Genomic DNA, 72089 nt, shown 5'->3' with positions numbered 1-72089 from the left:
CACTTTTTCAAAATAAATAATATAATTAATTTATATTATTTATTTTCAGATTTGTTGACCATTAGTATGCGGTAACCAGTACCAGCTGAGAATGTTTGGTGTATTGATTTCATTAAACATATACGAATAATACACTGTGCACTTGTCTCTTCAAGTGGGGTCTCCCATGTGAGAGTTTGTAGTTATTTGATAAATATTTTATATTCGTTTGAGTTTACGAATTCGAATTTAAGAATAGATTATGTGAGTGAAAAAATATTTTTACAATCGTAACTTGTTGATAATTCAAAATCTAACCTTATGATATCCATGATATTCGTATTGTAGACAAAATAGAGCAATGAATACACATATGTCAAAAACGTTAAATGTTTAAATAAAACCGAAAGAGTTTGGAGCTCATTGTCGTATTTTACTGCTTCTAAATTTGTTCATCACTGTTGCTTAACATAGCTCCATGGGTAACAAGTAGCTCAATAATGTCAGTGCAATTGTTTTGAATAGCGTAGTATAAAGGAGTATGCTGATTTCGATCTGTGACATTGATGGTTGCATTATTTTTCAATAACAATTCAGTTATACCCCTATCACCAGATGCCGCCGAAACATGAAGTGGTGTCCATCCATCTTCAGATTCATTCTGCCTCGTCTTATTAAACTCTACTGCACGTTTCACTAATAATTCGACTACATCAGTGTGTCTGTTTTGACAAGCTTTATCATAATGATTTATGGCAGCACCGTGTTTTAATAATAATTGTACTACATCTTTGTTACCTTCTTGACATGCAAGATACAATGGCGTTGAACCATATACATTGGAAATGTTAACCAATGCATCACTGTGATGACATAAATATGCTACTACTTCCTTATGATTGAAATAAGTAGCAACATGTAATGGACTCCATCCAATTTCATCAGATTTGTTTATGTCAGCTTTATAACTTAACAATTTATATACTGCTTCGGAATGGTTTTCCCTACAAGCCATATAAATCGGTGTCATGCCATTTTTCATTTGAAAGTTAATGTCTGCAGCATGTTCCATCAACATTTCAATGATATCAATATTTCCGTTTGCAGCGGCACTGTTTAGTGCAGTTCTACCATATTCGTCAGCACTGTTTACTGCTGCGTCGTTTTCGAGCAATAACTTAGCTACTTCTTTATGGTTGGCATAAACAGCAATATATAATGGACTCCATCCATTTTCCTCACATTTGTTTATGTCAGCTTTATATCTTAACAGCATGTTGACTGCTTCTAAATGGTCATGCTCAGAAGCTATATAAATAGGTGTCATTCCATTATTCAGTTGTACGTTTACATCTGCATCATGTTCCATCAAAATTAAAATAAGCTCCGTGTTTCCATCTTTAGCAGCAAAGTATAGTGCAGTCCGACCATGTTTATCAAGACTATGCACGTCTGCACCTTTTTCGAGTAATAACTTAGCTATTGCATTATGACCATGGTAACACGCTAAAAGTAATGACGACTTTCTAGTCTCGTTAACACCATTAACTGCTGCGCCCTCTTTGATTAATATTTCTACTATAGCTTTATTTCCATATGAACAAGCTAAATGAAACAGGGTGTATCCCTTTACATTGCAATAATCAATAGAAGCACCCTTTTTTATTAGTAGTTTTACTATATCCTCATTCATATTTTTACAAGCAATACGTAATGGCGATTCGCCTGTTTTATTACAACGGTTTACCTCTGCATTACCGTGATGACAAAGATATCGCACTATTTCCTTGTGGTTGCCATAAGTAGCCACGTGTAATGGACCCCATCCAGTTTCATCACATTTGGTTATGTCAGCTTGATAAGTACACAAAAGTGTTACTGCTTCTAAATGGTTTTCCCTACAAGCTATATAAATTGGCGTCATTCCATTATTCATTGGAAAATCTAAGTTTGCACCATGGTTCATCAGAATATTAATCAGATCGTTATTTCCATCTTCAGCGGCAGTGTGGAGTGAAGTCCGACCATTTTCATCACTTGCGTTTACTTCAGCACCATTTTCGAGTAATGCTAAAGCTATTTCATTATGCATGTTGTTACAAGCTAAAAGTAATGGCGTGTTTCCAGTTTCGTTCACTTTTTTAACTATTGCGCCTGCTTTAATTACCAATTCTACAATATTTTTAATACCATTAGAACAAGCTAAATGAAATGGGGTTAATCCATTTTCATTGCAATGATTAATGAATGCACCATGTTTTAATAACAATGTTACTATGTCTTCATTGCCTTTTTGACAAGCAAGGTGCAATGGCGATTCGCCTACTTTATTTGACAGGTTTACTTCTACAGCACTGTGATCACATAAATATGCCACTAATTCTTTATGGTTGTCATGAGAAGCAATATGTAATGGGCTCCATCCAGTTTTCTCACATTTGTTTATGTCCCCTTTATTACGTAACAGCAGTTTCACAGATTCTAAATGATTATTCTCACTAGCTATGTACATTGGTGTCATTCCATTTTTCATTTGACAGTTTACGTCTGCATCATATTCCATCAAAAGTTTAATGAGATCTGTATTTCCGTTTTCGGCGGCAGTGTGTAATGAAGTTCGACCATGTTCATTTGCACGATTAACTTCTGCACCATTTTCGAGTAATAACTTAGCTCTTTCATTATCCATATCGGTACAAGCTAAAAGTAGTGGTGAATATCCAGGATCGTCAATAATATTAACATTGTTTTGATATGCCTGATCACAAAATAATTGTAGGGGAGTGAATATACTTTTAATGCAATGATTTGGTGAATCATCCTCGATGTCGAATAATACTTCAACTATGTCTACATTACCCTCCTGAGAATCCAAATGTAATGACATTATTTCATTCGCATCTCCTCTATAAATCGCTGAGCCATGCTTGAGTAATAATTTTACTATATTCATATGATTTCGCCTATAAGCGTTATACAGTGGTATTTTTCCAGCATTGTTATTTTTATTCACATTTGCACCATGAGAAATTAATTCTTCAGCTATATCAATAAACCCTTCCAGGCAAGCTTTATTTAAGGGAGACCATCCTTCATTTTCACATTTGTTAACATCGGCGTTCCTCTCGAGTAATAATTTCACTGCCATTAAATGACCAACGTGACAGGCGAAGTACAATGGTGTCATTCCGTTTTGCATTTGCTTGTTTACATCTGCCTTGTGATGAATTAAAAGTTTGATTATGTCGGTATCACCATCATTCGCTGCCATATGTAGTGGATACCAACCGTCTTTGCCACATATGTTTACATTTGCATGTTTTTTTAACAGAACTTGAGTGGTTTTCAGATATCCCTTGTAACAACTTGCAAGTAAAGGGGTGTATCCAAAAATGTCAATTTGATCAATTTCAGCACCACTGTTAAGAAACAAGTCTGCAATTTCATGGTGTCTATTTAAATATGCCTTGTGTAAAGGAGACCTATTGTTACGATCGAGGAAATGTATATGTTCTCTGTTTTTGTCGAGTAGATATTTTGAAATATTATAATAACCTTTAGCCGCAGTGACGTGTAATGGAGTTGCGAAATCATTTATTGACGAAGAAAATTTTGGATTCATCTTCACCAAGTATCGTATTAACAAACTTCTATAGCTTTTAAATTTCATTTGAATGCTAGCAAACACCTCCCAGTTATGGCCATTTTCAATGTCTCCGAACAATGCCGAATATACGTTCGAAATACATTGTTTCTAATTCGTCTGATATCATTATGGTACAGTCGCCATGCTGTTCATTCAGGGAAATTAATTGGCACCTACTACTAATAAACGCCGTGTCTCCGTGTCTTAAAATGCATCGGATAATAAATTGTGCTACAGTATCAGAAATAATGTCAAAAATTTTATCGTGTTTGGTACAAAATACAGAATTTTTTTCTGATAGATACATATATTTTAGATTTTGAATATTGGATAAAATTGACGTTTTAGATGGATATTTCCTTGTATCAAGTTCATCGAATAAATCTTGTAACATGTTATCGTATTTTACATGGCCAATCTGAAGACCTTCTTTCTCGATTGAGTTATTTGATAAAACTAAAAGTGCAAAAACTATGAACGATACGTCTTTTTTACTTTTAAAGTTTTCAATTTCGTCCTTTAGAAACTCATTAGGATTTTGAAAAAAATCAACATTCCCCATATTCTGTTCATTAAACATAAAACATAGCAAAGGGAAAAAGTTGTACATCATTATGATTTCATCATTTAGTTGACTCACAACATTCTTAGTAAGATATAACTTGCTGATTTCTCTTCTTTCCACTAAAGATAAATGTATTTCATCCGATTGCAAGTTGAATTGCTCAAATGGTTGAGAAGATAAGCTATCTCTAACATTATCATAAAGATATGATCTGCATGTTACCATTACTTTAATGATTTTATTTTTTAATAACATCTTAATACGTCCTGTTTCAGACTCCCAGCAGTTAAGGTTGCATTCATTTAAAGAATATTTGCCGAATACATCATCCAAAACAAAGAGTTGTTTAGCATTATAATTCGTCAATTTCAATAATTCTGATGGTAACCAAATAGGTAGAACTGTGTAGCCTTCGGTTTCTTGCATGTGTATGGCTATATGATAAGCAAGTGCAGATTTGCCAGATCCAGGTATACCAGTAATAATAGTGCATTGATTGTCTTTGACCACTTTAATTAATCTAGTAGCAGCTTCAGTCACATGAAACTTCTCTAATTTCTTTTTCCATTCAGCGATTTCCTCATTTTGAATACCTGCAATAATAATGTAAGAAATGCAAAATGTAATTATATAAATAATTTAACAATTCAGTTTGTTGTACAATCCTTAAATATGTTCAATAAGATATGCATGTCAAGGAAACGAAAGGTGAAACATAAGTCAAATTTGCTATTGAGGTCACACAGGTAAATTATCGAATAAAATAAAAGAGTAAGTACTCTCTTAAGGAACCCTCAAACCCAAAGCGACCTAAAGTCAACGATGTATTAATACTGGAATGGTGGTAAGCGTTATGGAGAAAGGGACACTCAAAGTATGACTAAATCCATATAAATTTAACTTTCCTTGGATTTGGGGGTCTTAGTCTTGTAACGATTTATTAACCCAGAGTTTCAGAAAAAGAATATGTTAGAATTAATGAAATTAACTATATATTCCATACATAACGAGAAAATTATGTTTCGATTAAAATAAGAAAAGACATGTAATTGATGCGCATGTCTCGTATTACTACCTCAGCAATATCAAAAACTGTAATAAATTTCAAATGAATATCGCTTATTTACGTATAATGTTTATTATTCTGTGTATATAACGATAACTCTGGATAAAACGAACATTTTGATAGTAACACATACCTCATAGTGCCTTTAATTCATTTGAATAATCATCTTTAAAAACTTACATTGTATATTTTGTCTTTCCAAATTCAACGTTTCAACTTGAGTAGTAAGTTCTTCAATTTGCTTTTTTTTTTAACAAATTCTACATACATTTCATGGAATGAATAATCTAGGTCAGCGTGTTGCAATTTTTTGCATTCAGATTTCATGGTCGGACAGATAATTTCTATAGCCTGAAAGAAATAAACAGTTTTATAGGAGAATTATAGCTAAAGTGTATGAATGCTCCGAAAGGGCAAACAGGCTCCATATGTAGCGCCTGTCGTGTTGTCATTGTAAGTACATTTTCGGTGATAAGTCTCATTTTAGTTATGTAATAGTTTGCGGGAAAAAAACGACATTATGATTACGACAATTGGATCATATCTGTCGTCATTTGTGAAGCAGATAGCTCTTAATGGTCAATCAAATAGTGATGTCGTCCATTGAGTTTTAAAAAAGATGAAATCAATTTAAAAACTTGAAACTATTAGTTTTACAGCTCTCCTATAAACAGCAACCCTCAATCAAGGAAACCATTATATGAAACGCAAGATCTGATATACAGTATCAACTGGATGATTTATGTAATCCAGTTGCAGGCGCTGGAAATTACAAAGTTGAGAAATATATTTTATTTTGTTTGAAATTTTTTTTTCCCGTTTGGTATTTGTAGTAATCATATATAGATGGGAACTAGTGTAACTAATTCTGGAACTAGTTCTGCAAGAGTATGTACTATTTATAAAGTTTGATGTTACGTGCACATACACGAGCAAAGTTATGGCGGTTTCTACGGGTGGGGTTTTATGGTACTATATAAAGTTTGGCATTTAAATGTATTAGTATCGAAGATGCTCGCAATTACGTCGAATCGCACGAAGTTAGTCACATTAATGGCTGCTATGTTTATTACATGTACTTATATCATGTTGTTTTTATCGAAGAAACCTGTATTATAAAGTTAAAAACAATTTGTATCGCAAGAGAAGATAATATTGTTACTGCGAGCAACTAACCCTATTTCTGTGTTTGTTTGTTTAAAGCCTATTGAATTTAGAGTAGAAATGTTTTACATTCGAACGAGCAGAGCGAGGGAGAATTTAAACTGTAATTATCTCTTAAAGTAAAGAACCGACCCTAATTGTCAATTTCATGTTGTAAATCAAACTTTGAAGCCAACATATATGCTAATGATATCCTTTATTTTATATCTCAACATAGTAAACAAACAACAAATTATTTACTGAAAGGACAGAATCTAAAAACCTAACAGGAATTAGTTAGGGATAATACTAGGTTCTTTTCATTTTTCAATAAACTCTCCAATATGACGTCTTCCTCATCTGAATAAAATTCTGTAAACAAAGTATGGATACACATGTTATAAATAATGAAAATAGTTATATAATATTTGTTTTATATTTTCTACTGGATAATTTTCTCTCCTGGTGGATCTGTCAGTTTCTAAGGGTAACATCGGTACTCTGTCGATGTTGCCGTTTTACTGTAAATGTTTTGATTATAAAATACGTCTCTATCAAAACTTAGTTCAGTGGCCACTAAAACAGATTACTTTTTGGTTTATAGTTTTACTCTTTCGGTTTTGATACTAATGTATGTGTCTCTCCAAACTATACGTATGTGAAAGACAGTCGTATTTTTTCTCGTATGCTTTGTCACGGGTATTTTGTACATTGAAAAAGCATTCGAAATACACAAAATATATTAATCATTGTTAACATGTGATATTTTAAACATAGTCTCAAGTATAACCATGAAGGTTCGCCTTACTAGGAAAATGCTTTAAAAAAACTTTAAAAAAGTAAAATAATAAAAACACTGAACTCCAAGGAAAATTCAAAACGGAAAGTACCTTATCAAATGGCAAAATCAAAATCTCAAAAACATCAACCAAACGGAAAAACAACTGCCATATCCCTGAATTGGTACAGGCATTTACTTGGTGGATTAAACCTGGTTTAATAGCTAGTTAAACGTGTTTCTTGTATGACATTCGCCATAAATTCCAGTTTAATAATAAAGTTGAGATTATGTATGGTAAGTTATGTTGATCGTTCTGATGATTCATGATTAAATAACATTAAAATCGTATTCGATGAAAGAGGGACGAAAGATACCAACGGGACAGTCAAACTCATAAATCTAAAACAAACTGACAACGCCATGAAAGTAGCAAGGACGTTACGGATAACTGGATTGATTTTAAGATGATCTATATATTGTTCAAGTTATTATAATATATTATATGAAGATTTTTAATCACGATACTCGAGAATCCTTTGTTTTTCTTTCATTCAATTTTCTTTTCTTTTGTGGTATGGTAACTCACCTCGGAAACATCAGCAAATGTTGTAATGAATTCTGTGTCCAGCATGATACCTGAGTCGGAATGAGCAATTTGATTCCTGAAGAACTTAATTCTAGATACCGCCGCTCCTTCACTAGTGTCGAATGGTTGCGGTAGCTGGTCCTGGATAATTAAGTTCGTCAGGTTTCGGAGAAGACAGACCATTAATGTCAAGTCGAAGTCATTCGAATTAGGATCGGAACCTGAAAATGAACTTTAATAAATATTATTGGTAGCTTACATATATTGTGAGTTTTGTTTTCACTTACCTCAGATATTTTAGGTTAATATTTCATTTATAAAAACTTATTCATTACGGCATTTGCATCCTATTTATATTTGGCGAACAATTGTTTAAATAACCATGAGGGATTCGATGGAGCTAATTGAGGACTCGATGGACATGATGGGCTAATAGAGGATGCTTACCTTTCCGATTCAACTGAGTTTGAATACTTGCATATTTTGTTGTTGATTTTTGGGCTGAAGTTTGTCATTAGGTTGTAGTTATACGACTCAGTGTTTTATTTCCTTTTTTATATTGACTCCCCGATTGATTTATTGTTCTCTCTTCCACTGTTCGAAAAATTTCAAACAAAATTTATGACTGTATTTTTTTTTTTAAAGTGTTCAATTAAATACATCAATAAAATCAATTTAATTTCGAATGCTAGAATTACAAAAAAACGTCTTATAACAGAAAAATTTTCAACTGCCTATTTTTTCTTTTAAGAAACGGTTATATCAAGAATAACCAAGATATGACAAAGTTCACGTATTAGTTGATGTGAAATGATATATGTTATAGAAACTATTTTAAGAAGTCGAATTTTTTTCAAACTCTTATTGTTTTTAGTTCATTGGTTTGAGGAAGGACCACCTTCGTCCCAAATTTATACATACTTAAGTTGGGAGTCTTAACTATTAGATACCAAACAATAACTTTTTCAAACTGAATTTCGTTCTTAAAGAGTGTATGGACCATAATGTACCTAGTGATACATGTAGGATTATTCAAACTTGTGTAAAGGAGTAGGTCCAGTCAGACCCCTTTTTGGCCCCAAAATAAAGCAGTTTTACAAAATTGTAAAATGTAAACTTTTAGCTGTTTATTGGAAAGAAAAATACTTCTTTTACATAGATTTGTGTTGTGTTGACAATACTTCGCAGGGTTCAAGGATCATTAAGTCTAAATTATTGAAATCTTCACAATTTTAGCATTTGAGTAAGAATTAGACGGTTTCCGTTTTAAATGGAAATGGCCGCATTTGTGTACATTTTTACTATTTAAATGTAAGTTTGAATTTAATGATACTACTTTTAAACATATATAAAGGTAGAGGATGAAAACGGATGCGGCCACTTTCATTGACAAACACCATGATATAATTGCATATTTGATAGATTTTTTTAAAGCTTGAACTAGCGTGTCTTTAATGACTAAATCAAACCAAATCTTTCACATAAACTAATTAAATCTTCTACAGTAGACATTTAAGTGTTTAAAAACTGTCCAAAATCTTTCACCAGATGAACCTGAAGTTTTAGGCCAAAATCGACCCTCACAGGACCTACTCCTTTTCTGTGCATGGTGTCCTAAAAGGACAGCTGCGTCTACAATGAATTTTACTGATCATTTTAATATAATTTGTAATACTCTTTTTGACTGTCACATTTGACCGATGGGTTAATTTTACAAAAGCACAATTCTGCATTGATTTCGTTAAAAAAAATCTATCAACGGGAAGATTCTAATTTCTTATAACTTAATTAATTAATACGTATGAATTGTCTTAACCAACATGACTGATCGATCGATAAGTTCTGTTTTAGGTTGTATTTATTCTCAATTCTTAAGGTTTCTAAATCGAATCGAGGACTATGTTTTTATTTTCATCCTATTGCCTTCATTCAATCTTTAATTCGGTATAAGAATAAGAAGATGGGAGAGGATTGTCAATGAGACAACTATCCACCAAAGTTAGAATGAAATGAATGAAAGCAATTATAGGCAACCGTGCAGCCGTTGTCAATGTTGAAAAACAAATACTGTATAATCGGCTACAAGTATATACATGAGGCCCCAACATGAAAAAAATGAAACAATTTGAATAAAATGAAAATCAGCTGAAAAGGGCTAAACTCATTCGATCGAAACAAAGCAGAAAAACATCCAACAAAAATACGTGATATGGTATTTTAAATCCCACACAACAAGACAGATTCAAAGAACAAAAGAGCAGTATGCTGACAGCTATTTCAAAGACATTCACAACTATTTAAAATATCAAATATCTAAGACTGTAATATCAATCAGTAAATAAACAACATCCTCCGGATTTTGTGTAAAGACGTCATTATAAGTCAGAGAAAAACATCACAATGTATAATTTCAAATATAGAGTGGGGTGCTCATTTTCGCCGGGGGCACAATTTCGCCGTTTAAGGATTTTGAGGTGTAAAAACTTTAAAGGATGGCTGAAATGGAAGAAATGTACCCGTAAATTATATGTTTATAACAAATATAATATTTTTTTAAACTGAGACAAAATTGCGGCTCCTACCGAAAATGACCGAAAAATGGACAACGATTTTCGGACAATTTCCTGAATAAAAAACACGATTTCAAAGTAGTATTTCTAAGTAAATATTTGACTGAATGCCCTAATTTTGAATTCTTTATACCTTTGAAATGTCTGCTATTCATCTATAATGCAATTGATTTGATAAAAATTGTTAAAAGCTGCGGTTATGTGGTTTTAAATAGATGTGTAAAAACGGCGAATATGTGTCCCCCATTGACAAAACATCCGGAAATTTCAAACACCCTTTAATCTAACTTTTCAGATGATTTTCTTAAAACAAACCGGTTTTCAAGCTTAAGTATATTTTGTATTTGAAGTTATCTTCATATAGAAATATCAGTATACTTCAAAAACATTTAGACCTGAACATAAACTGTAGAAAACATGGAAAGATGTCGCGAAAATGAGCACCCCACTCTAGGTATCGACAGATTGTATGTAACTGTGAAGGTGTATGTGTGTATAACAATAATATTCAGTATGGTTTAAATTTTTCTAATGAAAAAGGGATTAATTAGTCTACCCGGATCGTATCTAAATTTCCGGGCTTAGTAAAACAACAACCTACTAAAAATAAGGATGGGCTACATTGTATTCGGTTTTAAATAAATTTGCAACAGGTACAATGTAAGTCAGATTTCAACCCAAATCGTTGTATCTAGTAAGGATGTAGGTAAGTAACTTGTGGTGACAAAATCCCTGACTTAAAAACATTTTAGTAAGACATAAATTTCGCTTATTGAAATAAAAAAAAACACGTCACAACAGACATGGGCTGAGTGAATGAGTCCGGATTTATAAACAACGGATGACGGTTCAGAAGGAACGCCACAGACCAAATTAGAAAAACATAACTATAAGGAAAGAAAAATCGTCTTTTTTGTCGTAAATTCTGTGGTAGAGTATCTCGTGCATAACAGAAATATCTAAATATAGGGAAAAACAGTTAGTGTTATTAATATTTGATTTTTTATAGTAAGTACATAATGGTATATGTATGCAATTTATTCAGAGTTCTTGATTATTTATCCTCGGCTGTCAAATATTCGGTTTTGAGCGTTCATGATGAAGATTAATCCAGAAAAGCTCTTTGGACGCACCAACTTTATAACGTGTTGTTTTTAATTTTTAACGAAAAGAATATTATAAACATAACGTAAAGTGTTGTAAAATGTATCAATTAAAAAGGATTAAGACGGATTTCCACTGAGCTTAACCATAACCTATGATTCATAAAAATACAGTAACAAGACTGTTATTCGAAGCGCATTTGGTGCCCATAAGAATACATAAAGTTTGTCGATTAACTTTATTGCCGAAATGTGCATACATATTGTGAAGGTAAAGCTTTGAATGTAAATCTTTGATTGTTTCTATTGTATTTCATCGTTGTAAATATAACGGAATTTGATGAGACTGTTGTAAAAGTGAGAGGTTTAGCGCTATAAAACCAGGTTCAATCCACCATTTTCTACATTTGAAAATACCTGTACCAAGTCAGGAATATGACAGTTGATGTCCATTCGTTTGATGTGTTTTGTCATTAGATTTTGCCATGTGATTAGGGACTTTCCGATTGAATTTTCCTCGGAGTTCAGTATTTTTGTGATTTTACTTTTCACAATTTGTCAAATTACATGTATATCCTCCTATTGAACATGCTGAAACATGTGAAATAAGAAAAAAACAACTCAATAATTAAAAAAAAACTTGTGGGTACACCAATATGAAAGCAATTGTTTCTTCCGAATATTTGGTTAATACCAAATGTGTAATGTTAATATAACGGATAAACAATGAAAGTAACCATAGTCACCTGGAGGAAACAATACTCCCCATTGCCGCTGTGTTATGACATATTTATTTTTCAGCCTATCCAATTTCGTCCAGTTTTTTGAGAAAACTGATTTCAATAAACCAGGATTAAACTCTCTATTGAAAAGATTTCTAACAGCCTTAGGTGAAAGTCTGATAACTAAGTTGGCGACTCTAAGAAAATTTGTTTCCTCTCTTGATAATGCTGGTACCACTGATGCCATTCTAAAAAATAATGATTACTATTGGCTTCCAAGAATTTAACAAAAACGTACACAAATTGTTGTTTTTAAATTGTTTTGCTTTTACGTGTCAACTTTTTATAAGAAAACAAACCACAAATATAAAATGTCCTCTGCAATATTTTTAGTTTTTGAGTTTCATATATAGAAAAAAACGATTCTGTCTAGTTTCGAATAGGAGAACAGTACATTCTGAAAGTTTTGAAACTTTAATTCTTTGCACGTGAATGTTTCAAAAGTAAGTAACCAGAATGTACCTTTAATTATGCTTCGTCAAATTGCCAAATTATCTGATTCTGACAGTTCCACCTCGAGTATATTCTAGGGTAGCAACGAAATTTAGATATAATAGTATTCATTCTTTGTTGGTTCCGGTGCAATTTGTCCGTTCTAAAATTATGTATTTGTTTGGTCAAAAATAAGACATAACAGGATACACATACTCACTTTATATCAATTCACCATGAGACAAATCCATGTTTATAGTTATAATAAAACTTAAGTATACAAACATATACTTATTTGTTTAACAATATGAAAATCGTGAAAGCAATTGACCAAGTTTATATGTTTACACTGTGAAAGAGATAGAAGTATATCCTATTCCCGTGATACTTCAGTCACCTCTAGTTTTGAAAGGGTTAAGTAAAGTATGAAAACAATTAATGTCACGAGTCCATATGTTTTTACAGATCAATGCCTCGTTGTTATATTAAAACTACTTTTTGAGATAATTTTAAGGCTGCCATGATAACTTACTCGTCTAAAATTGCTTTGCATAATTTATTAAGGGTCCAGTTTGTTGAACTATGTTCTCTAGCTAAGTTTTGGCGTATTTCTGCGGGCAACTTGTTCAGAATAACTGGTACGAGTAATCAACTATAAGTGTCATCAGTCTGTTTGAGTGACACTATGTTACGTACGTTTCACTTGTTGTCATAATAATTGTGGAGGCTTAACAAAGAATAAATCAGCGGCTAAATATCAAGTAGGGCTTGCAGGTATGTTTGTATTATAGTATGTATCTGTCCATACCTCTTTTTTAAAAACGAAATAGCTTTGCCGTAGTAAGTGTTTGTAATAGAAATACCTAATATGGTGTGCAATACTTCTTCCTGTAGAAGGGACTTTAAGTAAATGAACTTGTATACGTCGCTGAATGTGGGATTTGTGTGAATATATGTCTCATATCAATTCCAAAAGGATTTCCAATTCATAATACTCTCGCCAAAAGTAGGTTAGTTCAACTATGAAAATTTATGGTACTGATTATTTGCGCTAGAAGTTGCAAAATTGAATGTAAACTTGGAATGTACTTAACCGGGTTCGGAGTACGACAATCTCTGATATAGCGGGGTTGATAGTATAAAACGATGTTGTATTTGATTGTACATCAGATGTCGTCGTGAAACAATTGGGTGTAATTGAGAGGAGTCGCTTGGGAGTACACTATTGCCTGTATGTGAATTCATGGTATGTATTGGTATATCAGTGGGAGAACATTACTAGCTTGAAAACGGTAGTATTGACGGGTAAATTAAGACTTGTTGACTGTGAGGATTGCATGAGTTTTCTAATTTGACGGAGTTTTCAATCTATATCGAACATGTACTCATCTGTTTGCTGAATTCATCCACCGCGTCTTCATCCGAGCTCACTTCCACAATTTTATCATTTAAATCTTATAGAATGTCTTCTTTCTGTACCATGGAATCAAAAATTGCTGTGACTTCTTAAACTTCTAATGTATCAATTTTCCTGTTTGTTCATGGCACAATAATATTAACAAATGAATAATAAAAATAAAAGACGTCTTGACTATTTGATAGATGTATTAGAAAGCCATATTAACAGGTGACGTTACGTTACATAAAGCGCGGCACATAGTAAACGTCATATGTGCGGTATTTCCGACAGCCTCATATAGAGGAAAACTATTGATAGGATTCCTCGTAATCCTATGATTTCAAATGATGTGTTCAGTATAAGAGTGCAATAAAAAAAAAAAACATTTATTCGATCAAATCGTGAACAAAAATCAACATGGGTTCTTCAGATGTTATCTATTGATCAAAACAAACTATCTATGTTTCAGAGCTTTCACTGATTGTTTATGCAAGTCATTAAGGTCTACACAAGATTATTGCCAGCATTTATGTAAAAGTTTGGAGACAGAGACAGATGAAAAATAGTATTTTCAAAATTTTGCTTAAGATGTTTTCAGGGAATTCTATGAAGGTTTAGCAAGTTATACGTGTCTATGGTCTATAACTAGAGTCTTTGTCCGAAAGTTAACTGCAATACAACTTACATTCTTTAATCTGTAAACTCAGAAAACAATGAAAATAGTAGGGGAATTAAGGCCTGTTTTGGCCCAAGAAAATGAAATGTTTGATAACTATTTAAAATTGGTACATAATGTTTAGAAATGCATAAGGTCAAGAAATATAAATAAAAAGCATAAAGTTTGACGTCACAATGGCGTCGTAATATGTATTGTTTTCACAAAAACGATGACAAATACAGAATTTGTGCAGTTTTCTATCTTAATTTCCGTTGTTGAAACATCGTGCGCAGCCAGGAAACAACAAAATAATTTAACAGAAGCTTTATTATAACAATTGACGTAATGTCACCAAATATAAAGTTGATTCTTTGTTCCGAACATACTTTTTCAATATAAAATATACTTAAGATTTTATAAAAAAAAAACCAAGGAAAACACGAAATTTTACTAAATATGCAAATTAAGTCATGATTTGTTGCCATGGTAACTTGTTCAATGTCAAATTTGTTTTGTTTTTCTGAATACCTTCTGCATTAGTCAACTGTTCGGTAATTCAAGAATTTGTATGATAAATTTTAAATTTGACGTATTTTTGGGGCCAAATAAGGGCCTTATTGCCCCTACTATACAGTACATGCCTTTGATCATTAACAAGCCTCTGTCCAAGATTCACCTGGAATGTTTGACAAGTGTTTGATTTCTATAACACTGTTACATCAAACTGAACCTAAGTATAGCCGAATGAAGATTTACTATGTCTGGCTTCCGTTATCGTCTTTTTAGACCCGACCTAAATGGCGAAAAAGCTCGATTAGCTTTGTTGCAATAACTGCATATGTACGGTAAATATTTGAAAGGTCGTAACAACTGAAATGGCATTATTTTTTAAGGTGCATTAGAGGAAATATAATAAACATAATACCAGTGACTAACAACTTCTTTGAATATCCATATATTATCCAAAGAAATAGCATGCAGCTCCATAATTGTTTCATGTATTGTGTTCTTTTTTTGATTTGTTCTCATTTATAGTTTAGTTTCAATTGCTCCCAAAGACAGCTCGAATGATTAACCAAAGCAGCTTTCGGAATGAAAATATATAAACAATGAAATTGAAAATTTAACACAAAGTCACGGAAAGACAAATGAAATTTTAAATTTGGTAAATGATGCCTTTTTCTTTGCTAGAACGATCATAATGGACAAAAAACCAACTAAATTATATCTTTTAAAGGTATTCTATATATCTTAATATTTTAAAAAAACAACAACAAAAAAACAATCAAGGTGAAATATTTAGGTTGAATATGTTTTTGATTTTTGTTGATGTTTGCGTCAGGTTGACTATCGGCTGCTGTTACGACTTCCCAAACGATAATTTCATGATTTGTACTTTTATAAGTTGTTTTTATTAATTTGGTATTGATCATGAATTCAGTAGATTTTTTTCAGTCAGTTCTTTTGTTTCAAAAACGTACCGGAAGGAAAGAGTTGGCACCTGTAGAAAAAATTAATTACTAAGATTTACGTTTTTATAACTGCATAATATAACAGGGAAAGTCCCAGCTTTAATCAATGACCAGACATTGCGTTATTTCTGATAATTATACATTAAAACTGATTCTGACAGTACTATCCTAGAATAGATTCCAACATTTATTCCTCTTTTTTCGGTCGCATGATGTTTAAGGTGACTGGGTATTTATACATCCATCTATCAGGTTTTTGACATTTTTACTTTAGGCATTCCTCGTGCAGGCGTGTAATGAGGTGCGATTTGGACCCAAAAGATTTTACATAATTGTTTCTTTTTTATTTACCCATTTATTTATGTTTACTCAATGTTTTATTATCGAGAATATACGGTATGTTCTATCATAGAGAAAAACTCTTTTCATTACAGTCCAAAACTAGCAACAATTTGTAACTTGAAAAAGAAAAAAGGTAGATAGAACAAAGGAAGAGAGGTCGATGGTTGCCTTCTGCTTTTTGTTATTTTGTCATCCGAGTGTCTGCACATGCTACAACGAGTGCCACATGTAGAACAGGATCTGTTTACCCTTCCAGATCACCTGAGATCACTCCGATTACACTCAGTTTTTGATGGGGTTCGTGTTGCTAGGTTTTGAGTTTTGTATGTTGTGTTTTGTGTACTATTGTTTGTCTTATTTTTTGTTAGCCATAGTGTTATCAGTTTGTTTTCGATTAATGAGTTTGAATTTCCGTCTGGTATCTTTCGCCTCCCTTTTATGTAATACGATATGATTTCGGTTCCAGGGAGACAGCTATAGAGTACCTTTGTTATCACCATACCTCATACTCTGATCATACTGGGTGGGGAATGATTGCAGGGAGATTTTTGTCTAGCTGTTTTTTACGTTCTATGGATATCTTTGAATTTGACTGCAACAGGATTATTAAAAATTTACCTTCGTCATCTTACAATTGTTACTATGTTGCATGTTCCTATTTTAAAATTTGATAGTTTGCTGTTTCACTGATTAACTTTCAACGTATAGCTCTTTTGAAATATATCTTATTTTTTTATTTTTTTTTATTTTTGCACTTATTTTAACTGATGACTTTTTTCTCTAGAGACAAATAAGCACAAACCGTAATTGCTTCTTGTCGATATTATATTTAACCTTGCAATCAAGAAGTTCACTAAATATGGTAAACATTGTTTCGCTTTTATTATCGTTTCGCTTTTATTATCGTTTCGCTAGACATTACAAAAATAGACTGTTACTTAATGCTTATAAAGAAATAAAAGAAAAGAAATTAACAAATTAATTAATGGGTTCCGTGTGCTAATGTTTCAGTAAACAAAAAAGTGTCGTACACCAAAATGTTATGTGATACGAATATCTGTCATGTCTATGTGTTGAATTGTCGTTTGTTTTTTTGTTACATTTTGGTGTTTCTGTTGTTTCCCTGTTATAGTTGATGTGATTCCCTTCGTTTTACTTTTGAACCCAGATATGTTTTCTCTCAATCGATTGATGACCTTTGCTTCAAAATCAAAATATATACAAAATGCTCGTTTCCCTTTGTGAATGCTTTCAAATTGACGTATAGGATTTGATGACATTAGTGAATTATAAGCGATTTTTGTTATGTATATCCATAGTTTTAGCAACGTTGCTATATCAACGAGTTACATTTGAATACCTTAGTGTCTGCCACTTCTGGTGCATCGATATCATCCTCTTGTTAATAATCTTAATACTTATACGTATGATAAACAGTATGACGTTTCCTTTCCAACCGCGAATCTAACCAATCGGTCCCAGTACTTTTTTTTTGTTCAATCCTTTAAGGGTAAATTTAACATACATAGATAAAATACAAAAATAAGAACGCAATGAATGAGATTGTTAAATTTGATATACATTTTGTTTTCAAGGTATACTGCAGGCACTGGTGGTATCAGTAATAACTTCTATACTCATCGTAAATTGAAACACCGAACACATTTTTCCAAGACACCATACAGATTGTAATAATAACATAAGCAACACGACGGGTGTCACATGTGGAGCTGGATATGCTTACACTTCCGGAGCACCTGAGATCACCAAAGTGTTTGGTGGGGTTCGTGTTGCTTAGTCTTAAGTTTTCTATGTTGTGTCTTCTATACTATTATTTGTCTGTTTGTCTTTTTTATTTTTAGCCATGGCGTTGTCAATTAATTTTCAATCTATGAGTTTGACTGTCCCTCTTTTGTCTTTCGTCGCTCTTTCAGATTCCATCAATTTACTTTGATCAAGAAAAAAATCATCTTCTACATCTGAAGTAATTACAATTGTAATCATTATGTAATTTGATTACAGTAATCGATCATTTACTACCTCGTATAAGAATAATAAATGGATATCCATATCTTACATACTTCATAGAGAAGAACTTAAAACAGTCAAATATTTCTAAGGTATTTTCGTGTGCTTTTACTTAAAAACAATATACCTTATCGGTCATATTAAAGTCGAAATTTACAGATTTGTATTATATTTGACGATAACGGTCTAACGGTCGCTGTAAAATTTTAACAAATATATTAAACAATGGTATACGACTATTGCCTTTATGTATGATATGTAACCTATGTTACAATCATATAGCATAAAATGGAGAGATTATTTCTGCATTAGAACATGCCTGTACCAAATAAAGAATATGAGAGGTGTTATCCGTTCTTTTGAAGTATTTGAGCTAATGATTTTGCCATTTGACTCAGTAAAGGCATTTTATTATGTAGAAATTGGTGGATAACTAGATTTATAGCCGGCTTATCCTCAGACTTTTATTATATTCGACTTACATTTCAATATATATTAACAACGATGTGTAAACAAAACTAACAGGCATAACAGGTAAAAATGACAAATGTTTAAATAATATAACTGCACCTGGATGTTATATATCGATTATTTCAATCTAATTGAAAACCGATCTCTCATCGCTCCCGTTTTCTGATATGTCGCGTGGGTGATCTAACGAATCCCGATTTGCGGTCACATGTGGGTGACCTCGTAGGTGTGTCTTTTTCGACCAATGAAAATGAGTCTTCGACGATCTTGAAAATTTATCGTGAGGTAAAGGGATGTAACTCATTTCATTAACGAAGAAATCGTCAGTCCAAATAATTCATAAACTTTTTTGATTGGCTTATTAATAGGTCGTCAACTCATTTGCATATCATTATAAATTCATAACTTCCAGTTCACTCAAATGTGACCTCGAAGCGGGTTTCGTTAGAGCTCCCACTCGACATATAACATGTATTAGAAAACGGGAGTGATGAGAGATCGGTTTTTAATTAGAATGCGATTATTGATAATCATCTTACATTTGGACTCAAATGTCACTAATGAGACATGTTTAGACGAAATGCGTAACCAGCATACCAAAATATAAGCTTGGTTTAAATGCTGAGTGTTTCCAAGAAGAATACAACTATTGATTCACATTTATAAATTAATGGAGAAGGATACCAAAGAGAAAGTTAAAAACAAACTTACAATGCCATGGCAAAGATCATAAAATGACGAAAATTAAAATAACAGTACACACAACATATATAAAACTAAATGCTGAACAACACTAACCCTGCAATCATGAATAATTAATATACATGTCCCAAGTCAGTACAGATATTTCAGTGGTTGTATTTTATTAGTGTCTGTAAGAACCATTTGCGTAAATTGATTTGTTTTGAATTAGGATTTGGGTCTTCTTAATTTAATGTGGAACCCGTGTTTCTCATGAAAGTACAAACCAAGTAATAAATATCATTCGGTAGTTCACATTTGAATAAAACATAACCAAATTGTCTCGACATTAGGAACATATCCATCGTCATATTCAAGTTGATAAGTTTACAGTACAAAACTAACAAAGAGTCAGCTTTAATTATACAATACATTGTGAATAGAGTGAAAATTGTTATTTCATGATATCCGTAATGTGGACAAAATAAAGCGATTAATTTACATACATCAAAAACTTTACATGTATAAATAAACCCGAATGAGTTTGCACTTTGTACCTTGTCCTAGCTTATTGTCGTATTTCGAATGTTGTGGTCAAAGAAGAAATTTGTCCATCACTGTTACTTAACATAGCTCCATAGGTAACAAGAAGCTCAATAATGTTATCGTAATTGTTTTGAATAGCGTAGTATAAAGGAGTATGTCCATTCCGATCTTTGACATTGACCGTTGCATTATTTTTCAACAACAATTCAGTAATACCCCTATCATCAGATGCCACCGAAACATGAAGTGGTGTCCATCCATCTTCAGATTCATACTGTCTCGGCTTATTTATCTCTACTCCATATTCAACTAGTAATTCGACTAAATCTGTGTGTCTGTTTTGACAGGCTATATATAATGGCGTTCTGTCAGTCCTATCAGGGAAATTTACTGCGGCATTTTCTTTGATTAACAGTTTTACTATATTGCTATTACCTGCGGAACAAGCTTTATGGAACGCAGTGAATCCATTTTTATCACAGTAATTGATAGAAGCATCATGTTTTAATAATACGTTTACTATGTCTTCATTGCCTTCTTGACAAGCAAGATACAACGGTGTTGTGCCACATTTATTGGAAAGGTTTACTACTGCAGCACTGTGATCGCATAGATAACCGACCACTTTCTTATGGTTGAAATAAGAAGCCACATGTAATGGACTCCATCCAATTTTATCACATTTGTTTGTATCAGCTTTATAACTTAACAACATTTTAACTGCTTCTAAATGGTTTTCCTTACAAGCTATATACATAGGTGTACATCCGTTATTCGTTTGAAAGTTAACATCTGCATCATGCTCAATCAACATCTTAATGACATCTGTATTTCCGTCTTTGGCGGCGCTGTATAGTGAAGTTTGACCATGTTCATCAGGACATATTACGTCTGCACCATTTTCGAGTAATAACTTAGCTATTTCAGTATGCTTATGATGACAAGCTAAATGTAATGGCGATTTTGCAATCTTGTTCACCCAATTAACTGCTGCCACTTCTTTGATGAATATTTCTGCTATATTCTTATTAGCAAAGGCATTGCAGTTATTAATGGAAGCACCATGTTTTAATAACAGTGTAACTATGACTTCATTACCTTCTTGACAAGCAAGATGTAATGGCGATTCGCCTTCTTTATTTGAGAGGTTTACTTCTGCAGTACTGTGATCACATAGATATTCCACTATTTCCGTATGGTTTCCATGAGCAGCTACATGTAATGGACTCCATCCATTTTCATCACATTTGTTTATGTCAGCTTTATAACGTAACAGCATTTTTACTGCTTCTAAATGGTCATGCTCAGAAGCTATATAGATAGGTGTCATTCCATTATTAAGTTGGACGTTAACATCTGCCTCGTGTTCAATCAGAATCAACATAAGCTTCGTGTTACCATCCATAGCAGCATAGTATAGTGCAGTCCGACCATGTTCATCCTGATTGTTTACCTCAGCACCATTGACAAGTAATACTAAAACGATTTCAATATACTTGAACACGTTAAAATTAAATCTTTCATTATTACATTTTCTTACATCGGCTTTACTCTCAGTTAATAATTGTGATGATAATAAATGACCACCATAACAAGCGAGGTACAATGGTGTCATTCCATTATTCATTGGCTTGTTCACTGTTGCCTCATGCTGGACTAGAAGTTTTGTAAGGGCGATATTTCCGTCAGACGCTGCCATGAGTAGTGGAGACCAACCATATTTATCACAGCTATTTACATTTGCTTTCCTTTTTAACAATATTTCAACAACTTTTACATGTCCGTTATTACAACTGTGGACCAGAGGAGTATATTCGTCATTGTCACTCTGATTAATTTTAGCACCGTTACAAAGCAATAGTTGTGCAATTTCATGATGACCATTCATTGAGGCATTGTGTAAAGGAGACCTATTTTTATCATCCAAAGAATTGATTTGTTCTCTGTTTTTTTCGAGTAAATAATTCGAAATGTCATAATAACCTTTGGCCGCAGTGACATGTAATGGAGTTGTTAAATCATTTCTTGACGAAGTGAACTTTGGACTCATTTTCTCTAAGTATTGCATTAACAAATGTCTGTAGTTTACAAATTTCATTTGAATGCTTGCAAACACTTCCCAATTATGCCCATCATAAATGTCGTTCATTATACGCTCGATATATATTGTTTCAAAGTCATCTGTAATCGTAATGGTACAGTCACCATGTTGTTCATTTAGAGAGGCTAACTGACACCTACTGCTGATGAAAGACGATTCTCCGTATCTTAAAATACAACGAATTATTGAATATCCTACTGCATGAGAAATAATGTCAAAAATTTTATCATGTTTTAAACAGAAAGTAGATTCTGTTTCTGTAAGATACATGTTTTTCAAATTTTTCAGATTCGACAAAATTGAAGTTTAAGATAGAGACTTCCTGGTATCCATTCATCAAATAAATCTTGTAACATGCTATCGTATTTATCTTTTCCAATTTGAAGACCTTCTTTTTCAATCGAAATATTAGATAAAACCAAAAGTACAAGAGCTATAAACGATACGTCCTTTCTACTTTTAAATTGTTCAATTTCGTATTTTATAAACTGATTTGGGTTTTAAAAAAATCGACTTTCTCCATCAAATTCTCTTTAAACATAACACACAGTAAAGGGAATGACGTCATCAGTTATCTGGCCAATAACATCATCAGTGAGTTACAACTTACTGATTTCTTTTCTTTCAGCTAAAGATAAATTTAGTTCATTCGATTTCGAGTTAAAATGTGGAAAATGAAAGAGAAAATAAACAATCTCTGGCCAAATTATATAAATAGGATCTACATGTCACCACCACTTTATGATCTTGATTTTTCAATAACTTCTTAATACGCTTTGTTTCTGTTTCCCAGCAATTCAGGTTGAAATAATTTAAAAAACATTTATCGAAAAACATCATCAAAAACAAAAAGTTTATTCAATCTTAACCTTGTTTCAAATACTATTAGTATTGTTTGAAGAAAAATCAGCGTTAGTGTTGAAGACTGGACGAACAGACGGACAGACTTGGTAAATTTGTCTATTTATAGTGTTTTCCTTCTTTAATGAATGAACCTCTGTGATATTTTGTATAATGCAATGATGTTACAGAGAAAGTTATCATTAAAATGTATTAAATCTTTGAAATATTATCAAAAATGCTTTATTGTATTATCAAAAATGCTTTATTGTATTATCAAAGGTGCTTTATTCATTGTACAACATTCAGAGTGCTTTATTAGATCGTATAAAGGTAACTCCAAGCAATTTATATCCAACTCTGACAATTTTCAGAACAAATCTGACTCACTTTGGGTCGTACTTTATTGACTTTATTTATAATACATTTTTTTATTAATCAATTGCAGGAGGAAATATATAGCTATAAATTATGTTATTTTGAGTGTGTAAAGTCACATTACGAAATGAAGAACAGATGCAATTATAGAATTTATTTTATTTATAAATAAATAACAAGAGCCACACACTAGTATTTTAAACAATCTAATTTTTTTTTTAGTTTTATACTTCAGTCAAGTTATAGTACATTATTGTATAATTGTTGAACAAAGCACAGTAATAGAGTAGTAATAAATTAACATATTTTCACCAAGTAAAATGTATATTTCTGAGTTCCTTGCAGTTTCTATTTTGTTCAAGTGCTCATTGAATTACACAATATTTTTGTTCTTTTTGTTCCTGTGCTTATTGGGGGAAATTGAACGTCATTCTCGCTTAAAATAGCTCCATAACTACTAAGGAGCTCAATAACGTCATCAGAATTAGCGTAATATAAAGGCGTATGTCCGTTTCGATCTTTTACATTTACGCTTGCCTTATTTTGCAATAACAATTTAGTAACACCCGTATTATCTGATGCCGCTGAAACATGCAAAGGTGTCCAGCCTTCCTCAGATTGAGCTTCTGCTGTCTTATTCACGTCTCCTCCATGCTTTAGTAACAATTCGACTACATCGTTACATCTGCATTGACATGCTATATATAAAGGCGTTCTTCCATTCCTGTCAGCGCGATTTACAGCTGCATTCTCGTTGATTAACAGTTCTACTATACTGCTACTACCTTTTGAACACGCTTTGTGAAACGGAGTAAATCCCTCTTTGTCACTATGATTAAAGGAAGCACCGTGTTTTAATAATACTTTAACTATGTCTTCATTACCTTTTAAAAAAGCAAGATCCAGTGGCTTTGAACCATACGTATTGGATAGATTTACTACTGCATCACTGTGATCACATAGATATGACACGACTTCCTTATGGTTCAAAAAGGATGCAATATGTAATGGACTCCATCCAGTTTTCTCACATTTGTTTATGTCAGCTTTATAAATTAACAAAAACTGTAATGCTTCAAATTGGTTTTTCATACAAGCTAAATAAATTGGTGTCATTCCATTATTCATTTGAAAGTTTACATCTGCATCATGATTCATCAATATTTTAATAAGATCTGTATTTCCATCTTCAGCAGCAATGTGTAGTGAAGTCATGCCAGTGTCGTTGTAGTTGTTAACTGCTGCACCATATTTAAGTAATAATTCAGCTATTTCATTGTACATTTTGTCACAGACCCCAAGTAAAGGTGACCATCCTCTTTTTGCATTTTTGTTCACTTTGGCCTTATAATCAAGTAAAACTGTAACTGCCATTACATTACCTTCAATAGAAGCTACGTATAATGGTGTCATCCCATTTGACATCCGTTTGTTTACTTTTGCCTTATTTTTAACTAGAATGTTGATAAGATCAGTATGTCCTATATCCGCAGCTATGTGCAATGGATACCAACTATCAATACTACACTTGTGTACATTTGCATGTTTTTTCAACAATATTTCAGCAACCTTTGAATATCCACCGTTGACACCATAAAGAAGAGGGGAATAACCATAATAGTCATTCTGGTTAACTTTAGCGCCATTTTGAAGTAAAAAGAGTGCAATTTCATAATGCCCGTTCATAGAGGCATTGTGTAGAGGTGACCGATTCCTTTCATCCAGTGAGCCAATCAGTTTTATGTTTTTTTCGAGTAAATATTTTGAAATGTCATAATAACCTTTCGTTGATGTGACATGTAAGGGAGTTGAGCGAGCGCTTCTTGGCCTAGGTAATTGTGTATGGTACTTCTCCATGTATTGAATTAACAAATATCTGTATTTTTCAAATTTCATTTGAATGCTAGCAAAAACCTCCCAGTAATATCCATTTTCAATGTCTTTCAATATGCGTTCGAAATACATTGTTTCAAACTCATCTTCAATCATAATAGTACAGTCACCATGTCGTTCATTTAGTGATTCCAACTGACACCTGCTACTAATGAACCCTGATTCACCATGTCTAAAAATACAGCGCACTATAAATTTTCCTACGCTACGCGAAATAATGTCAAAAATTTTATCATGTTTAGTACAGAATGTCGATTCTGTTTCTTGAAGATACATTTGTTTTAGATGTTGAAGATTTAACAACATTGAAGTTTTAGACGGAAAATTTCTGATATCCAATTCAACAAATAAATCTTGTAATATTTTATCGTATTTATCTTTTCCAATCTGAAGACAGTCTTTCTCGATTGAGTTATTAGATAAAACTAGTAGTGCTAGACACATAAAAGATAAGTCCCTTGTACTTTTAAAGTTGTCAATTTCGTTTTCTATAAACTGATTAGGGTTTTGAAAGAAATCAGCATTGTTCATATTCTTTTCTTTAAACATGACACAAAGTAAAGGAAAAAAGTTGTACATCATAACTGTTTCATCTGTCAGCTGACTCACAACGTCGTCAGATAAATACAACTTACTGATTTCTTTTCTTTCAGATAAGGACAAATCCATTTCATCTGACTGCAAGTTAAATTGTTCAAATGATTGAGAAGATAAACTGTCCCTTACATTGTCAAATAAATAGGATCTGCATGTCACCATTACTTTAAGGATTTTATTTTTCAATAACATTTTTATACGTCTTGTCTCAGATTCCCAGCAGTTAAGGTTGAATTCATTCAAAGAATATTTACCGAAAACATCATCAAAAACAAAAAGTTGTTTAGCATTTAAATTTGCCAATTTTATCAGTTCTGATGGTAACCATATAGGTACCACTGTGTAGCCTTCTGTTTCTTGCATGTGTATGGCAACATGATAAGCAATTGCAGATTTGCCAGATCCGGGTACACCTGTTATTATCGTGCATTGATTGTCTTTAACCACTTTAATTAATCTGGTAGCAGCTTTAGTGACATAGAACTGCTCTAATTTCTTTTTCCAATCTGAGATTTCTTCGGTTTGAATAGCTGAAATGTTCATGTAAATATTGACAAATAAATCATGTGCTAGTGACAAATAATGCAACTACTGACCCCATGAAAAAAAATGTTTATATTTCTAAAAATGTTAAAAGAGGTGTGATTACAATTAAAATGTCCTATATTTAAACCTTTAAAAGTTGACTTATGATTTGACACCTTTTTTCAGAATTCCAATGATTATTTAGATAGTGAAACGGCGATTTTTAACACCCTATTTGGTATTTGCAAAGAAAACTTTGTAAAAGTGGTATTAAATTTTATGTGTACACCGTTTAAGTTTTTAGGTTTATAATGGGATCTTTGAAATTATTTGGATTTTGGCTATTGTTTTTAGATTTCTGTTGAAAACTATACAGCTCTTCATTTTTTCGGTTCTTAGACATGCTAGATTTGACAAATTTCGCTACTAGGGTCCCCAATGAAAAGCGCTAAGTTCGCTTAATATCAATAAAGTGTTATTGTAATCTTGTAAACGTGTTGGAGGCGTTGAAAGCTTACCAAAGGGAAGACTTTTGATCATTTTATTAAAGCTAATAATTGCTCAAATTGACACCATTTTTGTCTTTTGGACAAAGCTGTCACACTGTCAATCACACTACATGATCTTGTTAATATACCCGCTATAATTTTTATAGATATTCTGAAAAGGTTTTCTTCAGATGCCTCGTCACAGCAAGGCAATGTTGTTTTTTTTTTGTTTGTAACAGTTAAAGGACAAAATAAGATTTAAAAAATCTCTTATTCTTTGTTGCTTCATACAAATCAACGTATAAATAACAGCTAAAATACAGCAGAGGTCCGAAAATTATACACACACGCACGTACCCCCCCCCCTTCCCCACACACGCATGAAGAAACGTAAACATAATATTGTGATTATAGACTAGATTGGAATTTATTTCCTCGATTTTTATAGTTCTCAGTTTTTCTCCACTATATGAGTAGAGCAAATCAAGAATGTATGAATATATTTAACAGTACCTGCAGGTATCTAGAGAAAATATCTGTATAAAACATTGCTATTCGTTAACAATACACTAATAAAATTTATTTATTTCAAGTTATTATTCCTATGTATGTGAAGTTAGCAGCCGGTTCGTTATTCGTTATTCGATATTCAATATCCAACCGGCTGCTAGCAGCCAGTTTGATATTCAAAATTTAGTGAAAAATCATAAGAAATTAAATACTTGAAATTATAAAAAGCACGATTTTCATAGTCAAAAGGACTGAGAAGATACGTAGGAATCATTAAGGTTCATGTGGACCCTATGGCTAAAATGGCCGTATTTTAACCTCAAAGAGTACAGACAAACCTGCGCATCTGTAAAACATTTCAGGCATAGCATGCCCTAGATAAATGAATTTTTAGTATGTTTTATGTTTTAGAAAAATAAAAACTTACCAGGATTTTGCCGTGCACTTTTTTTCATTCCTCCAGAAGGGGCCAAAATAAACTAAGTTGGGAAACAGGTTTGAGAACTTCCCCACAGGTAAAAATTAAAGTGAGCATTTTTAATTGACATGGACATTAGATGGACACAGATACCTGACAATAATTGGTTATTTAAACTGTGTACCTGAGTGGACCATATCAAGGTAAACTCAACTGTTTGTTAATTTTATCATCTTCTGCAGAGACGAAAATAAGTGTACGGCAAAATCCAGTTAAGTTATAAATTTTCTAAATCATACAATGCATTTGAATTCTATTTATCTAGGGCATGCCATGCCTTAAAACTTTTTCAGATGCACAGGTTTGCCTATACTCAGAGAAAATTTTAAGGTGAAAATACGGCCATTTTAGCCATAGGGTCCACATGAACCTTAAATGACCTTTTCAAGCTGTCGCAATTTCTCGTTGTCCTCGAATATAAACCCTTTTCCGTGCGACTTATTTGTCTGTATGTAATATAGAGTTTTGTCATAAAAACGACTTCAAAGATGTACTTTTGTGTATAATGTTTCTAACGACAAAAAAAAAACCAATAACTCTAGAAATATTTTTAACTATAAATAGAAATATATATGGAAAGCCAAAAAAAAAAAATTCAGTCAAAAAATGTCCAAATTTTAGTGCAAAGGGCACAGGGTGATGGTGAGAGCCCCCTGATCTCTCAATCTTTCTAATATTTAACAGACATTTAGTCAATAGGTAGATACAAACGTGACTAAAAGGACTTTGGGTACACTTCCTGTCTTCTATGTTTACGGAGCGCCCAAAGTGCCAGTTGGATATTCAAAATATATAGCGAAAACCTACCCGAGACCGCTTAAATGAGGTTGAGACCCCCCTGGTCTTTCAATGTCCCTAAAATTCAACCAAATCATTGACTCTGTATATATAAAGATTGTATTAGATGGAGTTTCCAGCAAAACGTCATCTTCAATATCTACGGAGGGCTAAGATTGTCACTTTTCAGTCAAAAAATGTCCAAATTTTAGGACAAAGGGCACAGGGTGATGGTGAGAGCCCCCTGATCTCTCAATCTTTCTAATATTTAACAGACATTTAGTCAATAGGTAGATACAAAAGTGACTAAAAGGACTTAGGGTACACTTCCTGTCTTCTATGTTTACGGAGCGCCCAAAGTGCCAGTTGGATATTCAAAATATATAGCGAAAACCTACCCGAGACCGCTTAAATGAGGTTGAGACCCCCCTGGTCTTTCAATGTCCCTAAAATTCAACCAAATCATTGACTCTGTATATATAAAGATTGTATTAGATGGAGTTTCCAGAAAAAACGTCATCTTCAATATCTACGGAGGGCTACGATTGTCACTTTTCAGTCAAAAAATGTCCAAATTTTAGGACAAAGGGCACAGGGTGATGGTGAGAGCCCCCTGATCTCTCAATCTTTCTAATATTTAACAAACATTTAGTCAATAGGTAGATACAAACGTGACTAAAAGGACTTTGGGTACACTTCCTGTCTTCTATGTTTACGGAGCGCCCAAAGTGCCAGTTGGATATTCAAAATATATAGCGAAAACCTACCCGAGACCGCTTAAATGAGGTTGAGACCCCCCTGGTCTTTCAATGTCCCTAAACTTCAACCAAATCATTGACTCTGTATATATGAAGGTTGTATTAGAAGGATTTCCCAGAATATTGTCATATTCGATATATATATGGAGGGCTTATATTGTCACTTTTCTGCTAATCATTATCAGAATTTTAGGACAAAGGGCACAGGGCAATGGTGATAGCCATCTAATCTCTCAATCTTTGTATTACTAAGCAGACATTTAGTTAATAGGTAGGCGGAAATTATAACCTTATGTTGGAAAGGGCCAACCATATCCCCACTTGGGGTTGTGAGAGATTAAACAAGCAGCTGACCACCGTCTTGACAAAGAGAGAGACCGATTGAGCTTGGCAAATTGTGAGCTATGGGATGAAAAAAAAACAGGCGCACTGGGTATGATTACCACGAATTTTATATTTTTTGATATGGACGATAGGATCGAAAGATTAAAAGCTGGGTCTAAAAACCGTTTAATCGTGGATATTGGTTTTGGATGAAACAAATTGATTTTATTTTGGATTGTTATAAAGATTTATAAGACATCGATCCAATAACTATTAATAGCTGGAATTAGTTGTTGAAAACGTCAAAGCCCTGAGTGGTATTGCCAAAATGAACCACCGCCGATGGTACTCCCGGATGAGGAAGGATCAGTTGGATCAGTTGATCGGAACGAAGACCAACATTTTTTTAGCGTTGTTCCAACCCTATACTAGGAAGGATATTATCACCCAAGCCAAACAGCATGAGTTGATAGAGGTTAGCAGGATGTCGAAAGATCGACTACTGGATAAGTTATAGGAACAGATCAGAGAAGATAGGAAATCCTTTAAAGCCTTTAAAGATGTATTTACTACCTGAAAGATGACCACTATTATTGACATGGAGGTGCAGACCTTCCTTGAGGTCTCTCAGATGTCAAGAGTTGAACTTATAGACGATTGGGCATTGAAAGGATAACAAGTCAATGTGATGCTGCACTGTGAAGATTAACCCAACAGGTAAGATGGATGATGAGAACGTGGGATACTTTCACTCGGGAAACCAGATTTTCCCTTCAACCACGGACTTGCTTGAAACCCTTGAGAAGGGTAGATTAACCCTTGATTTAGAATAGATGATAGTGAAGTATACCCGCTGCACATTTCAAACATTGGTGAACAGCGGGAGAGAGAACTCAACTTACTGCTGATCCAAGGCTACATGTGCTTAAACCACGTTTATAGCAAGGAAGTTCTGGAAATCAACAAAGAGTGTTGCGTCAACCACAAGGCAGCCAAGATCAGAGCTGCCCAAAGAAGGGACATACCAGCTGACTTTTGTCAACAACACCCACCCGATGAGAGTCCCTTTCGTAGTGTACGCGGACTTTGAGTGCTTTGATTTACCGATAAGGTTGAAATCAAAAACGATAAGGTTCTGTAATTTTTTAAATATGAAAGTTTTTGTACAATGAAATACATTTTTAGATAATTGAAGAATAATATAGTCTCCTTAGTGGGGTTATATGAACATTTAGATTGTTTTTAGCATGTTTTATATGGTATGTATCTGTTTGACAGTCCGTATTTTTCTATCCGTACCACCCATAGGTCCATAAATTATTGTAGTGTTTATCAACAAATATTTATAGCTCGACCTTTTCAATTCAAATTATGGAAAAACGAGCAAAAATGCATGTGTGTTTTTTTAACCTTTCGATAGATATATGCCTATAGTTTCAGGAAAGGTACAACTGTTCAAACCAACGCTTTGGGGCGTTCAAACAAACGCTTACAGGTATTCAAACCTTCACTTAGGAAGGTTCACGTCAACTTTAAATAAATGAACGTTTTTAAAGATTACAGACCCGAAACAGTGTGAGGCGCTCGCCAAGGAGTTGCAAGAGATCAAGCGGAAGATTCAAGCCAGTAACATGCAGCATCGCCTGGCGAAGATTGTACTCAACCCTGACCTTTCCAAGGTGTTAAGCCTGTGGTTGAGGCTCAGCGAGAGGCAGCTTCACCGATCACCTAAACGATCGTTTAACTTCCTGCAGCAGTGACAGCCCTCCAGCCTCCACCGCCCAAGTTTGACTACCCACTATCCATTGCACCACCTATAGACACCATCCTCGGACTTCGAGCACAGCAGTATTTGCAGATCAGTAACGATCCTTCGCCGACCACACCTTTGGATCTCGATCTCTTCATCGGAAGCTAACCAGTTACTTCTGACGACGATGATATTTTCGTGGATGGTGTGAGGTACAAAGGAACCCTTAACCTCTGGGAACTCATGGTGAAAAAGAAATCAGAATCTTTCGAGTCCGAAGTTTTTAAGACCTTGTCGACTATGCAGAGATCCTGCACAGTTCCGGTGCATGTATCAAGGCAATTAACCCTCTCGAGAACCCTAAGGCGATAAAGATCTAAGTGGACGAAGATTGTGTCTCACATCTAAAGCAAGATTAGCATTGTAGCGGACTTCAAACCGTGTTTCTACCCTCCGACTTTGACCAGCTCCTTTTTTGCTTGGATCTGTGCAACACTGCATACCGTGCTGGAAACAATGGTGTGCGCAACGCGATTATGGCGATCATCGATGCCATAAAGAAAGGTGAACACATCAGCATCAAGGAATATAAGCAACTCCATCGTAATATCCTCAATTAAGAAAGGTTTTGTTTGAAAGTATGCATACGGTGGTAGAAGTTTTTTTGACACTATCACCAGTATCGCTGGTCGCATGTTCACCTCCTCTGCTGCCAAGACATTGAAAAGTAGGCCTATGAGCACTGCCACTAATGCAGCCATGATAGGAGTGGTAGGTGGTAGTCGTCAACCATGTCGTTGACAAAGTGACCCGCACTCGAAAACCCATTGACCAACGCAGCAAGCCCAATCAACAGCTCAGTGTTAAACGCAGAAAGCCCAACAACCAAACCCAGTTAAACAATTTCATCTCTGGTCGTGGCATCGATACCATCCCGACTTCCTCCAATGCTATAAATAAATACATTATGTCTGACATCCTTACAATCACAGAAGGGTTGACCTTCGATGAAAGTCTTCAAAAATATTAATACTAGGTTCACGAATTCGAACCTTAAGCCGGCGCCCAACTTACCAACTCTGGAGCGTCACTCCTGCAGACGAAAACAAGATGCAACTGTACAAAACCATCCAGAAAAAATCCACGATCCTCTGTGGATTTCGCATGAGACAGTGTGATTTCATAGTCGTTCTCCAAGCCTCACAGTTTAACTGCCGCCTAGCTACCAATAGTGGTCGCGAAAAGCCAAGATATATTATCGTTGCCTTTCAAACCGACAGAGATAATGACAAAACCAATAATGCTTCCGTGTTCAATCGCTGTCGATTGCAAAATATCCATGTCACCCTCAAAGCTGAACGCTACTCAGCCGTCGACTTTAATGCCGGTTTTTTTTCTTCAGAAAACAAGGTTGCCATAGTGTTCAAGGAGGATGTAGACTTCAGAAAGAAATTCTACAACATTGACACCCTCCTTAGTAACGGTGATGTCAACCCCTCTGATTTCATTGACATATAGCCGCTGTTGGTCATCGATGTAAGTCATCAGTCCGAGCGGACATCCAAATTCGAGCGGCATTCGAGCGTTATGTTCCCGCCAACACCGAAGCATTTGCACTTCCAATCTCCGTAGGAGTCCTAGGCATCCAGTTCGAATCGTTCGGTCAGTAGTTGAACGTCGTGTTTTAATAAATAAATGGACACCACACTGTTGCACCAAATTGTCCACAACACAGACCTAAAACAAGGGTTTTCCATCCTTGTCTCTAGAAACGACAGTCGCATTTTTACTCTGTTCAACCCCCTCCCCCAACTACAATTTAAGGAATTGAACACCACATTGGGATTTAAGCGACAGCTCTACACATTTGATCGGGCAACAAATGTTACAAAGAGGGTGAAGACATTGTTAGCATCAGAAGCATCAACAGCATCCTGGTGAACAGTGGCATCATCAATAGCAGCTACATACACGGCTCCCAACAGTCCACTATCTGAAGCTCCCCCCCCCTGCAATCGATTCCGGGGTAAAGATCATTCAAACCCCCCAAAAATATGGTGTTCTTACCCGTGATCTTGAGAACCATCAATCGCATGCAGACATACATCACCAATCCAGACGGCGATCCTCCACAATCTCCGCAGAGAACATCTCAACATCCGCTTCCATCTTCGCGAGGCATGAATAAATAGTCCATTGAAATACGGTTTGAACTTTATAAAAGGTCAATCTAAATATTACAGAGAGCAGACAAAAAAGGTTTCCCGGTCACCATTCGTTTATCCCACACAAACCTGCATAGTGAACACAAGATGTTGTTTACCCCGCGACAGATTAAAAAGATCACAAAGCTTCTACAAAATGGTTCTAGTGGAAAAAAGCACTAACCAATTGAAGAAAAACAGTCAAAAAGAAAGTGGATTCCTATCCATGTTAGCGGAAAGGGCAATGCGAGCCTTTCCTATGTTGGCGAACACAATTCATGTCAGCATGAGGTGTTGGAGCCCTAAGTTGTCTGTGTGAAATAGCGATCAACAATGCATTTGGACCTGGATTTTACATCAAAAGGGGTGGTTGTGTGAGCTGTGTGAAGGTGTGTGATAAAGGTCTGTATATTTTCCCTTCAACCTATAGTGACGGTTTGTATTTAAAACTAGGTCATCGATTCTACTAGGCCTAGGGTTCTGGTCTGATCTGATCTGCAGCAAACAGTCCGTTCAAGAACATTCCACTTTTGATACAATCTTTATATATATAAAATCTATGATTTGGTTGAATTTAATGGAAATTGAAAGACCAGGGGGGTCTCATCCTCATTTAAGCGGTCTCAGGTAGCTTTTCACTAAATATTTTGAATATCCAGTTGGCACTTTAGGCGCTCCGTAAACATAAAAGACAGGAAGTCTACTCAAGTTCCTTTTATTAATGTGTGCATCTACCTATTGACTAAATGTCTGCATAATATTAGAAAGATTGAGCCATAAGGGGGCTCTCACCATTGCCCTGTGCCCTTTGTCCTATAATTTTGATAATTTTTAGCTGAAAAGTGACAATACAAGCCCTCCATAGATATCGAATATGACATTATTCTGGGCAATCCTTCTGATACAACCTTTATATATACAGAGTCTATGATTTACTAAAATTTTGTGGACATTGAAAAACCAGGGGGGTCTCACCCTCATTTAAGCGGTCTCAGGTAGCTTTTCACTATCTTTTTTGAATATCCAACTGGCACTTTGAGCGCTCCGTAAACATTAAAGACAGGAAGTCTAACCCAAATTCCTTTTAGTCAAGTGTGTATCTACCTATTGACTAAATGTCTGCATAATATTAGAAAGATTGAGCAATTAGGGGGCTCTCACCATTGCCCTGTGCCCTTTGTCCTAAAATTTTGATAATTTTTAGCTGAAAAGTGACAATACAAGCCCTCCATAGATATCGAATATGACATTATTCTGGGCAATCCTTCTGATACAACCTTTATATAATCAGAGTCTATGATTTATTTAAAGTTTGTGGACATTGAAAGACCAGGGGGTCTCACCCTCATTTAAGCGGTCTCAGGTAGCTTTTCACGATCTATATGAATATCCAACTGGCACTTTGGGCGCTCCGTTAACATAGAGACAGGAAGTCTACCCAAATTCCTTTTAGTCACGTGTGTATCTACCTATTGACTAAATGTCTGCATAATATTAGAAAGGTTGAACAATTAGGGGGCTCTCACCATTGCCCTGTGCCCTTTGTCCTAAAATTTTGACAATTTTTAGCTGAAAAGTGACAATACAAGCCCTCCATAGATATCGAATATGACATTATTCTGGATAATCCTTCTGATTCAACCTTTATATATACAGAGTCTATGATTTACTTAAATTTTGTGGACATTGATAGACCAGGGGGGGGGGGGGTCTCAACCTCATTTAAGCGGTCTCAGGTAGCTTTTCACTATTTATTTTGAACATCCAACTGGCACTTTGGGCGCTCCGTAAACATTAAAGACAGGAAGTCTATCCAAATTCCTTTTGGTCACGTGTGTATCTACCTATTGACTAAATGTCTGCATAATATTAGAAAGATTGAGCAATTAGGGGGCTCTCACTATTGCCCTGTGCCTTTTGTCCTAAAATTTTGATAATTTTTAGCTGAAAAGTGACAATACAAGCCCTCCATAGATATCGAATATGACATTATTCTGGGCAATCCTTCTGATACAACCATTATATATACAGAGTCTATGATTTACTTAAATTTTGTGAACATTGAAAGACTAGGGGGTCTCACCCTCATTTAAGCGGTCTCAGGTAGCTTTTCACTATATATTTCTTTTATGGGCTTTCCATAAATATTTCTATTTATAATCCTAATTGTTTTCTAGAGTAATCGGTTTTTGTTTCTGTTTTAAAGAAAAATCCTGTATTAAAGTACTGTACCTCTTTGATTTTTTTTTTATTGACATTAATCTATATTACATTTAGACAAATATGCAAATTAGAAAAGGGTTTATATTCGAGAACAACGAGAATTTGCGACAGCTTGAAGAGGTCATGAAACTATCTCCTACGTATCTTATCAGTTCTTTTAACTATAAAAATCATGCTTTTAATGTTATTAAGCATTATTCTTTTTTTATTTTCAACTTAATTTTGAATATCCAACCGACTGCTAGCAGCCGGTTGGATATTGAATATCGAATATCGAATAACGAACCGGCTGCTAACTTCACACACATTTTAATGGACTGAAATTATTCCAGTTGTTTTTTTATAATTATGTTGCTGTGACTTGTCAGAAATAATGAAAAACGATTCATACGTAAAAGCTTTGGCCACAAAGATATAGTGAAATTGAATTTGTCAAATTATTTGATTTATTTCAATACCATTAATGTAAAGAACCATTTATGAAAAAAGTCCTACTTCATTAAAATTATATAAAATGATATTTCACCCGCAGCTTCGAACGGTAGTTTCATCTATAATGTCAAATCTAGTGAAGGAACTATTATTGTTATCCAAATATCAGGTTATTTTTTGTCCAATAAATATTAATTTATAGTTTAAAACCAAGACTCATATGTTTTGCTTTATCTCAAAATGTATTCAATAAATAAATTTTTTCTCATTGGTTAAAAGCCAAGGATAACACACACAATATTCATTTTGTTGTCTATCAAAACAAACGTTTCGAGACTTCTTCTTCCGTTAACACCCATATATCACAACCACTGATAATAATCATACTAATAAATAACAAAAAAGAGTAAAGTGCAATACCACACGACAGAGCCGAGGGCTGGTTTAATAACAACCAATTAAATAATATTTATTGTATACAAATTTCGAATCAGAACGAAAAGTCATCAATATATACTAGTATTTCAATACACACAATTATTTGTAAATCAATCAATCTCTTAAATGCTTAATGCATGATACAAAATATCAAATAGCATGGATGTACAAATTAACGTGACCTATCGAGTAGACCCTGTCTTGCCGAATGATTTAACTGCCAAATCACACAAAACACTTAACCTAAACGCCATCTATGGGCAGACAATTCAGAAGAAAATAATTTCATTCTAATTCATAAATTCAACCGACTGAAATTATATTGTGTGTTTAAGCCTTGTATGTATTATGTACCCCAAACAAAGTTTAAAAAGTTTTATATTCCTTTTTCTTTTTCAAATTGATAAATAACCGCAAACATATAAAGGAAATAGTTTAAACTTTATAAATGTTTTGAAATTGGTTTTATATTGGAAATTATTGGAAATTATTTTGATATAAGACTTCAAATGCAGTTAGGAACAGGTATATATTTGGAAACAGTTTTCCCGTCAGTGAGCATGCATACTAACTCAGCTACCAATCAATCATAACATTTATGTACCCTCACTTTATCGGGTATACTCTTAAGTTAAGTAAAAACTGGAGTTCATATCTGTACATGCCTAATTCCTTTAGAAGACGTTAAAACAAAAAAAGTATTAATTTGTTTCGGCATTTTTGTTTTAAGGGATTTGATTCTTCTACTGCTTAATTTCGTGTAGTTTTGCAATAATTTAATAAGCATCTTCGAGTGATGTAGATCAAACAATACACCGTATTATAACGATAAGGACACTTCAATTTTGGGTATATTGCCTTAACACTTTTGTGGTGGTGACTACCGAACCATGACGTTAAATGTCTTCTGTTTTGGGAGTCTTAGATTTGTTGTTTCAGTAAAGTAGCCTTATCATTTTCTTATATTCTTTCATAATTTAGAAACAGTGTGTGATAAAATTCATTACATTCTATTCGAACGACAAAAAGGAAGAGTGTCCACCCAAAGTTTATGGTTGAGGTTCGTGCTGCTTAGTCTTTAGTTTTCTATGTTATTTTTTTTGTACTTTTGTTTGTTTATTGGTCTTTTCAGACATGTCGTTGTCTGTTTAATTTTGACAAACGAGTTTGAATATCTTTAAGGTCTCTTTGTCCCCTCTTTTTCTACATATCTCCTTTTTAAATTCCTTGAAACTTACATTCTATATTCTGCCTTTCAAAGTTCAAAATTTCAACTTGAGCAACAAGTTCTTCCTGTTGCTGTTTCATTTCTTCCATTTGCTTTTCATTCTTAACAAACTCTACGTAGATATCATGGATTGAATGATCGATGTGGGCTAGTTTTGATGTCTCGCAATCTGTTTTCATAGAAGGACAGATTATTTCTATTGCCTGAAAAAATAAGATTGTTTGATTCTTCTTGCATTTGTACATATTAGGGAAACAATAGTGTTATACATGTTATAAGTAAATGTAGCAATTGTATTTATTAAAGAAGTAGTATTTTCTGTTGTGCTACCATCATTCTTTCTAAATGAACTTGTATAGATTTTGTCTACATTGTTAAAAAGTCAAATAACAAAATACCGAACCCCAAGTAAAAACTTAAAACAAACAGTCTTTTATCAAATGACAAAATCAAAACTTAAACCCATAAACCGAATAGAAATAAACTGCCATATTCCTGACTTGGTATTTCCTTATGTTGAAAATAGTTGAAAAACCATGATATAATGCTGGTAAAAACTTAAACATGTTGAATGACAGCGGCATCTTTCCATTATATTGAGAACAATGTGTGGCAAAACAAACAGACATTAATCATTTTAATGACACGTCACCAAAGTGGATACTAGGATTTTATTTAACTGTTTGTTAAGTAATATAACACGTGTATGAAACGTTTAGCTTTTGTTTGAAAAACTGTTCCATTTTATGTTGATATATATCGTACGCCTGCTGCACTTGAAAAATGAAATCCTTTTTAATGCTCAACTATTATGTGTATCAATGCAATCACTCAAGGTAAATATGCATGTATTGGTCATACTTTATTGTTGGAAATCAAAGATTAAAGTTGATAATTCCAAGATTAAAGTCGACAATTTGAAAAAAAGGATGGCTCGCATACGCTTCCGTAACTAAACTAGAGTCGCCACACATTTTTATTCAACTACCTCTTGCTTTAAATAAAATGTAATTTTTGTTAAGATTTGTTTTTTAATTCTATGGCTATAGGCAGCTATAAATGAATAAATATTTAGGTTCAATCTTGCCAGAATCTTGATTAGCTCCCACAGATTGATGAAAGCGCTAAAGAAAGTACATTCCTTTTAAATTAAATTTTGTATTGAATAAAAAAGAATGTGAATTTCTTTGAATTTACATAAATGTTAAACACAATTACTTCTTGTTGTGAGCAAGGATTGTTTTAATAGATACACTTAAAGGAGCATTAGCTGTCATTTATTTTCTTCGATTTGAATCAAATTGTAATATTTGATTATTAACATTCTAAATCGTATACTAAATAATTAGTATTCAAGTTATATAAAAAGTCTAAAATAAACAATTTACAATGCAAGGGTCTATAAATAAGTTTAAACCTTTCGTGTGTTTTTGAGTCAATATGCCACCTAATTAACCATCGAGGTAGCATCCGAAGATTACGAACGTTCATATAACACGATATAAACATAAATAAAGATGTAGATAGATAGCGAACTCGCGCAATTTGATTTTTCTATGTATTTTTTATTTCATCTTATAGGTAAGAAATATATGTAAGTTAATGCGTAAATCATTTATCGAACTAGGGGTTAAATTGAAGCTCACACAAATAGGGATTGAATGAGATCGAATTATGAACTTGCAAGTAAAGAATTCACCAGCGATGTTTCTTTGTTTATTCTGACAAAACTGAACCAAACTGCCTGCAAAAAGCGATTTATAATTTCAATATTTGCTTTCGTTCTGATTGAACAAACAAAATCGTGTCGTTATTATTTTATCATACCCCGTAGCTATTGCTCCTTTAAATGCATACTGAATTTGTTACTATAAAAAGTAGTTTCACAAAATATTCATACTTGCATTCGAAATCGTACTGATATATTACTAGATTTATTTCACTTGACTCGGCGGGGTTAAAGAAGTTCGCTTATTTAAGATCAGTCCATTTATAGACAGGGGTTTTGGAATTAACTCATCAATGAAGTGTCCAGTTATTCGTCCAATATCATACACTCAATTCTTTTATATAAGCATTTGGTGACAATGATAGGTGATTAAAACGTAATAAAAATTATAACGGCAATCATCCTTATTACATACATCTTCAAATAGACTGTCCTTATGCAAATTAAAATATAAGGTCCGCCCGATCAGTTGAAATAACATTGGTACTAAATTATAACATTTATCACCGCACCTAATAAATTAAAGTATAAACAAGATAACATTCTAGAAAGTGTATTATCATATTATGTAAATATTCACTGGGGTAAAGCTGATGACCGTAACTTCATTCACGGTCATCCCAAGATGTCGGTTGAAAAATTAGGTCAGTTTCTGGATTGTCTGTTAAAGTGTTTCTATATCATTTTCTAAACAAATCATATATTGAAACGATGAAAATTTATAAAAGATTCACACGGAAATCAGTAACTACTACAGAGAAATGTGCATTATTTATGTATAATTGTCATTTTGTTTATTTTCTTTGGTTACATCTTCTGACATCAGACTCGGACTTCTCTTGAACTGAATTTTAATGTGCGTATTGTTATGCGTTTACTTTTCTACATTGGCTAGAGGTATAGGGGGAGGGTTGAGATCTCACAAACATGTTTAACCCCGCCGCATTTTTGCGCCTGTCCCAAGTCAGGAGCCTCTGGCCTTTGTTAGTCTTGTATTATTTTAATTTTAGTTTCTTGTGTACAATTTGGAAATTAGTATGGCGTTCATTATCACTGAACTAGTATATATTTGTTTAGGGGCCAGTTGAAGGACGCCTCCGGGTTTGGGAATTTCTCGCTTCATTGAAGACCTGTTGGTGACCTTCTGCTGTTGTTTTTTTCTATGGTCGGGTTGTTGTCTCTTTGGCACATTCCCCATTTCCATTCTCAATTTTATGAAACAGGAATTTCGATTTGAAAAAATCGTGAAGATGACCGTAAATCACAATCGAGATGACCGTAACAGAAACAGCGATTCATAACAAGGGTGACCGTAATTGGTTTTAAGATGACCGTAATTTGTAAATGATGACCGTAACTTTTAAAGGATGACCCTCAAATATCCGTATTTATATAACTACCTTTTTGTATCAAATGATAAATCGTGTTGGTATAAACATATTAATATGAGAGTATTATCCTATAGGTAGAAGAAAATAAGACGTGCTTCACATGCAAAGTTTACCATATGTATCTTTTTTACGGTAGAGGGTTTAATTTTTAAAATGAATTTGCAAAAAGACATGCAAATAAACAGGTAGGGAAAACATTTTTAAGACTATTTTAAGGATCTACTTTGCTGGAGCTCACCTTCACTAGTTTAGTCGTAGATATTTTCAAAATATTTTCTGTGATTTTATTTGCACGACAAAATGGAAGATGTCAGGTGGAATTTTCGAAAATTCTTAAGCATTTAAAAAAAAAATTCTAATTAAATATTTCGTGGAAGGGCAGACTAAATATTTTCAGTGGTTGAAGATTATAAACCCTAGTTATCACACACATGCTACAAAAGCGCGATAAAATGACACCTTACAAGTATAATGAAAAAAATGCGGTGCACAGCCTCCAACTGCACGACAAAAGATTTTTTTTATTTCTGGGATTCCTTTTAATGCATTATAATAAATACACATTTTTAAAAATGACAATGCATGTACACCCATTGATATTAAATCGTCTTCCATTTTGTCGTGCAAATAAAATCACAGAAAATATTTTGAAAATATCTACGACTAAACTAGTGAAGGTGAGCTCCAGCAAAGTAGATCCTTAAAATAGTCTTGTACGAATAGCGTATCACAAGGCGGAACGTTGTCAATTTGTATATATACAGAAATGTTATTCATACAGTTAGGATTATACTTCGTCAAAATTATCTCCCAATTACGTCAGTTCATGCTCACAATCGTAGAAATGGAAGCCATTGTAGGGATGACGCTCTGCCAATTTTGCTCTTGAAAACTGACAAATTTATCCACATAGCACCATTATGATCCTTATATGTCAGTTATATTTTAAAAGACAAATGTATCTACTAGCTAATGAGCATCACTTAATGATCTTGTCTGCATTGATTTAACTTAAAAATATTGTCTGATCGGATGTCAGGTGGAATTTTCGAAAATTCTTAAGCATTTAAAAAAAAAATTCTAATTAAATATTTCGTGGAAGGGCAGACTAAATATTTTCAGTGGTTGAAGATTATAAACCCTAGTTATCACACACAAGAAAATCATATTTTTTCGAAGATATTCATTTTCATCATCCAAATTAAAAGACTGTCGTCATGAACTTTTAGAAAAAATAGCTATTCGAACACACCTACTGTTTTTGTGATTCATTAGATAGGTATTTCACTTGACCTATATATTCAATTTTCATCTTTTCATACTGTCATTTTTTTACGTTATAAAGTCAACCTGTAGCTTTGATATATAAAAATGATAGAATCTGAAGCGAGATGATATATCAAATACTCTTGCTTTGTACGTTTTAAAGCCAAAATATACACCTCAAACATGCCCTAACATAAAAAGGTGCACTCGATTTTCTCTTTTCGATACAATCGTTACCTATTTTGGGGAATTTTTTCTTGATTTTATTCACATAATGGAAGTGCAGACAAGAAAATTTCTGAACTAAAAGATTGATATGTTCTCCGTCCCACGTTCAAACAAATAAATAAATCGGAGGTTAAGCTTTTTCTACATCCAAATTATAGATACCCATGTCGTCGACTTGATATCTTATTGTTTTTCATTACTTTGTAATAGATAAATTGAAGTAAATCATAATTTGCATTTTTATCAAGGAAAATAATGACCTCACACAGGTCATTATTTTATGCCTTTGAGCATATTTCATTGAAACATGGTATCGTCCGGGGTGATTCTGAAAAAAGAATGACCTGTCGTTCTGAAAGAAAATAACTCCATATAGGTATATAATGATATAGAAACACTTTAACAGACAATACAGAAACTGACCTAATTTTTCATCCGACATCTTGGGATGACCGTGAATGCAGTTACGGTTATCAGCTTTACCCAGTGAATATTAAACACAATTGCATAAAATAAATTAAAAGAAATGTGTACACTATCAACATTCAATCGATTATTTCATTATAACAATACACTGAGGTATGTTGATTGACTATAACAGAGGAAATTAAGATACAAACGGAAAATCGTAGTCTTATCATAAGGTTGTGGTGTTTATAAAACTAAAAGATTAGAATACCGACTATTCGTGGATTTAATTTAAATTTATTTTTAAGAAGTAGCCATTTTAATGCATAAGATGAGAAATAACGGCGTAAAAATTTAATGTCACAATGAAGTTTCAATTTCAACTAAATTAATGCATATACAAAAATACTAGTTTTCACTTTTCAGTTGTTTTTTTTACAACGGTGGCCTTTTCAAGCTGATAAAGGGGAACGATAATGCCTGTTTTGAAGGTAACCGTTTTGCGAACTAAAGTTGTCTTAAATAAAATTGAGAATGGAAATTGGGGAATATGTAATAAATACAACAACCCAGAGGTTACCTTGTAAGATAAGGACGAAGTCATAAATCGAAAATAAACTGATGGCAAAAAAATTGAAAAAGACCAAAAACAAATAATAGTACACAAAACACAACATAAAATACTCAACACTTTGCAACACGAGATTGTAAATGTACGTTAACTTTTGATTTCCTCTTACCATAGAAACTTCGTCAAAGGTTTTACTAAATTCTGAGTCAGACATGGCGCCAGAGTCAGAATGAGCAATTTGATTCCTGTAAAACTTTATTCTAGATACAGCCGCTCCTTCACTCAAGTCAGATGGTTGTGGTAGCTTGTCCTGAATGGTTATTTTTGTCAGGTTTCGAAGAAGACAAACCATCAATGTTAGGTCAAAATTACTGGAGTCTGGAACAGAACCTGATAAAAACGAAAACAAACTTTAATAGACATAAAATTGCGATCAATAGTCTATGTGTTGGGCTTTTCACATTTGATTGATAATCTCGATGGCCTCGTTGTAGCGAAGTCGTCTCGAGTTCAGCAGGTCGTGTTTGTAGTGATGTTATAGAGGTATTTAATGTTATATACAATTGAGAATGGGAATGTGGAATATGTCAAGAAGACAACAACCCGACCAAAGAGCAAACAACAACTCGGCCAAAGAGCAGAAAAGAACCCGATCAAAGAGCAGACAACTGCTGAAGGCAACCAATAGGTCTTGAATGCAGCGAAAACCTCCCGCATCCGGAGGCCTGCTTCAGCTGTCCCCTAAACAAAAATGTATACTAGTTCAGTGATAATAGAGGTCATCCTTCAGCTCTAAAATATACACAATAAACTAAATTTATAAATCATGAAAGATTAACAAAGGTCAGACACTCCTGACTTGGGCCAGGCGCAAAAATGCGGCGGTGTTAAACATGTTTTTGAGATCTCAACCCGCTCCCTATACATCTAGTCAAATTGAATATACATATAACAATACGCACAGTAAAACTCAGTTAAAAAGAAGTTCGAGTCTGATGTGAAAAAAAGGTAACAAAAGAAACTAATTTGAATTACATTACAATGATTCATAAATTAACAAAGGACTACTAGCAGTTACTGACATGCCAGATCCGGACCTCAATTAAACTGAATGAAAGATTATGTCTTCATCATATGAATATCAAGCACAATCCCTCCCGTTAGGGGTTTAGTATAATACCTTCATCAATATATGAGAATAACATAACCCTATCATGCCAACAACTTGTTTTAGAATAAATGTATCTATTTCCGATGCAAAGAGCCTATATATTAATCAATAGAAAAGCCAAAATATGCAATATTTAATGACCTGAGAACAGTATCGTAACTATATCTCTTCTTAATAAGTCTGTTTGAAGATTTTGTTAGCGTTTGAGGTGAATGTCGACATTGTTGTGCTTTGTAAAGAATATTACCATAAAAAATATGGATGTGAAATACCTGAACGTATAAGATGTCTGCATGTTGAATTATATTTACGAATGATGTCCTTATAATTAGTCACTTGACATAAACAAGCTTCAATCGATTTATATATACTAGTCAACAAAGGAAACGATTTGATTGGACTCCAGTGGCAAATAGTTCATGAATGGTTCCGGAAGAACACAAGAAACAATACAAAGCAATGTATACCATTAAATTGGATACACTGTAATAAGGAAAATAATAGGCCAATTGGTCCTATATTTACAAAGTGTTATGTTCTTATTAAAACTATTGAAGACAAATACGCGATTTCTGTTGTTGCAATAATTGATATTTCAAAAATCTTATTTTCACCAAAAACATTCATGAATCGATTTTGAATAGGAAACTTCCAACTTAATCAAAGTACTGAAGTACTGAACATCGGATGACTCAAGTTCTTGTGGATGGTCAAAAGCAGATGTCACAGAAAAAGATCACACCTCTGTTCATTTGCTATACCTGAAACTGAGTTTAATGTACAGAGTATATTTTTTTTCTGAGACAAGTTCTTGCGCGGATGATGAATAAATGACAGGAAATTCAACCGCACCGTAATAACTATGATATTGTTGAGATACAAATCAGCATACCTGGGACTATTATACTAATATAATAAACGTCACAGAGTATGCACTGGTTTGTTGTTATTTTATTATTAATCTAACAGTTACATGTACAGTCCTTGGATGGTGTAAACTTCCCACTAACACCATACACCATTACACCATACACCATACAGCATTACACCATACACCTTGTACCATTACACCATACACGTTACACCTTTGCACCATACACCTTACACATTACACCATGCACCATTCCCCATTCTATCTACACGATCCGAAATTACCCATAATGCAATTAAATTTCAAATATTAAGATTATTATTATTGTTTATGTTTACAATTCGAAAAAATTAAAAAAAAAAAGAAATTCGTTTCAACCAATGAGAAGTCTTACACCATCATTCACACCATTCCCGATCGCAAGTTACACAATCACAATATTCCTCAAACACCATTACACCATTCCCCTTACACCATACACCACAACACCATACACCTTACACCATTACACCAGTACACTATACATTTTTTTTTGGAAAGTTTACACCATCCAAGGGCTGTATATATAATTTTCACATTATTTATGTATATTCCTGTCCCAAGTCAGGAGCCTGTAATTCAGTGGTTGTCGTTTGTTCAAGTGTTACAAATTTGTTTTTCGTTCATTTTTTTAACATAAATAAGGCCGTTAGTTTTCTCGTTTGAATTGTTTTACATTGTTTTATCGGGGCCTTTTATAGCTGACTACGCGGTATGGGCTTTCCTCATTGTTGAAGGCCTTACGGTGACCTATAGTTGTTAATGTTTGTGTCATTTTCGTCTTTTGTGGATAGTTGTCTCATTGACAATCATACCATGCACATCTTCTTTTTTTATATTTCATCCATTTGTATATCAATATATTCTACTATGCCTTTAATAGTGCAGTGTAAGTGCATGGTGGACACTCTTTTGTAAGAAATCGATTTTTCTGAAAGATTAGATATGAGAAGCCATTCATATTTTCCCGCAAAAAAATACAAAGTTACCGGTCCTTACCGGGAGTGTCGTAAAACGTTTTTGAGATATTCTTCCGCAAGCTTTATGTGTCAGACCACCAATTACTCCCTCCAATTTAGAACGTAAAAGTAGTCCTACTCTGACACAAAATAGTGCTTTTGATGTCATTGTTTACCTAAACTAACCAACACATTTACAGAAATGAAACTTTTGGTGAAAGGGAAATATATTTAGACCATTGTGAGCCAAAATTCACTTGTCTATGAGTTTGCATTAAAAATTCAGGATCAATGCGCTACATAGTACACTAATTTAAGATTTCCAGAAAACCGGGAGTTATTTTGGTAGTACCTGTCTTTTCAAGATCAGAAATTTGTTACAAGACTTTAAACATTGGTTGAAAATTGGCACGTAGAAAGGTGATACATGTACAATTCAGGATATACCTGGTTTCCTTGAAGTTAAACTTAAGGTAAAATATTTAGAAAGCTGTGAGAATTGCAAAATTTGGTTGAACAGATAGGGATTTTTAATTGGTGGTCTGACACCTTTAACACAATTTACAACTTCAAACGTTTAATGTTTTGCATGTTATTTTCTGCAATAAAGCACTAGCATGAATTTATTAAATGGCGTGCATATATGTTTCCAATTTCCTTACTATTTCCTATACCTTTCCTAAGATTATAAATATAAGGCGATGTTGTATGATTGCCAATGAGACAACTTTCCACCAAAGTTCATATTAAGTAGATGTTAGCAATAAGAGGTAACGGTACGACCTTCAACAATGACAAAAGCCGATACCTTAAAGTCGATTATGAAAGGCCACGACATAAATAAAAAGTGAAACAATTGAATTGAGAAAAATAACGGCATAATTCACAAATCAATGGGAAAAACAAAAATTAATGACATGAACCATTACAACCACTAAATTGCAGGTTCTATACAAAAGACAGGCGCATACATAATGTGGCGGGTTTAAACATGTTTGTGAGCGCTCAACCTTCTAACATATGAACAAACTATAGAAGCCAGTTGAAAATGGCTTATCTCATCAGATCGATACAAACAGAAAAAAAACTAACTAAAACATAGACTGGACGTGACAGAGTATTTATACATCGCATCGGTGACTATATAATGGAATTTGATGCGACTGTCATACAAGTGAGAGGTTTAGCTAGCTATAAAACCAGGTTCAATCCACCATTTTCTACATTTGAAAATGCCTGTACCAAGTCAGGAATATGACAGTTCTTGACCATTCGTTTTTGATGCGTTTTGTTATTTGATTTTGCCATGTGATTATGGACTTTCCGAATTGATTTTCCTCTGAGTTCAGTATTTTTGTGATTTTACTTTTTTCTCTTACAACAAAATATAAAAAGTAGAGATCTAAGACTATATATATTGATGTTTCAACTCATGATGGGGCTTAACTTGATTTCTTAGACTTAGCCTTTTGAATATATGTTTAGGCTACAACAGTGAACTAATGGAAGAAACAAATGTCTAAAAAAAAACGAATGATATAAACATACAACAAAAGTGCCTAACTATATAAGTTTAACATAGAAAAGTATACGACGTATAATTGATTTTAAGACCGAGAAATATTTTCCAGTTAACAAACATATATACATAAGTACGTGTACGTACAATTGAAATTAAAATGAGTTTTATAGAATAAATTATCGAAGAATCCAAAAAGAAAAATATTTAACGAGTGACCGAACAACACATGAATTTGCTAATGCGCGCAGCCTATTTGAATTCTTTGATTAGTTATTCTTTTTATTACATTGGCAAATGGCTTTTTTTAAGTAGAAAGGGTAAGAAACTAACATGTATATCTAAATGAGATTTAAATTTCACACACATTATTTGATAAGAAGATACCAAGTCAATAGCTGATAAAGAAATTAAGAAAACAAATGGCACACATATGATGATGATTGACCAAAAGGAAAAATGTAAATCCTATAATGCACTGGACATTAGTCATTTCTTTGCATGTCTTCTGTCATAATCATAACAGACTAAATGCACTGATCCAGTGTTTGGTGTTTGAAGGCTCTACCAATGTTAGGAGTTAAAGAACCATATATTTTACCAAAGAATATAGATGTAGTCTAATCTATGAAATATAATCATTTCTTAAAAAAAAGGGGTGGGGTAAAATTGAAGAAAGAAAAAATAATAAGCAACTGCGCATCCATTTTAGGATTTCAAGCATGTCAGTCATTGTGATTACAATTTCTAAAACATATCATTTATTCATTTTTTTTTCTAATATATTTTTCGGTGTTAAAGAAGTTATCTAGTCCTCCCCTGAGTGCTCCGTATAAAAACATTTTTGGGGAAAACACAGATACATTGGATTTGACAGTTTGACACCACCATTTAATTGTTTTTGTGCTGCTACTCGTTACTCGACACGTTACTAGGATAACTTTGGGCTGATATGTATAAAACTACTTATCCGAAAGGACAGATTTTTTTCTAGATGTCCTACGATAAATAAATAATACGATAAGATCTGTCCTACTAAAAAGCACTTGGGAACGCCCGAGAGCGCCCGAGAAAAGAAAAAGCGCCCGAGGAAGAAAAAAAGGCCCGGGAGAATAAGTGATTTCCTGAATGAAAAAAAAACATTGCGTGTTTCACCCGTATAAATGGGGATATTTACGATGATAAATCTGAAGTGTGTAGATAGTGTTGTTGCACTTTTACATTTTAGATTTAAAAATTGTATATAAGTTGGTAAATATAAGTATATAGAAGAATCATGAACGATATTGTCCTCGATCATAACGTATATTTGGTCAGTTTAAAAAAAATCAGTGTCCGAGGTCTAATATTCGCAACTGCATGGTGAACACTTGTTCAATTTCTTTTGCCGTTCTTAAATAATGTGCAATTCTTTTAATTTTATAACATTAATATTTATCTGGGAAATTTGAGAAGCGTATCTGTCGGTGTTTAACGATTTATAAATCTTCAGCATAAGCTGCGATCCATTATTATCTTTTCGAAATAGTATTCATATATTACTGTTAAAATTGAAACATTCATCTCTATATATTTTCCCCGGACGCTAATTTTTTTCCCGGGCGCTTTTTATTCATCCGGGCGCTCCCGACGCTTTTTTGTAGGACCCGATTAGATATCTTAACTTAAGTAGTTTTAAATTATTGAAAAACAATTGAATAGTTTTAAGGAGTATGATTGAATTTAAGTAGAGTAGAACTCGTTTTTATAGTTTTACTTATAATTTTGCAAGTTAGATTAATCTAATCGTTATTTTGCAGTACAATATGCATTATGTTGAAACAAAGTTACAATTTCGTTTAAAAATAACAGTATTTTTTAAATAGTTTATTACAGTGTAGAAAGTTGAACGTTAATCTTAACGGGATTCCTAAATGTTATGACACCTTCAGTAGGTCAGTCTAGTCATTAAGAGTTCAAATAATAGTCGTCTGCAAATGCAGCTGGTGGATTCATCTCTGGGAATCAGGTTAACTTAGTGTGAAGTTTTCTGTCTAATGTTGCAGACGTAAACAGTTCGCTTTTATTACAGCGAAAACTATGTTGTGAAATTATAATAAATGTTGTAAATATTGGATAAAAAAATTAGTTATAAGTAAACATTCGATGTCACTGCTTTAGAGGAGATGATACTTTTGCAAATTTAAATGTGAAATTACAAAAAATCCTAATGCAATTGTTATAAAATATATCATATAACAAATACTATGAGAAAAATATAAAAATATTCATAACTGTCATACAAGCGCGGAATATAGTTTCAATTGGGAGATATATTCTCCGTAACACATGCGAATATCAACCAGAATACAGGTGCGCCTATAAATGCGATTTCTTTATAATAAATAACTAGAGGCTCTAAAGTACTAAGCCCTGTTGGTCTCACACAGATTATAAAGTGTCTTTTAAAGTCCTGCGCTGAAGATGTGTAAAGTCTAGCGCTGGAGATATAAAGTCTAGCGTTAGAGATGTAAAGTCCAGCGCTGAAGATGTAATGTCTAACGCTGGAGATCTAAAGTCTAGCGCTGAATATGTAAAGTCAAGCGCGGAAGATGTAAAGTCTAGCGCTGGGGATGTAAAGTCTAGCACTGGAGATGTGTAAAATCTAGCGCTGGAGATATGCAAAGTCTAGCGCTGGAGATGTAAAGTCAAGCGCTGCAGATGTAAAATCAAGCGCAGGAGATGTAAAGTCTAGCGCTGAAGATGTACTATCAAGCGCTGGAGATTAATTTAAGCGCTGGAGATCTAGATGTAAAGTCAAGCGCTGGAGATATAAAGTATAGCGCTGGAGATGTAAAGTCAAGCGCTGGAAATGTTACTCCAGCGCTGGAGATGTAAAGTCAAGCGCTGGAGATCTAAAGTCTAGCGCTAGATATGTAAAGTCAAGCGCTGTAGATGTAAAGTCTAGCGCTGGGGATGTAAAGTCTAGCGCTGAAGATGTGTAATATCTAGCGCTAGAGATATGCAAAGTCTAGCGCTCAAGATGTAAAGTCAAGCGCTGGAGATGTAAAATCAAGCACTGGGGATGTAAAGTCTAGCGCTGAAGATGTAAAATCAAGCGCTGGAGATGTAAAGTTAAGCGCTGGAGATCTAGATGTAAAGTCAAGCGCTGGAGATATAAAGTCTAGCGCTGGAGATGTAAAGTCAAGCGCTGGATATGTAAAGTCCAGCGCTGAAGATGTAAAGTCTAGCGCTGAAGATATAATAAAATTAACGGTATCAATTTTCTTGCACCAGATGCGCATTTCGACAATACATGTCTCTTCAGTGATGCTCGTGGCCAAAATATTTGAAATCCAAAGCTTATAAAAAAGATGAAGAGCTATAATCCAAAAGGTTTAAAAAGTATAGCCAAATCCGTGAAAGGAATCAGAGCTTTGCATGAGGGAGATACATTCCTTAATTTATAACAATTTCTATCATTTTGTAATAGCAAATTTTAATAACACATAAAAAATCCGTTTTTTCATGCCAGTACCGAAGTACTGGTTATTAAGCTTGTGATACCCTCGGGGACTAATAGTCCATCAGCAGAGGCATCGACCCAGTGGTAGTAATAAAATTAACGGTATCAATTTTCTTGCACCAGATGCGCAATTCGACAATACATGTCTCTTCAGTGATGCTCGTGGCCAAAATATTTGAAATCCAATGCTTATAAAAAAGACGAAGAGCTATAATACAAAAGGTCCAAAAAGTATAGCCAAATCCGTATAAAGTGTAGCACTGAAGATGTAAATTCAAGCGCTGTAGATGTAAAGTCTATCGCTAGAAATGTAAAATCGTGTTTTATAGTGTGTTGCAAATAAGGATACTAGAAAAGCCTCGGTCACATCTTACCGGATAGCTCGAACGGACGCCTAACGGAAAGCCATTTTTCAATCCGTTCATGTCCGTTAGACGTCCGTTCTTATTCGTAAGACGACCGTCCATATCCGTTGCATGTCCGTTAAGCGTACGTTTTATCCGTCGACGTCCGTTCTGTCCGGTGGAAACATTTGAGCATATTCAAAACGTTGAACGGACGTCCAACGGATACAATGTCCGTTGAACGTCCGTTAGGCGTCCGTTTTGTATACGTTACGTGTCCGTTATACATCCGTTGGTGGTCTGGATGATAAACTCACCAACGGACTTCAACCGGACGTATAACGGATAAAACGGATGTTGCACGAATGAGAAACGGACTTCTACCGGACGTATAACGGATAAAACGGATGATCAACGGATCTGAAACGGATATATGCCAATTGAAATTTTTGCGTCAGAAATGCCAATTATTGGTATGTCAGATTTCTTAAGGTTCATGAATTCTTATTATTCATAATCAACCTTAGAGTAAGGGGGATTCTTCACAATCAAGCAGCTTTTATTTCAGACACTGACCTTATGCGGTAATTTGAAAAATAAACCAAAAACAGTTACACCTAAACATTTTGAATATTTATGCGATGTACATGTATTATTATTGTTGCCTTTTATTTTTCCGTATATATTGTTCATCCGTTTTATCCGGTACGCTTCCGTTAGGTGTGCGTTTTATGCCGTACTCTTCCGTTGGATGTACGTTCGACATCCGTTCTGTCCGGTACGTTTCCGTTTCTCGTACTTTGCATATCCGGTATGTGTCCGTAAGGCATCCGTTACACGTCCGTTGTATTCGGTCAGTACATCAACGGACTCCCAACGGATAACAATTCTGTCAACGAACAACTTTTATTTTCATTCGTTAGGCGTCCGTTCGAGATTCGGTCACACCTTACCGGATAGCACGAACGGACGCCTAACGGATGAAAAAAAAGATGTCCGGACAGAACGGATGTCTAATGTATATACGGATGGTATGCTGCTTTCACGAAAAAATACTTTGGGTAGCACTTTACAAAAGAGAATAAGCCTTCTTCAAATCTCTTCGATCATAAGCTTAAGTTTTTCAAAAATGTCCATGAACCAGAGTTTGAATGGTGTCGAAACTTTTATATTGTCTGCTTTATTTGAATGAACGAATCAGTACATTGCTCAGCTTTGAAATTAATGCACTTATATAATAGAATCGAAGAGTACATCGATAGAGTATGGTTATTAAATTGGGTATGTTGTAAATATTAGATGAAATTGTCTACGTTTTTTTATTCTTCTGTAATGTTTACTGTTTTCAGAGTGGTTTTTTGTTTTCTTTTTTAGCCATGGCTTAGTCAGTTTATTTTCGACTTGTAGGTTTTTATGTCCTCTGGGTATCCTTTGCCTGTTTTTAAGTTATGATTTTTTTTTTAAAGTAAAAGAAATGGCGGATAAATGGTTTATTTTTAAATAAATTGTTACCTATATCAAATTCAAAACATTGCCAGTGTTTATCTTATGAGAGCACCAAATGATAGACATGTCTACCGAAACAGAAACATATTCCAATAAAATCGTTATCACGATATGATCGATTTTTTAATATCTTGATGCATTATAAGCATTTCCAAAATTATTTGATTTCATAATATTTATCCACACATTATGCTATCTTATAAGATTATCGATTTTTATAATATATCTTAAATTATGGTGTACCATAATATTCGTTATGGTGTAATGTAACTAGTAGCACTTTACCAAAGAAAAAAAGCCTTCTTCAAAACTCTTCAATCATTAGCTTTAGTTTTTCAAAGATGACCATTAACGAGAGTTTGAATGGTGTCGATAGAGTATGGTTATTAAATGTGGTATTTTGTAGATGATAAATGATAGTTATGGATTAACCGTTTTACAGATGATATCGGATATGTTCCTTATTTCATAACTAAAATCCCCTTTCCTTTGCACGTATATGACATACCGAATTAAAGTATTTACCGGGTTTGTAATAACATGAGCAACACGACGGGTGCCACATGTGGATCAGGATCAGCATACCCTTCCGGAGCACCTGATATCATCCACAGTTTTCGTTGTGGTTCGTGTTGCTCAGTTTTACCTTTCTGTGTTGTGTATTGGGTTCTATTATTTGAATGTTTGTCTTTTCTTTTTTAGCCATAGCCTTGTCAGTTTATTTTCGATCTATAAGTTTGACTGTCCCTCTGGAATCTGTAGCCCATCTTTCACAGAGAGTGGTTATATTGTTTTAGTATTTTGTAAGCGCGACATTTTTGTAAACTTAATAGGTAGTAACATTCATATATGTAATTTATTATTGTATTAGTTTAAAGCAATTCAATGGGACGTCATATATCTTATATGAATTCACTCGTTTAAACTTAAATTGGAGAAAAACAGTTTCCTTACGACAAAACAAGATAATACCATATCAACCCGGCTTTTTTACTAGTCTGAAATGTTGACCAGAATTCAAGTCTTGCTAGTTCACAAAGTGTCAGTCTGTTGTCTGCTCTCTGGCTGGAGTGTTGTCTCTTTTACATATATTCCCTATTTCGATCTCAATTTTATGTAATTAGACATGACGTCCTATTCGGACATATTATTGTGAATCCGGAGCAATAAGTCAATACTCTCAATAAAAAATACTACTTAATTCGGAAATTAAGGAATACAGGTGTTATAGTTTTAGAATATTAGCCGAGATAAAAGAACAATTTTTAAACCTTTATACAACATTTCTCGTAGCTTTTATATTATATTTTATTGTTTGAATCAACTGATTTACCATTCAATGAATTGCGATTAACACGTAGTGATTGATATTTGTTTGGAGTGTTCAAATCTCTATATTATAAATATTTAATATATTTATTTATATTATTCTATATTATATTTTGACTAACAAACTTCGTGTTTTGACTAGTATAATGTGCAAAGAAGTCAACGAATAAATTTGGATAAATAGAAATAGAATATTTTTTTCGATTTTATTAATATATATTAACAAACAAAAATAAAAGTCTATTATAAGTGTCGTCATGCATAAGTCATCATCCACATTTCATACAGTACTATATCTTTATTCCCAAAAGATTATTTTGACAGGTTGCACTCCCATTAGTACGTTGTGATATAATTTCAACTAGGCATTAATATAACGAGTTCATTCTGCAATGTGTATAAATTTTCATATCAAACGTAAATTATGTCATCTGTTTCTTACCAATCAATCATACTGCTGAACTAAATAATATTGTATTACATGACCTTGCTTCGCATTGAAATAGTTTAATATTTACAATTTATTTCTTCTGCTGTTTTTATACTTGTATATACATTAATTTTGTGGTTCTCAAGAACCAATATGTTATCTTAATTTTTTAAGAATTTTTTTCTGCAGATAAATAGAAGTCAAATGGACAATAACTGAATTTTGATATGCAACGTGTTATGTAAGAAAACAACAATCATACATGTCATAGTGCTGTTTTAAATACTCAGGTGTATCTATCATCAAATATTGACCGACGTCAAAATAAATATTTATTGGTAATACATCAAAATGAATATCTAATTTCTACCTGCCTATGTTTATAGATTATGATTTTTTTTTAAAATTCTGTCTTGATGTCTCGATTTTTATTCTAAGATGCATTTTTGTTTTACATGTAAGACAACACAAGAGACTTTTCTTTTACAGACACAATTTTAATTTTAAAGGAATTGAAAAAAAAACATTTCAAATTTGATGGTGACAGAAAAAATACGTTGTATGCATGTGTATTCGAAATAATGTACCCACCTTAACCAATATACACAAATACACATAAGCAACATTAAAACGGTCTGCAACATAAACTGAATTTGAAACAATAACAATTGCATGTAATGAGTTTTTGTGGATCTGACCATTAATTAAATTTCGTCAAATCAAGACACATAAACACGTGAAAGTAATGTGTTTCTATACCTATTGTGTACATAGTCATTTATAATTCATAAAGACGTCTGAAGAATGTGTACTATTTTTTTTTTATAACATTTCCCCTTGATAAAACTAATGTATTGATAACGAGGTCAACTGACACACTTATTTTCTACATTTATTTTCTAAAACACGATTTATTCATTGTTTAAGGAACGATAATACATTTAAGAAAAAGATGGCTTATAAGACGACACGATTTGTCTCCCTTCTACAAAATACTGTTCTAGATAAAAGACATTGAAGACGGAAGCATTTTAAATATGACGCGAGAAAGGCGACGATTGTCGAATGAATATAATCAATAGATGATCATAAAAATAGCATTTTAAGATTAATAAATTACAGAACTTGTTAGCAGTACCCAAAACATTGTTTTTCGGACACATCAAATTTGATTTTTTCATGCATAATTATAAAATTCAATAATATTCAAAATTATGGACACACATAATATTACTGGAAATATTATTTAATCTCATAATATTATAGCTTTTCATAAAGCAGTCAAATTTAGCCAATTCCATAATATTATGGAGTTCGCTAAGTGCCCCGACTGTTATATCGATTATAAAATTTAGTGTTTTGACTAGTTTGTGGTATCAAAAACCCTGGTGTTACATTTTTTTAGTAATACACAAATTTCTCTTGTTGAAATCTAATACTTGTTACATACACGAGCTATTCTTACATGTTGAGATATATAAACACTATAAGATGGTGACAAGGGAGCGTTACAATCTAAAAATTAATAATTTACGATGGTAAACGAAAAATCATCTCTTTGTGTTGACATGAATATCAATAATGTGGTCATTTTTATAAAATTCCTGTTTACAAAACTTTGAATTTTTCGAAAAACTAAGGATTTTCTGATCCTAGGCATAGATTATTTTATCTGTATTTGGCACAACTTCTTGGAATTTTGGATCCACAATGCTCTTCAACTTTGTACTATTTTGGCTTTATAAATATTTTGATATGAGCATCACAGATGAGTCTTATGTAGACGAAACGCGCGTCTGACGTACTAAATTATAATCCTGGTACCTTTGATAACTATTTATACCACTGGGTCGATGCCACTGCTGATGGACGTTTCGTCCCTGAGGGTATCACCGGCCTAGTAGTCAACATTTCGGTGTTGACATGAATATCAATAATGTGGTCATTTTTATAAATTTCCTGTTTACAAAACTTTGTTTTTTTCGAAAAACTAAGGCTTTTCTTATCCCAGGCATAGATTACCTTAGCCGTATTTGGCACAACTTTTTGGAATTTTGGATCCACAATGCTCTTCAACGTCAAAGATTAGTCTTATGTAGACGAAACGCGCGTCTGGCGTACTAAATTATAATCCTGGTACCTTTGATAACTACTATCATAAATGATATAGATATCAAGATCGAGGAAAGGGAAGTGTTCATTATTAGTATTAACTTTATTTAAAGTTAGTATAACAGGATAAATTTCTTTAGTATCATACTGAAGTCGTCATTATTGAGAGCCTATATATATTATCCAAATATCTAAAAGTATTGTTTAATTTTTGTATCGGATGTTATTTCGATGGGTCTTTAGTCATAAATTGTAACTCATAACAATACAGAAACGGAACGGGTCCGCAATAAGTGGTACACAGTAAGTCCCCATTTGAATTCCGATGACTTGAAGATATATATAATCTCCAAAGCGAACAAAAATGTTATCTTATGAAAATTAGTTATAGTATCAAAGCATGTCCAATTGATTAGTACCTTTTTTGTTGTTATTCAAAAATTACCTAAAAGAGTTTGAACATTCTGACTTTTTAAATGGCAATTTAATTAAGTTTGTTATGTTTTTCTTGATAAAAATATAAATATGTAGCATTGTTAGATTATAACATTTCTTTTTACCATGACCTATACAATTTTTAGTTTGATTGTCTGATAGCTTCACATGTCTGGTTTGGAAGTTTAGATGCACTTGCAGACGATCAGACTTGGGGTAATTGTAATTGTAATCGTTAATCAGTTGTAATCAATTACAATTAATGAAGTAATCACTATAATCATTAATCAGCCAAAAATCTTATTACATGTAATTTAATTTAATCAATTACTTTTCAAAATACCCTGTAATCCTGATTACTTTTTGATTACCTTCTGATTACAATGAAAAAAATCTTGAACTGTGTTTATGGTCAATAAACCTTTTTTGTTTTTCTTATTCAATAAATATTCAACTTGTTAAAATAGTTTGGTTCACGTTATAGCATGTTAATTTGCTTAGTATACTTTAGTAAAAAAAATAAACTGTTACAATAATTATGAAGAGTCATCAATATACTAATACAACTTTATGTCTCTGGTCTTAGTAACAGATAGTGCACATTTAATCACAATTAAAAGATGTTCATATGTATATTTGATAAAAACTGTTATATTTAAGTAATATTATACTTTTCTTTAACCCTGAATTATAATATTTTCTTATATTGTGATTTTTGTCTACTTTGAATGGACAGGTAGGAAACCAATTAAGGTTTGTTTTTATTGCAATTTATAATTGAGTTTAGCTATAGGACAATATCTATGATAAAAGATTACTCAGACATGTGAAAAAATATCTAACTAGCACAAACTAAATTAAAAGTTGGACAAATATCTTGTTTAGAATAAGCAAATTTGTGTATGTACTTTGACTGGAAATAAATGCTTTCATTTATAGTACTAGTATTTTGTTTACAATTTGATTAAACTATTCTATTGAAATTTTACATAGTTTTCAACTGATAACCTCATTTTAGCCATATTTTAACTTCCATAACCTGCACATTGAAATACATATATTGTCTGGAAGAGGTCAGAAGACAAAGAGCTAACTCTTTTTATAGCTATATTAAGTTGAAGTCTAAATAATTCAGAGATCAATGACCAGTGACACAATATTCATGTATGTATTTTGCGAACTTTTGTGTTTTATTAAATAGAGGAATTTATCCTTTTATATATATAAAACAAAATCCTTTCTAAAAAGTGCTATTGTTGTATTAAACGTGATTCACATAATTCAATATGGTTATATTTTTAAATTCATTGTAATCAGATGTAATCATGACTATTTTGCCAATGAAATCATTAATTTAATCAGACACTTTCAGAAATGATGTTATTATTAATTTAATTTAATCTTACAAATGACAAAGTAATTTTAATTAGGGCCCCGCCGACGGCGGGTCGCCCTATAGTGATCAGTCTGTCCGTCCGTCCGTCCGTCCGTCCGTAACACTTTCGTGTCCGCTCCATATCTAGAGAACCGTTATGATTTCATACTTAATACTTAACATGATTATTAACCAACACCAGAGGGTGTGTCATGTTGTATGTACAACTTCCTAGGTCAAAGGTCAAGGTCAAAAACTTTGGTTTCAGTTGACAACCCCGTGTCCTGTGGTGAAGATCGTGTCCGCTCCATATCTAGATAACCATTATGATTTCAAAGTTTATACTTGACATCCATTTTAACAACCACCAGAGGGTGTGTCATGATGTATGTACAACTTCCTAGGTCAAAGGTCAAGGTCAAAAACTTTGGTTTCGAGTTGACAATCCTGTGTTTTGTGGTGAAGATCGTGTCCGCTCCATATCTAGATAATCGTTATGATTTCAAAGTATATACTTGTCATACATTTTAACCACCACCAGAGGGCGTGTCATGATGTATGTTCAACTTCCTAGGTCAAAGGTCAACGTCAAAAAAACTTTGGTTTCAGTTGACAACCCTGTGTCCTGTGGTGAAGATTGTGTCCGCTCTATATCTTGAGAACCGTTATGATTTCAAATATTATACTTGACATCCATTTTAACCAACACCAGAGGGTGTGTCATGATGTATGTACCACTTCCTAGGTCAAAGGTCTGTCTGTCTGTTGGTCTGTCCATCGCTAACAAATTTGATCCACATTATATTTTGAGATGGCAGCTGTTATTATTTCATACTTTATACCTGACAAACATTTTCAACTTAACATATATATTAACCAACACAAGAGAATGTGTCATAATGTATGCATCCTAGGTCTAAGATCAGTCTGTCGGTCTGTCCATCCGTTCGTTGTTCTTAACAAATTGTGTCCGCTCTACCTCTCGAGAACCATTAATATTTCATACTTTATACTTGGTGGGTCATAATATATTGAAGGCATAATTCTAAAAATATGTGACAAATATCAATTGGGCAGCACCTTTAAACATATTGTTCAAACATCAATCCATATATCCAGAAGTCACCTTAGAGTAGTAAACAATGAGTTCACATCATGCAGTCATATTACTATTATACTATGAAAGTAAGATGAGAATATTTATCAGTTTTAACTTAAAATCTTAGATCAAAATCACACATGAGACTATGTAATAACTTCAAATAATGCTTCATATCAGATTATCCATACAACTTATTTACCCCACGTTATTGACAGCGGGGCCCACAGAGATGGCTCCCATCTCAATGATATCTAGTTTAATCAATTACATTGAAAGTAATCGGACCCATCTCTGCAGACGATATATTACGTCCGGACAACAAATCCTAATACTTACAGCGATATTGGTTTTAAATCCCGTTGAAATATTAAGATACACTCCATGTCAACTTAAAGATACTCTAAATGGCTATGAATTCAAAATTTCAATGAGATCTTTTAATGTTGTTTCTATCGATATTTAAAATTTGCATTGCTCAAGGTTATGTTCTCACAAATTCATTAGATGTGTGCAGGGAGATAGTTTGTCTTTGACGCATGCAATTTTCTATGAGCTGCTTTTGGCTTTCATTGGATTTTAATAACTGTATATGGATCATATATTACACATTGATACAATCTTTTAATTTGTTTTAAAAGTTCTTATCATGGTGTCCTCAAAAGATAGTTTCTTCCTAAATTGAATAAACTGGTTCAAATCAACCAATAAGTGGTATTTTAACAGATACCTTTGTTAGACGTAACAACAGGTTCCATCTGCCATAAGCCGGATAATTTCGTCGCCTTTCTACATTTCATCATCAATATGAAGGATCGAGCAAAAATACGCGATGTGTGTTAGTTTTGCCTTGAGGGATGAAGTGTTTTAATACATCACCTTTATTTTGGTTTATGGTATTGTATTTTACTCAAACGTATTTTTTTTTATATTTCATGTTTGGACTCTAACTTTAAATCGGCTTTTCTTCTTTAAGAAAAAAAATATATAAGAAATTTGAATTTAAATGAGTATAACAAAGATATAAGAAGATGTGGTATGTGTGCTAATGAGATACATGTAAGCATGTTTACCTGAAGGAAATAATAAATTCCACTGCGTCTGTGTAATGACATGTTTCTTTTTCAACTTATCTAGTTTATTTCTGTTCTTTGATAGCACTGATTTCAAACCACTTGGGTTAAACTCCCTATCAAACAAGATTCTAACAGCCTTCGGTGAATGTCTTATCAACAAATTGGCGACTCTAAGGAAATTAATTTCCTCTCTTGACAATACTTGTAACGCTGACGCCATTCTAAAAGATACAGAAAATAATAGGTAAACTTGAATACAACGTTTCTATGGCATGATAGCAGATTTGTTTTTACTTCTAGGTTTCTATTCTGTTAAAAATTAAAAACAGTAGCATAAAAGACTTGCTATATCTTATAACTAAATCTTCTTTTCATTTTATAGATGAAAACCCGTTATAATTACTAGCAGTAAATAGTGTTAGCCTTTAATAAAAAAAAAAACGAAGGTGTTTTAAATACAATATCATATATATAAGATATGCCTGGAATTTCTCGTTCCGCAACATACAACCAATATCGTCGACAGCACGCTAACTGAAGTGGACTTCAGGAAGTCACCTTCAGTCATCCGTAAATGAAGGGAAAAAACAATGACATATATGTTATCCTCTCCAATTCGTTCTATATGATTGTATCCAATAAAATGAAAGAAAATGTTTTAACTTGCCAAATGCTTACCTACCTGACCCACATTAGATATTTTTAAAGCAACTTTGCTATAAAGGTAACAATTATGTTTTGATTGTGCTGTTTTATTGATGTAAACGAATACAATATACAGTTATGCTATGGATGCTTTTTTCATCATTGTAAGAGCAATGATATGTGTTGAAAACACTCTTTTAACGTTCGAATAAGTCTTTTTAAATTTTGAGAATTGACTTCAATGAAGGTTTGTGAATTTGGTGATGACTAAGGGTAAGAAAAATTCTATAATGTATAATGATTATCAACGGCTAGGACTTACTTAAATCAATGTCGTTTAACGGCGGGTACCATTAGTGTTTTGTTTTTGTCAAATCAAACAATTATTTTGTTGCAGAGATAATCGAAATTATCATTAAGTATCAGCAAAAATGTAGGTAACCAATAACATGGCAACAGCTCATTGGCCAAATGGTCGATTTATTGGCTAAAATCTCAATTGAATAATGTTACTGTATCAATGTTCAAATGTTATTTTGTAACTGAAATATGAGACACGAACATAAAAAACTACAGATAATTAGTATACAAAATTAATCTTAACTTTTACCTACAATATTTGAGCTCCAAGTAAAAAATATTTGACAACTGCAAATAAAAAAACAAATCAAAAATAATAAAGAGGGAACGTGTTGTTTTGAAAAAGTAAACATCTGACCATTATTCTAATCTTAGTTTTTGCTTTCTACAACTTTATCAGTCATTTATCAAATAAAAATTTGAACAAACTCGTTATTTGTTCATGAAGGCATTTTTGTAAATTTTCCTTGAATCGACCTCGTAGACTGTCTTGTTCTCATTTGATATTTTTTTAATATCGTATTGCATCGTACCGTATCGGATTTTCAAAGTTTGTAATTATATGAGCCGACATAATCTTAAATATAGCCACTGATTACCCATTGTGTTGTGTCAGACCACGACAAGCAGCATGCTGAAATGTGGAATGATTGTTTGGCAGAAAACGGGTTTTTACTATGACAGTTATAACATATTATAATTCCAAAATAATTGATAAAAGTATTTATCGGTTTTAAAACGGCATACATTTCAATTTTCCAATATATATCAACGGTAAAAGCAAACGTCGTCCATATTGAGCTTGATTTCTATTTTGTTACTACAGTACAAACATACAAAATTTTGAAAAACATTTAATAAACTGTTAACACAGAGATATGGTTCGCCGGTTTGTTAATTTGATAATGCAAATTTTGAAATTAAAATAGCAATACAAGTTATCCAAATATTCGAAGTCAATGAACCATGACTGAAGGTACAGGGTTAAACAATCTCCATTGACATGAGAGGTGCCAATGTTAATACAATTGCATACTAAATACCACTTAAATTGCGTAAGTCAATTCCTTTACACAAACCTAAACACAAACATTAACTTGTAAACTATGTAAAAGTTTCAAAGCCAATGAACCATAATGAGGGTCAGTGTGGGGTTATGTAATCTCAATGGAAATGAAACAATACATTTGCATAGCAAAAATCGTTGACTTTATATTAGTGGTTCACCTGAAACTTACTTTATCACAAACTAATAAATGTAAACTAAGCAAAAGATTCAAAGTCAAGAGACCATGACTAAGGGAGCGGGGCTAAATAATCTCTATGAAAATGAGATAGGCCAATGATTATTCAACTTGTACCAAATATCATTGATCTACCACTAGTGGTTCCCAGTAAACTGACTTAAACACAAACTAATCAATGTAAACTAAGCAAAAGATTCAAAGTCAAGAGACCATGACTTTGGGAGCGTGGCAAAATAATCTCTATGAAAATGAGATATGCCAATGATTATTCAACTTGTACCAAGTATCATTGACTTTCCACTGGTGGTTCCCAGTAAACTGACTTAACCACAAACTAATCAATGTAAGCTAAGCAAAAGATTCAAAGTCAAGAGACCATGACTTTGGTAGCGTGGCAAAATAATCTCTATGAAAACGAGACATGCCAATGATTATTCAACTTGTACCAAGTATCATTGACTTACCACTGGTGGTTCCCAGTAAACTGACCTTATCACAAACTAATACATGTAAACGAAACAAAAGTTCCAAAGTCAATGGATTATGACTGAGTCGGCTAGGCCAGATAATCTCCATGGAAATGAGGTATGCCAATACTTATACAACTGCATATCAAATATCATTGGCCTACCACTATATAGCTAGTGGTTCCCCATAAACTAGACTGAATCAAAAACTAATACATTGTTGACGACGCTGCCGCCACCGACTCCGGAAACAGTATACCTATGTTTCGCTTTTTGACTCCGTCAAGGCGAGACAATAACGGTTCATATATATTTGATTGCATTGAAACTCTTAAAAGCCGCCTGCCTCGCCCTGTTAAACCAGTTAAAAGTGTTACAAACAACGTAGTAATATTGCCTTAAAACGTAGTAGTAATGGTTATGTAGCTTCATTTCAATATAATGGCTTGCTACTTTTTCTTAAAACATTGTTATTAATGCCAAAATCACGGTGGGTATGGTTGTCCTGCGAGAGAACGTACTGTGCTGGTGATTTGGTCCTGTCAGGTGCTGGTGGGTCCTGATTCTGTGCTGGTGGGTTTGTTTACATTGTATCAGAACGGCAATAAAACGACTGTTTTGTTGCTTAATTTTTCTCTGATGCGTCATAAGTACTATGCAAAGTATATTACAACAATATTATATTGCAAAAGTCGTACAAGTTCGTTAAACGGAATTGTCCTGACGCTGTGCTGGTGATAAGAAAAACGGTCCTGGTACTGTGCTCCAATGTCCTGGTTCTGTGCCTTTATATTTTAGTTAAAAGAAGCATATATTCAAGATCATTGATGCTGCATTGTTATTGATTAATTAACTGTGGTCTGCTTTCTTGAAATTGACATTGTTGTGAATCTGTTTACTGTTATTATGAGAGAAAAAATACACCTATTTTTTTAATTTATTTTTTTAAATTAACTGTAATTTTATTTATTGGCCTGTTGATGGAACCCTTCTTGCCCCTTTTAAGATAAGAAAATATGTTAACGATTTTCGGGATTACGATCATTTTGCAAGATTACCAAAATACGTTGTAATTTATACAATACTTATATAATGCAGATGATGTGGTATGTTTGTTGTCAATGGAAAAATTTCCATAAGAAACCAAAGAAAGTATGTGTTAACAACCATACGTCATCGTACGACCTTCAACAATAACCGATAAAATAAAAATGTAAAAGGTTTTGCATAAAAATGGAGAGCAAAAATATAGAAAAAAGGACTTACTGAGCGTTTGAATCATATGTCTTTAGCAGCTTTAAACACATTTGTTTGTGAACAATTGAGTGCTGACTATAAGAATGACAATAGTATTGCGGGTTTGCTTGTTTTGGGGTTTTTTTTCGGGGGGGGGGGGGGGGGGATGGGGGATAAGTTAATGCGAGGTTACAGTGAAAGTTTTAAGCTTGGAATAGTTTCCCGTAAGATCTAAAAGTTGTATTTTAAAAGAAAAATGTATCTTATAGCTATTAAGAATCACTTGCTGTATCTGTAAGATATTTTCAACATTTTTTTTTGTCTGAAGGGTTATCAGGTATTTTTTTTCGAAAACCTAGTACACACTAACAAAACTAAGATTTCTTAGCTTTTTCATTTCAAAATTCCAAAATAGCTTGTTAGCTAAATCGTGAGGTCATTGTTAGGTAAGGTAAAGTACCCTCCTTTCGAAGTAGCTTGGTCCTACAGACAGAAAGATGTGTCATTTGTCGGACTAGTCTACTCTTAAAGTAGGGTAGTTTACATAACTTACAATGACTTTTCTGTTCAGCAAGCAAGATAACCAAAGTAATCCCTTTGTCTACACACTCATTGAAATTGGCTGTAATATTGCAAAAGTTCAAGCGATTGGGGCAAACTTACCGAGTAAAAAAAATCAAAATGTCTATCTACCTTGCACATTTTAGAAAATTCAGATCAGATAACGAAACTGGGTCCAGCAACATTTATAAGCAATTTAAGATTTTGACCCTCACAGTTTCCATTCACCACAAATATTCTCGTTACAACGAATCATTTAAATACAAAAATACGAGTTGCAGCCTTTGGTTATCTATTTTAAAATAATTGTATACTGATAAAGTTATGAAAGGCAGGGTCACCTGGGTGAGGAGTCCGTGTCATCTGAAATAAATGCTAAGCATATATCTAGATAGCGACAGATAACCATGACATTAAAAAACATTCTTCTTTTCGATTTTTTTCGAACAAATTGACACATAAAATGAATTATATAGTATTGTGGAATTTTTAACTTGTGTTCAATTCATTGGTTACACATTTTACTAGAATAAAAATCCTGTCAAGTATGAGCTGGGTAAAATATTTCAGAAAAGAAGATGGAAATGTGAAAGTTTCAGTGCGTCAGGTGCAACAGCATACGAACAGCTAACATGCCTTGTCAGGGTGGAAGCTAAAAAGTCCATAAAAATTTGATTTAAAACCTTTATTCGTTCCAACAAAGTTAATGATATTTTGTTGAGGATTTAACCATCTACGACAAGATTTTTTTTTAGAATTTACAGCTCTTCTATAAATACATGCAAAGCAAACCTTGATTATATTGCTTGCTATGATTGTTTGGATGGTTGTAAACGACAGGTAAGTAGTATGTTTACTATTATACTAGAATTTGTTTGGACAATAAACATTAACTTCAATTCCTGTCAGTTTGTATTTGTCCAATCAAATCCCAGTATGTATTGAATCTCCGCCTACCTATTGTTTGAAAATATCCTTGGAGCAAACATAGCAAGCAAGTCATTCAAAGTTATTTTTTGCATGCTTTTAAAGAAGAGTTTTACTATATAATGCAAAGAAGCGTTTAAGTCTTTCGCCAAAAAATACTATCAATTTCTTTTTGTCCTATGTAAACTTCCGTACCATTTCCTTCCATTCATGATCATTAAATTGAACTGTAAAATATTTCTTGGTACCTTCTTAATTCCTTTATAAGTCTTATGTAAACATAATTATGACAATAATTATTGTGAGCACAAGATTCACTGCACACTTTAAATTAAAATTCTGCTTAATCAAACATTAAAATGTGAACTTAAGTTTTGAGACTTTTTTAATCGACACGATTGGGATTTTTGCATATGAGAACATGGTTTATCTATTAGTTGAAAATGCGGCTTTGAACTAGCTTATAGTACCTGTGAGCATTTGTTGTTCAATAATGTGTGTCTTTGTGTTATTATTTTTGTGATAAATTGTACTGTTGCTACACCACTGTAACAATGAAGGAGGAAATGGGGGGGGGGGGAGTAAGTGGGGAGGGGTATGCGGAGCGCTAACAAACATGTCTATGCAGCATGGGCTTTGATCATTGTTGAAGTATCAATGTAAGGGGCATTTAATATCTTAATAAAACTATTTTTATTTCAGATAGTATATATTGTTATCTGATATTGGACGAAAGAGGTTGCCCTGTTCATGTGTTATGTAATTGTGTAATACAAGTAACGATCATTTGAAAACACATATTAAACAGCCAAATGGATGCACAAGAGCTAAAATAGGAGTCATAACATTAAATGTTTTGAAAGGGGGAAATTTCTGCATAAAGCCAATAATTATGTCAACGTTTGAATCCCAAACTTTGTATAGTCTTAAATATGCAAAATGTAAAATCACAGAAATACTGCACTCTGACATGTCTGAGGAAAACTCAAAACGGAAAGTCTCTAATCAAAATCTAAAGCTTAAACAGACCATGGAATGGATAACAACTGTCATTTTCTTGACTTGGTACAGGCAATTTCTTCTGTAAAAATATCTAAACGGTTCCGCGGAACCCAGTATCTCGCCTCCTTTCGCTGTTAGTCTCAGGCTCGACAAAAATTGGGGGTCAAATGTTAAAATTTCCTCTATTTAATTTAATACTATCTTTTCAATTTATGAACCTCTGTCCTAGTTTGGTAAAAAATCAGGATGTCAACTGGAACATTAAACTAAGTCTATGTATGAGTATACAGAAAATACAGAAAAACAGGACTAGTCTACTCTTAAAGTAGGGTAGTTTACATAACTTACAATGACTTTTCTGTTCAGCAAGCAAGATAACCAAAGTAATCCCTTTGTCTACACACTCATTGAAATTGGCTGTAATATTGCAAAAGTTCAAGCGATTGGGGCAAACTTACCGAGTAAAAAAAATCAAAATGTCTATCTACCTTGCACATTTTAGAAAATTCAGATCAGATAACGAAACTGGGTCCAGCAACATTTATAAGCAATTTAAGATTTTAACCCTCACAGTTTCCATTCACCACAAATATTCTCGTTACAACGAATCATTTAAATACAAAAATACGAGTTGCAGCCTTTGGTTATCTATTTTAAAATAATTGTATACTGATAAAGTTATGAAAGGCAGCAGGGTCACCTGGGTGAGGAGTCCGTGTCATCTGAAATAAATGCTAAGCATATATCTAGATAGCGACAGATAACCATGACATTAAAAAACATTCTTCTTTTCGATTTTTTTCGAACAAATTGACACATAAAATGAATTATATAGTATTGTGGAATTTTTAACTTGTGTTCAATTCATTGGTTACACATTTTACTAGAATAAAAATCCTGTCAAGTATGAGCTGGGTAAAATATTTCAGAAAAGAAGATGGAAATGTGAAAGTTTCAGTGCGTCAGGTGCAACAGCATACGAACAGCTAACATGCCTTGTCAGGGTGGAAGCTAAAAAGTCCATAAAAATTTGATTTAAAACCTTTATTCGTTCCAACAAAGTTAATGATATTTTGTTGAGGATTTAACCATCTACGACAAGATTTTTTTTAGAATTTACAGCTCTTCTATAAATACATGCAAAGCAAACCTTGATTATATTGCTTGCTATGATTGTTTGGATGGTTGTAAACGACAGGTAAGTAGTATGTTTACTATTATACTAGAATTTGTTTGGACAATAAACATTAACTTCAATTCCTGTCAGTTTGTATTTGTCCAATCAAATCCCAGTATGTATTGAATCTCCGCCTACCTATTGTTTGAAAATATCCTTGGAGCAAACATAGCAAGCAAGTCATTCAAAGTTATTTTTTGCATGCTTTTAAAGAAGAGTTTTACTATATAATGCAAAGAAGCGTTTAAGTCTTTCGCCAAAAAATACTATCAATTTCTTTTTGTCCTATGTAAACTTCCGTACCATTTCCTTCCATTCATGATCATTAAATTGAACTGTAAAATATTTCTTGGTACCTTCTTAATTCCTTTATAAGTCTTATGTAAACATAATTATGACAATAATTATTGTGAGCACAAGATTCACTGCACACTTTAAATTAAAATTCTGCTTAATCAAACATTAAAATGTGAACTTAAGTTTTGAGACTTTTTTAATCGACACGATTGGGATTTTTGCATATGAGAACATGGTTTATCTATTAGTTGAAAATGCGGCTTTGAACTAGCTTATAGTACCTGTGAGCATTTGTTGTTCAATAATGTGTGTCTTTGTGTTATTATTTTTGTGATAAATTGTACTGTTGCTACACCACTGTAACAATGAAGGAGGAAATGGGGGGGGGGGGGGAGTAAGTGGGGAGGGGTATGCGGACGCTAACAAACATGTCTATGCAGCATGGGCTTTGATCATTGTTGAAGCATCAATGTAAGGGGCATTTAATATCTTAATAAAACTATTTTTATTTCAGATAGTATATATTGTTATCTGATATTGGACGAAAGAGGTTGCCCTGTTCATGTGTTATGTAATTGTGTAATACAAGTAACGATCATTTGAAAACACATATTAAACAGCCAAATGGATGCACAAGAGCTAAAATAGGAGTCATAGATCCTATTGACAATAATTATCTGCCCAATTTTATTGATTTTGTAACATTTGTTTCAAATATGAGCAACTTCTTATCCAAAATCACCAGCACCGTATCAGGACCCACCAGCACAATGACAGGACCCACCAGCACAGTATCAGGACATGAATAAATTGAAAAAATGTTAAATTTTAATAAATTGCAATGTTTTTTTCACAAAATAGTTTTGTCGTGTGGATTGCGGTATAGAAAGCGGACTCTATGAGCATTTTTGTTTTATTTTTTCAGTTCGAGATTTTCTGAAAATGAGCATTTTTGTGTTACGCTTACTGAAACAGTTTAGAGGGTCAACTTTTTACATATGAACCCATAAGAAACAAAATTGAAAAATCTCAACTGTTTTCTTCTATTTTTTATGAGTGAAAACGTCAAAAATCATCATTTTCGTCTTTGTTTACATTTTTTCATTGATCACCAGCACCCGTCAGGACCGAATCACCAGCACAGAACATTCTCTCGCAGGACAACCATACCCACCGTGAAAATAAATTTGATGAGTACATAATAAAATGTTCAATTACTTGTTCAATTCGAAATAAAACCAGTTTTCCAAGTCTTTTCAAAATGGCGACCAGGAAATAAATCCTTTGGAGTTTATAGATAAATGTTTTTAAATACTTTTCAATCTATAAATAGATTCAAGATCTATTTCGTGTGATAATATTTTGTGAGGGAATTTGATGTTTGCTATATATACCACGTTTTATTTCAACCCACTTTTTGACAATACCACTATACCAATCACAATTGATTTTTTGCAGTGTTTTAAAAAATGAAATTACTTTGTTTACAAGTATTATTTGTGAAACATTAAATGTTTTGAAAGGGGGAAATTTCTGCATAAAGCCAATAATTATGTCAACGTTTGAATCCCAAACTTTGTATAGTCTTAAATATGCAAAATGTAAAATCACAGAAATACTGCACTCTGACATGTCTGAGGAAAACTCAAAACGGAAAGTCTCTAATCAAAATCTAAAGCTTAAACAGACCATGGAATGGATAACAACTGTCATTTTCTTGACTTGGTACAGGCAATTTCTTCTGTAAAAATATCTAAACGGTTCCGCGGAACCCAGTATCTCGCCTCCTTTCGCTGTTAGTCTCAGGCTCGACAAAAATTGGGGGTCAAATGTTAAAATTTCCTCTATTTAATTTAATACTATCTTTTCAATTTATGAACCTCTGTCCTAGTTTGGTAAAAAATCAGGATGTCAACTGGAACATTAAACTAAGTCTATGTATGAGTATACAGAAAATACAGAAAAACAGGAAACAAATTTTACAAAATTCCTTCTAGCTTTTGATCATAAACAAGATTTTGTCCGAGTTTGGTACATATCCAGGATAAATTCTTTAACTGTTTAAGAAAGTTAATAAAATTTTAACAACTTTAACCACAAAGTGAATGTAATGTTAACTGGCAGAGAATATAAGTCTATTTAATAGTAAAATACGGAAAAAACAGGATTTTTTGGTACAAAATTTCCTACCGGATATTATCTTCTGATCATAAATAACCTTCTGTTCAAGTTTGGTAGAAATCTAGGATAGTTTGAAAAAGTTATTAAAATTTCAAAACCTTAAACCACATATTGAATATTTGTGAACGCCGCCACCGCCGACGACGGCGACGACGACTGAATGTAGGGTCACTAAGTGTCGCATTTGAAACAAAAGTTGCAGGCTAAAAAAAATGTGGTTTAAACCTGGTTTAATAGCAAGCTAAACCTCTCACTTGTATGACAGTCTCATATAAAATTGCATTAAATTGACTACGATGTGTGAACAAAACAAACAGATATAATACATGTAATAGATTAAAATGTCAAAAATAGGGGTACAGCAGTCAGCATTGTTTAGTAATCGTAATCACTATAAAAAAAAACTATTTTTATTTAGTCATATAAACTAGT

The 72089-nt window shown here is 33.3% G+C and overlaps 2 protein-coding genes and 1 long non-coding RNA gene across 3 annotated transcripts; all 3 read right to left on the bottom strand.

The window, feature by feature from the left end:
- Positions 1 to 400: 400 nt before the first annotated feature.
- LOC143056963 (uncharacterized) lies at positions 401 to 3374 on the bottom strand. The gene has a single exon (XM_076230174.1). It carries the CDS (start codon positions 3248 to 3250, stop codon positions 422 to 424), a length of 2829 nt encoding a protein of 942 aa, XP_076086289.1. The 5' UTR covers positions 3251 to 3374; the 3' UTR covers positions 401 to 421.
- A 16556-nt stretch (positions 3375 to 19930) lies between these two features.
- On the bottom strand, positions 19931 to 22671 carry LOC143057042 (uncharacterized). The gene has a single exon (XM_076230265.1). The coding sequence runs from the start codon at positions 22619 to 22621 to the stop codon at positions 20273 to 20275; it is 2349 nt and encodes a 782-aa protein (XP_076086380.1). The 5' UTR covers positions 22622 to 22671; the 3' UTR covers positions 19931 to 20272.
- A 21284-nt stretch (positions 22672 to 43955) lies between these two features.
- On the bottom strand, positions 43956 to 70759 carry LOC143057682 (uncharacterized). The gene is made up of 3 exons (XR_012972789.1): positions 70695 to 70759; positions 61555 to 61778; positions 43956 to 44177 (listed from the first exon to the last, which is right to left on the bottom strand). It is a non-coding gene; the product is annotated as an uncharacterized LOC143057682 (long non-coding RNA).
- Positions 70760 to 72089: the final 1330 nt, after the last annotated feature.

The sequence above is a fragment of the Mytilus galloprovincialis genome, chromosome 13 (genome assembly GCF_965363235.1).
Source record: "Mytilus galloprovincialis chromosome 13, xbMytGall1.hap1.1, whole genome shotgun sequence".
Taxonomy (NCBI): domain Eukaryota; kingdom Metazoa; phylum Mollusca; class Bivalvia; order Mytilida; family Mytilidae; genus Mytilus; species Mytilus galloprovincialis.
Note: the sequence above shows the minus strand (reverse complement) of the source record. Positions and strands in the feature narration are given on the sequence as shown.

Bases quoted from the DNA above. Each gene is read 5' to 3' on its own strand.
- LOC143057042 (XM_076230265.1), bottom strand. From the start codon at position 22,621: ATGTATCTTACAGAAACAGAATCTACTTTCTGTTTAAAACATGATAAA.
- LOC143056963 (XM_076230174.1), bottom strand. From the start codon at position 3,250: ATGGCAGCGAATGATGGTGATACCGACATAATCAAACTTTTAATTCAT.